Source organism: Microtus oregoni, unplaced genomic scaffold (genome assembly GCF_018167655.1).
Source record: "Microtus oregoni isolate MIOR12 unplaced genomic scaffold, Mior012 000092F_000, whole genome shotgun sequence".
Classification (NCBI taxonomy): Eukaryota; Metazoa; Chordata; class Mammalia; order Rodentia; family Cricetidae; genus Microtus; species Microtus oregoni.
In genome coordinates, this window is record NW_024544601.1 from 525,725 (window position 1) to 597,263 (window position 71,539).

The 71,539-nt window shown below is 42.6% G+C and overlaps 1 protein-coding gene, 1 long non-coding RNA gene and 4 pseudogenes across 2 annotated transcripts; 5 read left to right on the forward strand and 1 right to left on the reverse strand.

Annotated features, from left to right (window-relative positions):
• Window positions 1–12,382: 12,382 nt before the first annotated feature.
• LOC121442548 lies at window positions 12,383–14,020 on the forward strand (annotated as a pseudogene).
• Window positions 14,021–15,183: 1,163 nt separating this feature from the next.
• LOC121442549 lies at window positions 15,184–17,277 on the forward strand (annotated as a pseudogene).
• A 3,818-nt stretch (window positions 17,278–21,095) lies between these two features.
• On the forward strand, window positions 21,096–26,252 carry LOC121442566 (protein SSXA1-like). Its single transcript, XM_041644148.1, has 4 exons — window positions 21,096–21,323; window positions 21,813–21,927; window positions 22,259–22,354; window positions 26,164–26,252. Exons 1-4 carry the CDS (start codon window positions 21,255–21,257, stop codon window positions 26,250–26,252), a joined length of 369 nt encoding a protein of 122 aa, XP_041500082.1. The 5' UTR covers window positions 21,096–21,254.
• A 5,359-nt stretch (window positions 26,253–31,611) lies between these two features.
• LOC121442544 lies at window positions 31,612–47,620 on the reverse strand. The gene is made up of 3 exons (XR_005973572.1): window positions 47,597–47,620; window positions 47,017–47,098; window positions 31,612–31,662 (listed from the first exon to the last, which is right to left on the reverse strand). It is a non-coding gene; the product is annotated as an uncharacterized LOC121442544 (long non-coding RNA).
• A 16,247-nt stretch (window positions 47,621–63,867) lies between these two features.
• Window positions 63,868–65,663, forward strand: LOC121442550 (annotated as a pseudogene).
• Window positions 65,664–66,226: 563 nt separating this feature from the next.
• On the forward strand, window positions 66,227–67,106 carry LOC121442538 (annotated as a pseudogene).
• Window positions 67,107–71,539: the final 4,433 nt, after the last annotated feature.

Consider the following 71,539-nt stretch of genomic DNA (forward strand, 5'->3'; position numbering starts at 1 on the left):
CAGAGCTCAGAGAATCCTGCTGAAGAGAGGGAGGAAGGATTGTATAAGCCAGGAGGGTCAAGGTCATCAAAAGAGAACCCACAGAAATAACTACCCTGGGCTCTCAGGAGTTCACAGACTCTGGACTGACAGCTAGGGAGTCTGCATGGGACCCACCTAGGCCCTCTGCACATGTGTGACAGTTGTGTAGCTTGATCTGTTTGTGGGATTCCTCGGGGTGGAAGCAGGACCTGTTCCTACACATAGGCTAGCATCCAGGAACCTATTCCTCATACTGGATTGTCTTGCCTAGCTTTAATGCAAGGGGAGGGAGGAGCTTAGTCTTATCTCAACTTGATGTGCCATTGGAGGCCTGCCCCTTTATGAACAGAAACAGGAGGAGTACAGGGGGGTGGGAGATGGGGATGTTGGGGGAGGGAATGGGAGGAGAGGTGGGATTGAATATTGTGGTTGAGATGTAACATAAATGAAAAAAATAATTAATAATAAAAAATAAAGTTCTATGTAGTGCTGCCTTGCCTGAAACTTGCTATGCAAATCAGGCTGGCCTCAAACTGGCGGAGACACTCTTGCACCAGCATATGTCACTGCTGCAAACTACAAGTGTTGACTACCACACGTGGTCTCTGATTTTTTTTTTAACCAGAACCATGAGGTATCAAAACCTGAAGCATTAGAATGATATGAGTCATAGGATTTTTTCTTCCAAGCTTGTGCTTCTGTTTTCAGTGTTGTTTGGTTATTCAACATGCTTTGTATTTGAATATGAATTTTATAGTTGACTTTTCAGTCTCCACCAAACATTTTAATAGTATTCTCATTGAATCAGCGGATTAATTTGGGCAAAGTTGGCATTTTAAAAATGTCGATTGTGTCCACACATCTTTGAACACCTTGTCTTTGGCAAGGAAGCAAAAAAGATAAAACAGAAAAAAGAAAGCATATTTAACAAGTGGTGCTGGCATAACTTGACGTCAACATGTAAAAGAATGAAAATAGACCCATATCTATCACCATGCACAAAACTCAAGTCCAAATGGATCAAAGACCTCAACATAAAGCCAGCCACACTGAACCTCATAGAAGAGAAAGTGGGAAGTACACTTGAACTCATTGGCACAGGGAACCACTTCCTAAATATAACCCCAGCAGCACAGACACTGATAGAAATTATTAATAAATGGGACCTCCTGAAACTGAAAAGCTTCTGTAAAGCAAAGGACACAGTCAAGAAGACAAAATGACAGCCTATAGAATGGGAAAAGATCTTCACTAACCCCGCATCAGACAGAGGTCTGATCTCCAAAATTTTCAAAGAACTCAAGAAATTGGACACCAAAAGATCACATAATCCAATAAAAAATTGGAGTACAGACCTAAACAGAGAACTCTCAACAGAGGAATCTAAAATGTCTGAAAGACACTTAAGGAAATGTTCAGCATCCTTAGTCATCAGAGAAATGCAAATCAAAACAACTCTGAAATTCCATCTTATACCTGTAAGAATGGTCAAGATAAAAAACACTGATGACAACATATGCTGGAGAGGTTGTGGGGAAAAGGGAACACTTTTGCATTGCTGGTGGGAGTGCAGGCTGGAACAACCCCTTTGGATGTCAGTGTGTCGATTTCTCAGAAAATTAGGAAATAACCTTCCTTAAGACCCAGTAATACCACTTTTGGGTATATATCCAAAGGATGCTCAATTGTGCCACAGGACATGTGCTCAACTATGTTCATAGCAGCTTTGTTTGTCATAGCCAGAACTTGGAAACAACCTAAATCCCCCTCACCCGAAGAATGGATAGGGAAAGTTTGGTACATTTACACAATGGAGTACTACACAGCAGAAAAAAAATAATGACAGCTTGAATTTTGCAGGAAAACAGATGGAGCTAGAAAACATTATTTTGAGTGAGGTAACCCAGACCCAGAAAGATAATTATCACATGTATTTACTCATAGGTGGTTTAAAAACATAAAGCAAAGAAAACCAGCCTACAAAACACAATCCCAGAGAACTTAGACAGCAATGAGGACCCTAAGAGAGACATATATAGATCTAATCTACATGGGAAGTAGAAAGTAGAAAAAGACAAGATCTCCTGAGTAAATTGGGAGCATGAGGACCTTGGGGGAGGGTTGCAGTGGGAAGGGGAGAGGCAGGGAGGGGAGCAGAGAAAAATGTAGAGTTCAATAAATATCAATAAAAAAAGAAAAAAATGTTGATGTGCTGAATCTCAGAACAAAGTCTATCTCTCCATTTTCTTTTTTTCTTAATATTTTCATTTATTATTTTTTTAAATATTCATTTATTATTTATTATGTATACAATATTCTATCTGTATGTATGACTGCAGGCCAGAAGAGGGCACCAGACCTCATTACAGATGGTTGTGTCTCTCCATTTTCTTAATCTCACTTGATTTTTCTTCTACAATATTGTGACTTTCATTGTAAATGTCATTTGTATTCTTTGCTAAATATGTCTTGTGTATATCATTTTTGTGTTATTTTAATATAGTATTGAGTTCAACATCAATCCTCTGTTCTAAGCAATGCAAGGATCAATAGCTGGGGAGTTTAAAAAAAGCTAATTTCAAGGCCACTGGGAGAAGCTTTAGCAGCACAGTGGGCTGCAGTGACAGCAGTGGCCTCCAGAAACTATCTAAAATTAGAATAACCCGTGTCTTATCGGATCACTATGGCTTAAAGTTAGAATCATCAACAACACTAATTACAGAATTCCTACAAACTTATGGAAACTGAACTCAACTGAATCACCACTGGGTCAAGGAAGAAATAGAAAGAAATTAAAGACTTCCTATAATTCAATGAAAATGACCACACAACATACCCAAGTTTATGAGACACAATGAAAGCAGCGCTAAGAAGAAAGTTCATAGCATTAAATGTCCACATAAAGAAGCTAGAAAAATCCTACACTAGTGAGTTAACAGAACACCTAAAAGCTCTAAAACAAAAAGAAGCAAAATCACCTAGGAGGACTAGATGGCAGGAAAAAATCAAACTGAGAGCTGAAATCAACAAAATAGAAACAAAGAAAACAATACAAAGAGTCAACGAGACAAAGAGTTGGTTCCTGGAGAAAATCAGCAAAATAGACAAACCTTAATCTAAACTAACCAAAAGGCAGAGAGAAAATATCCAAATTAACAAAATCAGAAATGAAAGGGGGGAAATAACAGACATGGGGGAAATCCATAGAATCCTCAAGTCATACTTCAAAAACCTGTACTCCACAAAATTGGAAAACTTAAAGGAAATGGACAATTTTCTGGATAAGGATCATATACCAAAATTAAACCAGATAAGCATATTAAATGATCTATAATTGCTATGGAAATAGAAATAATCATCAACCCCCCCAAAAAAATCCACCTCAGAATCAGATAGTTTCAGCACAGAATTCTACAAGATTTTCAAAGAAGAATTAATACCAATAGTCCTCAAATTGTTCCACACAATAGAAACAGAAGGAACATTGCCAAACTCTTATAATGAGGCATCAGTTACCCTGATTCCCAAACCACACAAAGACACAGCTAAAAAGAGAATTAGAGACCAATCTCCCTCATAAACTTTGATGCAAAAATATTTAATAAAATACTAGCAAACTGAATCCAAGAACACATCAGAAAAATCATCCACCATGACTAAGTAGGATTCATACCAGAGATACAGGGATGGTTTAACATATAAAAATCTGTCAATATAATCCACCATATAAACAAACTGAAAGAAAAAGACCACATGATCATTTAATTAGATGCTGAAAAAGCCTTTGACAAAATTCAACACCCCTTCATGAGGGGTTTTGGAGAAAGCAGGGATACAAAGAATATACCTAAACATAATAAAGGCATTAAAAACAAGCCAACAGCCAATATCAAACTAAATGGAGAGAAACTCAAAGTGATCCCACTGAAATCAGGAATAAGACAAGGCTGTCCATTCTCTCCATAGCTATTCAACATAGTACTAGAGGTTCTAGCTAGAGCAATAAGACAACAAAAGGAGATCAAGGGGATACAAATTGGAAAGGAAGAAGTTAAACTCTTACTATTTGCTGATGATATTATAGTTTACATAAACAACCCCCAAAATTCTACCAGGGAATTCCTACAACTGATAAACACCTTTAGTATTGTATCGGGATACAAGATCAACTAAAAAAAAAAATAAGTAGCCCTCCTATATACAGATGATAAATGGAATGAAAAAGAAATCAGGGAAACATCACTCTTTACAATAGCCATTGATAACATAAAATATCTTGGGATAACTCTAATCAAACAAGTAAAGGACTTGTATGACAAGAACTTTAAATCTTTGAAGATTGAAATCAAAGAGGAAATCAGAAAATGGAAAGATTTCCCATGCTCTTGGATAGGTAGAATTAACATAGTAAAAATGGCAGGCAATCTTACCGAAAGCAATATACAGATCCAATGCAATATCCATTAAAATCCCAGCAAAATTTTTCACAGACCTTGAAAGAACAATACTCAACTTCATATGGAAAAACAAAAAATCCAGGATAGCAAAAAAAAAAGTCCTGTACAATAAAGGAACTTCTGGAGATACCACCATCCCTGCCTTCAAACTCTACTATAGCGCCACAGTGTAAACTGAGACTGCTCTTTTGTTTCCTGGCCACTCAGACTGGAATAATCACACAGAAACTATATTTACAACACTGTTGGGCTAACAGATTAGGTGTATCCCTAGCTAGTTCTTACATCTTAAATGAACCCATTTCTATCAATCTATGTATCACCACGAGGTTGTGGCATACCAATAAGTTTCCAGTATCCTTCTTTGGCAGCTACATGGCATCTCCTTAACTCCACCTACTCTCTCTCTATATCTCTTCCAGCCTGGCTATATTCCGCCCTGTCATAGTCCAAAGTAGCTTTATTCATTAACCAATAAAAGCAACACATATACAGAAGGACGTCTCACATCAGCTACAGTAATCAAAACACCTTGGTATTATTGGCATAAAAACAGACAGGAGGACCAATGGAATAGAACCAAAGACCTGGATATCAATCCACACACTTATGAATACCCGGTTTTTGACAAAGAAGCTAAAATTATACAATGGACAAAGAAAAGCATCTTCAACAAATGGTGCTAGCATGACTGGATGTCAACATGTAGAAGAATGCAAATAGATCCATATCTATTCCCATACACAAAACTTAAGTCCAAATGGATCAAAGACCTCAATAAAAACCAACCACACTGAACCTCATAGAAGAGAAAGTAAGAAGTAGCCTTGAGGCATAGGAGACCACTTCCTAAATATAACCCCAGTAGCACAGACACTGAGAACAACAATTAATAAATGGGACCTCCTGAAAAGGTCTGTAAAACAAAGGACATGGTCACAATACAAAATGGCAACCTCCCACATTGGAGAAAGGTCCGGTCTCCAAAATATACAAAGAACTCAAAAAATTTGACATCAAAAGAACAAATAATACAATAAAAAATGGGGTACAGATCTAAACAGAAAACTCTCAAATGGCCAAAAGACACTTAAGGAAATGTTCAACTTCCTTAGCCATCAGAAAAATGCAAATCAATACAACTCTGAGATTCCATGTTACACCTACCAGAATGACCACGATAAAAAACACTGATGACAATTTATGCTGGAGAGGGTGTGGAGTAAGGGAAACACTTGCTGGTGGGAGTGCAAACTTGCACCGTGACTTTGGAAATCAGTATGGTGGTTTCTCAGAAAATTTGGAATCAATCTGTCTCAAGACCCAGCAATACTACTCTGGGGCATATACACAAAGGATACAGCACTCATACCCCAAGGACATGTGGTTAACTATGTTCATAGCAGCATTATTTGTAATAGCCAGAACCTGGAAACAACCTAGTTTTCCCTCAACCAAAGAATGGATAAGGAAAATGCGGTACATTTACACAATGGAGTACCACTTAGTGGTAAAAAAATTAATTATATTTTGAAATTTGCAGGCAAATGGACAGAACTAGCAAAAACCATACTAGCGAGGTAACCAAGACCCAGAAAGACAAATACAATATGTACTCAGTCATAAGTACATATTAGACATAAAGGATAACTACCTACAGTTCACAACCCCAGAGAATCTAGACAACAAAGAAGACCCATACATAGATTCACCTAGGAAGGAGAAAAAGGCAAGATCTCCCGAGTAAACTGAAATGTGGTGGGCAGGGGGAGGGTGGAGGGGGAGAGAGGATGAAGGAAGGGGTGTGGGATAAATGTATAGCTCAACAAAAACAATTAAAAACCCTAAATATAAAACTTAAAAAATAATTTCATCAAAATTTCTATGTAGATGATCATTCCACATTTGACATTGGTATTACTTTTTCAGTTTTAGGGATCTGTTCAAGGGTCTCTCCCATGATAAATAAATGCTCTACCAGTGAGAAACAAATTCAATATCCTAGCATAATTTTTAATGTTTTCATTATGGTATTTAAATATATGCATGTAATGTATTTTGATTATAATCTCTTCACACTATGCTCATGAGTGCCCTTCACTCCCCAAGGATCCATAGGCAGTTAATCTTCTATGAAGAAGGGTGTGGCATTTACTTTAGGGGGACTAGCCACTAGTAAGGTACCTATTCTTCTGCGAAATAACCCATATATCCATGAGAAAACCATAATAAAACTCATGGCTTGACAAAATAAAAGGAAATGAAAATCAAAGAGGTATTATTTGGGAAGAGTAAGGGAGTAAGCAGGAGTGTGAGATGGGAACAAGAGAACATAATGTGAGACAATTACAATCAAAGCACATTGTGTGCATATATTAGACTATCACAATGAAAATATTTTTAAAAATAATAACACAACTACCTCCAAAAAATCATGCGAGAATATTGGGTTTGTGGGCTCACTGGTAGAATATTTACAGGCCCTTAAAGTCTATTGATCTTTCTTTCTCCCTACCCTCTTCATTTCTCTTTTCCTTATCTCTCTTGTATTGAACCACACTTCAAGTCAATTTCACTCTCCAGGAAACTGCAGGTTGCTGTAGTGGACTGAATGAGTGAGCCTCATAGCCTGACCTATTTGACTACTTTGTTCCAGTTGGTGGAACTGTTGGGGAAGAATTAGTAGCTGTGACCTTGTCAGAGGAGGTTTGTCACTGGAGTGGAGGCAGACTAAGGTTTTATGCAATTCCCAGTGCTTTCTCTCCCTCATGGTTGTGGAACACAGTGTGAGTGCTCAGCTCTTCCTTCACTCCGCCATCACAGACTCTAACCCTCTACCTGGAATCCAAATTCAACACTTTCTTTTAGAAGTTGTCTTGGCCATGGTGTTTTATCAAAGCAACAGGAAAGTAATTGAGACAGAATTTGGTATCAAGGGCTGGGCTATTGCTGTGACAGGCCTGACTATGCTGTTTTCTTGAGAAATGTGGAAGACTTGGTTGACTTTTATTAGGAAAGTAGTAGAATGATGTAGAGAAGCTTAATGAGCTATCCTGGTAGTTGGGATACAGAATGGTAAAAACCATGTACACTGTGGAGGTTTTAGAGGGAACCAACACTAGTAACTTGGCTAGACAGAATTTTGTGATATATTGGCTCTCTAATGCCCTTGTCCTAAGAAGTTGCCTGAGGCTAAATTGAAAAGTAATGGACTAATTTCTTTGGTAGAGAAGATTTCAACACAGCCTAACTTTGACTCTACCACCTGGTTAGCAATCATGGTTGTGCAGGTCTACAAAGAACGAGAAAATGCGGAACAAAAAGAAATACAAAATGGAGTTTGAGGTAAAAAGGAATACCAGCCAAGGCCTGTGCTGAATGAGAAATTAGTGAGAAGCTTGATCTCATTAGGAAAAAAGGAATACAGTGCCAGGGCAGGGTGCCCTCAAAGCAAGAACCCAACCAGCTAAGCTTTCAACTTGTGGAAACAAGGAATTTCCTGGCCCCTAAAATGTAACACCAATCAAACCTCCTAGGAATATGATTCCAGGGGGCCGGGGTTCACTCCAGGTTGGTAGTCAAACTTAGCAATGCTGTCTATGTGCTTCTGGCTTTAAAATAATGAAGGATACACGGATTAAACAGTTCTTGAAATAGTCTTCCATGGTTAAGGAAAGTAGGAAGCCTAGGAGTATGGCAGGGGAGTTCCATCATGGAGGCCCTGAGAGGCCATTGTGTGAAACAGATGTTAGAGGGACCAGAAGAGTAGGCTAGCTCAGACAGGGCGTGGAGCAAGACCAAGGAAGAGAAGAATCATGCAGGCAGTAAATCTGGAAAAACGGATCCATCTAAGCCATTTGATATCAGACATGGAGCTACAGGATTTGGAGTTTGCCCTGCAGGGCATTGGTCTTGCTTTGGTCAGTATTTCCTTACTATTCTCTCATTCCTCACTTTTGGAACGGTAATGTATATTCTGTGCCACTGTGTGGTAGAAGTATATACTTTGTACTTTGCCCTTTTATTTTTCATGAGGTTACAATTAAGAGATTGCCTTTATATTGCTATTGCCCTTAGTTGCCTCCAGCCCTAGAGGTGGAAGGTAAGACCCTATTGTTGAAGACATCATGCATTTCAGATGCAAGGCACAATGGGTCCTGAACTGGAACTTATCTGAAAGCCTCCTCTGTGAGGACTAGCTTTCATGGTATCAGAAGGCATCAATGCAAGCTTCCACAGGAAGGAAGCAAGCAAGAATCCCATTTAGCTATGATGCCAATGAACCACAACAATGATTGACCATCATGACACAATAACCCTAAGGATGTAGAAGTGACACATTTACCTTGGTGTTAACCAATAGCTCTTTAATTGGACTTAACACCCAGTCAATAACAGGGAAATCATGCCTGGTAATAGAAATTTTTGAACTACCCAAGGCTAATGAAGTCATGGATCTCAGAAAACACATGACCACCACTTTACTATACCAATACAATCCCTAACTACATTCTAAATATTTGTCCTTATATCTACATGTTAAGTGTAGTTCTCAGCCCTCATCAAGGAAACTTCTCTTTGCAAAAGATAGAGACTGGCACAGAAAAACAGCCAATCTATATAAATGCAGATTTGTGGAGCCCAGGTCCAAGGATACATCTATAAAATAACTCCTGAAGCAAAGGCTCAGGGGATATATGGAAGAGCAGGCAGAAAGAGTGTAAGAGCTAGAGGAACAGGGAATTGGATGTGAGACAGTGCTTCCAAGTAATGTCAGAAACAATACCCATAAAATATCACCAACATGATTGCCTACATATGATCTGAGCAAAGAAAAAATCCAATAGATATGTAAATGTGAATAGGGAAAAGGCCACAAGGTCTTAACCTTACACAAAGAACTACAAGCAATAAAACAAACAACCAAGCTAAGGTATATTGAGAGCAGAGAAAATAGTCTTCCCCATGGAAGAGTATACTAATATTTTTTATCCAATACCAAATGATCATCCCTGAAAACATACATACAAGTAACACTATATAGATTGAACTGGTTCAATGTACATATTTAAGAATATATACATGTATAAATGCATAAATATAACAACAGTCAATGAAAAAAGAGGCCATGAATTTGAAAGAAAGCAAGGAGGATATGTGGGAGGGTTTGTGGGGAGGAAAAGGAAGGGCTAAATGATGTTAATCATTTAATAATCTCAAAAAATAGAATTAATTTTTGAAAAAGTGGTTGCCTTGGGTCTCAGAAGAGCCTTTGGATATTGGATTTCTAACGAATATTGAGACTTTGATAGACTATGGAGACTTTTGAAGTTGGACTAAATGCATTTTGCATTATGATATGGCCAGGAGCCTATAGATGCCATGCAGTGTAATGTGTATGCGGAGGTTTGAATAAGAATGGCCCCCATAATCTCTTACATTTGAATATTTGGTCTTCAGTTAGTGGAACTGTTTGGGAAAGATTAGGAGATCAGGAGGTATTGTCTTCTTGGAGAAGGTGTGTTTTGGCTTTGAGGCTCCAAAAAAACCTCCTACCATTTCTTTTGGTTAAGGACACACAAAAATGTTGAGCAGAGTAAACATTCCCACTGTGTCCATGGGACTATTCGACTCCCGAAGCCCTACAGGGAAAGTTCAAGTAGGCTTTAAGACATCAATTTCAGAACCAGCATCCCACTATCACTGTGACAAAATACCTAAGAAAAATTAAGATGAGAAAAGATTCTGGCTTATAATTGCAGAGGTTTCATTTTGTCGTCCCTTGGCCATGACCTTTGAGCCTGAGATGAGGAAGAACCTCATGTTAGGAACATATCATGAGGTAAATTTTCTGGAGGCCAGAAAGAAGGGAAGGAGGGAGGGAGGGAGGGAGGGAGGGAGGGAGGGAGGGAGGGAGAGAGAGAGAGAGAGAGAGAGAGAGAGAGAGAGAGAGAGAGAGAGAGAGAGAGAGAGAGAGAGAGAGGAGACAGCTGGGCTGGAGATAGATAGCCTGTCATGGTGTAGATCAGGAATGTCCTTTAAAGACTCATGCTTTGAAGGCTTTGTACCCAGCCTGTGACATTGCTGAGATGACTAATGACTAATTAAAGGGTTAACTTCATCATTACATTAATTATTATAAGGTCACAAATGAATGGGTTATTTGGAGGTCCCTACCTGGTTGGAAGATGTAGGTCATTCAGGACATGTTCTTATAAATCCTTGATCTCTGTCTCTCATTCTCTCTTCCTTTTCTCTTTTCCACCCTCTTTCCCTCCTACTGAGCCACACCTCTGTATGTATATATATATGTATATTTTCATTCCATATATACATACATACATATGACTAAATGGAGTCACCACATAAAAGGAGAGTCCCCAGTGCTAGGAACAGGTTATATCTTATTGAATCTTTGGTCAAAGGAGCCCCATGAAACCTCACAGATACAACAGGCTATTGCCATGGTTCTTGGTTATTTCCTTCACAACATGATGGTAAGATTCGACTAGAAGACAACTTTTATGATAGAGAAGTCGAGTTGGCTAACTAGAAGCTTTACCCCTACTGACTAGCATTTGTGGTGCTGGAAGGTGCTCTGTATGCTATTGGAGGAGAAAGGTGATCCCCATTATCGTCCAGCTACAAACCATGTGCCCTACAACAATGACCTGCATACAAGATATATTGATGCAATAAGGGTCCAAATGTTATGGGAGTAACCGGCTACTTTTTGAATAGATTTAGGGCTCACTCCCCGAGATGGAATCCATATTTGACACTGCTAAAGTGGTCAAAAATCTGAGGGTAGATATGTCACTGGCCTAGGGGAAAACCTAAAGAAACTAGCAATAAAATGACTTCTAGTGTCATACCACTATACCATAGACCAGTGTCCCACTCACAGCTCTTCAGACACTTCTTAGAGTAGATGGGAATGAACACAGAGAGCTACATCTGGAAAATGTGCGGAGAGTGAGCCACTCTGGAGCACCCAATTCTAAGTGGCATGTCTTCCCCAGGGCCATCTCCCAAAGCTCATGGATCTATGCAGAAGAGGAGGTGGAAAATTTAAGAGTCAGAGGTGATGAATGAGTCCAAGGAAACTCAACAGAATTGATGCACATATGTGCTCACAGAGACTGAGTGAGAACACACAAGACCTGCACAGGCCCAAGTCAGAAGGGATCTCAGCACTGAGAGGAAAAAGTGGACAACCGAACCAACCAAACCAAAAACCTACTTGTAATTGGTATCTGCTGGCAAAAGGAAAGTCAGTTTTCTCAGATGGACTGTCACTGGGCATATCAAGCATAGTCCAGGGCATACTGTGAAGTAAGGAGTTGGCCAACACAAAATGAACTCTATGGGGTTTTTGTTTTCTTATTTAATTTTCATGTTTGTGTTCTTGTGGTTTAAGAGAGAGAGAGAGAGAGAGAGAGAGAGAGAGAGAGAGAGAGAGAGAGAGAGAGAGAGAGAGAGATTGTCCTTAGTTGCCTGTGGTTGAGGTCTCCTGAACTCTCCCCTTCCCCATTATCATGTCCATTGGTATCTGTCTTGTTCAGGTCATGTTTAGATAGTCATGGTGGTGAGAGTTCATAGGTGTAGCTTCTGACTTTTCTAGGAGGCACAATATCACAGTAAACTCCCTGTTACTCTGGTTCTTATAATCTTTCTGTTCCCTATTCCTTAATGCTCCCTAAGCATTAGGTGCAGGAGTTGTTCTGTGACTGTAGGCGGAACTAGGCTCCGCTACTCTGCACTTTCATTGGTTGTGGTTTTCTGTAATAATGGTCTTCTATTGTAAAAATAAGTTACCTTGATTGGGGGGGTGAGGATCACACTCATCTGTGGGTATAAGGACAAATATTAAGAATGTAGTTAGGGGGAAGGAGTGGAAGAAGATGGCGCTCACCAGCTTTTTACCTGCGCCCACTCAGCTATCTCAGGACCAACCTGAAGCTGAAGAAAGAGCAAGATCTCAGAGATCGCGGCAGACCTCTTTGGTCTCTTCACGAAGGGAGCCTCCCCCGTACGGGTACGGGAAAGGCTGGATTCCGCGCTTGTTAGAGGATTTTGGAGATGGAGGTGCTTTCCCAGAAATCCATGTGGCCCAGTATACCCTGGATATGGGGCGAAAGAAAAAAATGTCGAATGCACTGGCCATACAGGTGGATCCTGAAGGGAAAATCAAATACGATGCTATCGCTTGACAGGGGCAGTCCAAAGACAAGGTCATTTACAGCAAATACACTGACCTGGTTCCAAAGGAGGTTACGAATGCAGATGACCCAGACCTGCAAAGGCCTGATGAAGAAGCTATTAAGGAGATAACAGAGAAGACAAGAGTAGCCCTGGAGAAGTCCGTATCGCAGAAGGTTGCTGCAGCCATGCCAGTTCGTGCAGCTGACAAGTTGGCTCCTATTCAGTATATCCGCTATACACCATCTCAACAAGGTGCAGCATTCAACTCTGGAGCTAAACAGAGAGTTATTCGGATGGTAGAAATGCAGAAAGATCCAATGGAGCCACCAAGATTCAAGATTAATAAGAAAATTCCTCGGGGACCACCGTCTCCTCCTGCACCTGTGATGCATTCTCCTAGTCGGAAGATGACTGTAAAGGAACAGCAAGAGTGGAAGATCCCCCCGTGTATTTCCAACTGGAAGAACGCAAAAGGTTATACAATTCCTCTGGAGAAGCGGCTGGCTGCTGATGGAAGAGGACTTCAGACCATGCACATAAACGAAAATTTTGCCAAACTGGCTGAAGCTCTATACATTGCTGATCGGAGGGCTCGTGAAGCTGTGGAAATGCGAGCCCAAGTGGAGAGAAAGATGGCTCAGAAAGAAAAGGAGAAGCATGAAGAGAAAGTTAGAGAAATGGCCCAGAAAGCCAGAGAGAGGAGAGCTGGGATCAAAACCCACGTGGAAAAAGAGGATGGAGAAGCTCGCGAAAGGGATGAAATCTGTCATGACAGGTGAAAAGAGAGACAGCATGACCGGAACCTTTCCAGGGCAGCCCCTGATAAGAGGTCAAAACTACAGAGAAATGAAAATCGAGATATCAGTGAAGTCATTGCTCTTGGTGTGCCCAATCCTCAAACTTCCAATGAAGTTCAGTATGACTAGAGGCTCTTCAACCAAACCAAGGGAATGGACAGTGGATTTGCAGGTGGAGAAGATGAAATTTATAATGTTTATGATCAGGCCTGGAGAGGTGGTAAAGATATGGCTCAAAGCATCTACAGGCCTAGTAAAAATCTGGACAAGGATATGTATGGTGATGACCTAGAAACCAGGATAAAGACAAACAGATTTGTTCCTGATAAGGAGTTTTCTGGTTCAGACCGTAGACAGAGAAACCGAGAGGGACCAGTTCAGTTTGAGGAAGATCCTTTTGGTTTGGACAAATTTTTGGAAGAAGCCAAACAGCATGGTGGTTCTAAAAGACCTTCTGATAGCAGTCGCCCTAAGGAGCATGAGCACGAAGGCAAGAAGCAATCCTCTCCTGAAAGCCAGTGGACTCTGTTCAGACCCTGATGATGCAGATCATTGGGAAACCAACCCTTCGTAAACCATCAGGATAAAAACCAAATCTGGGCGGGAGAGCCCAGCACTACTTTTTATTCCAGGAGATGGGGGGGGGAGGATATTCTACTTTGGATTAGTTTTTTTTTTTTAAAGAATGGGTTATGTTTGTGCTTCTCCCATCGTGCAGCACTTATAGGAAATACTGCCTGCCCCACAGAGAATTAAGACCACTTCTTGTATCTGACATTTTAATATTTTGTGTAAGAACTTTCTGAATAAAATTACCCCAAGACGGTGAGTTGGATAATGTCCACATACTGGAGCTATGCTACCAAATGTTGTGCTGTTTTACCTTGCAGTGGGGAAACTAAGGTCTTGTTTCAAATAAAAACATTTAGGAAAAAAAAGAATGTAGTTAGGGTTTATGCTGGTTTAATAAAGCTGTTATATAGGTTCTCTTCTGAGATCCATGATGATATTAGGTCTGAATAGCTGGCTACGTTTCCAGTACCAGACACTACCATCTTTTTTTAAAAAAAAATATTTCTTGCTATCTACCGAGTTTGTTTTGTTTTGTTTTTCCAAATTCTTGTGTTGCATCAATAAGTAATTTATTTGTACTGCTTTTGTTTTTGTAGGCACTTAGATCTATTAACTTCCCTCTTAAAATGCCTTGATTGTTCCTCAAAGGTTTTGTTATGGTATTTTTGTTTCATTTAGCTCCAGAATATTTTGATTCCTTCTTTGATCCATTTATCATTTAATAATTAGTTGTTTAATCTCTAGATTTTATACATTTAGTAGGGTTTTGTTTGCTGTTAAGTTTATTGCATAATGGTTGGGTAGGATACATGGAATTATTTCATTTTTTCTGTATTTATTAATGCTTCTGTTCTAGCATTTTTCCTATATTGGAGACACTTCCATGTGCTGCTGAATGTATATATGTATATTCTTAGTATTTGGGTTGAATGTTCTATAGATCTCTTAGGTCCATTTGATATAAGAGGTCATTTAATTCTGAAGTTTCTCTTTGTTTTTCTGTCCAGATGGCTTATATATAGAAGAAATTGGAGTGATGAAATTGCCTACAATTATTGGGTTCATGTTAACCCGGGTCTTTAATTCTGTTAATATGCTTTTATGAAATTGAGCGCACCAGAGTTTAATGCATGTGTTTAGCTTTGCAGTTGGGGCACGTGCTGAGCCACCTGCAGGGCCAGCCACTCAGGGATGGAGAGGAGGTGGTACAGCTGCTGGAGGGCGTGCCCGAAGACTCCAGCTACGTGGGGCCACTGGATTTTAGCTTCAGTGCTGGCAAGAATGCTCCTGCAGACATCATCTCATAGCCCTTCCCAGCTCCCTAGTCAAAGCCCTAAAAGGGAGCTGCCTTTGGAAAAGACTTCAGCCCTGCCCCCGTTGAAAGAATTACCCCCATCTCAGCCAGTTCCCACCAGGCCTGCTGGACCTGAGGAGTGGAGACTTGCACCAAGTTGAAATTGGCCAGTGAGTCCAGAGCCCCAGGGGGATGCTCCAGGACCCACAAGAAAGCCACCCTTCTTAGGGCCCCTCAAGGTCTGAGGAGGATTCCAGAGACCAAGAGCTGGTAGCTGTGTTGGAGTCCCTTAGCTTTGAGGACACCTCAGAAAAGAAAGCCTGGCCTGGAAACCCTCTTGGACTTAAGAGCAGAATGCCTGACAAAGAGGAACTTAAAGCTGAAGAACCTAAATCGACTATCTGGCCTGTCATCATTTTATCCAAGTCCCAGGCAGAGGACCCTGGAGTCACAGTAGAGCCTCCGTCCCAGACAACAGAGCAGGAGGCAAGCGGTACTGGTGGGGGAGGGACCCCTGCTGACAGCAGTGAAGTTGTGGAGGTCAGAGTAGGCACCCCAGAGTCCGAGACAGAGTTTATATGCACGGAGTATGGAGTCAGCTTCCTGCAGCTGTCCGGCCTACAGGCCCACCAGCTACAGGCCCACCCGGGCTCTCAATCTCAGCCAAGCTCTCGTTCCTTCCGATGTCTGTGGTGCAGAAAGACTTTTGGGCACAGCTCTATCCTCAAGCTGCATGTGCGCATATACACAGATGAGAGACCCCATGCCTGTCACCTCTGCAGTCACCGCTTCTGCCAGAGCTCACACCTGCCAAAGCACTTGCTAACGCCTTCCTTCTGAACCTGCCTTCAGATGTGCTGAGTGTGACCAGGGCTTCCAGCGTCGCTCCAACCTCATGAAGCACCTGCTGGCACATGCCCAAGAACAAAATCCCACACCAGACCCAGAAGACAAGACAAAAGTGTCAGAGAAGGCGGTTGTCCTCTTTTCCCACTGCGGGCAGACCTTCCAACCGCGCTCTAGCTTAAAGCGTCACCTGCGGATTCATGCAAAGGGCAAGGATCGGCAGTCCTCAGAAGACCCCGGCAGCCCTAGCTCTCGCCAGGAGAGCAAGCCCTATGTGTGTAGTGACTGTGGCAAGGCTTTCCGACGAAGTGAGCACCTGATGAGCTACAAGCGAGCCCATACTGGCGAACAACCCTTTTCCTGCCAGGCCTGTAGTCGCTGCTTTACCCAAAGTTCCCAGCTGATCAGCCACCAGCAGGTGCACACAGGTGAGAAGCCTCACGCTTGTCCCCAGTGCAACAAACGCTTTGTGAGATGTGCGATCCTTGCCCGCCATCTGTTGACCCACGATGGCCTCTGGCCTTACCACTGTGCCCAGTGTGGCAAAAGCTTTAGCCAAATACAAGACCTGACTTGCCACCTGCTCAGCCACACAGAAGAGAAGCCCTGCTGATGCAGCGAGTGGAGAGAGGTTCAGCCAGAGTGCCCACCTGGCACGCCACCAACGCATCCACACGGGGGGGAGAAGCCCCACGCCTGTGACACCTATGGTCACTGCTTCCGCAACAGCTCCAACTTGGCCCATCACCGCCGCAACCACACTGGCGAAGGGCCCTACAGCTGCCCAACCTGAGGCCGCAGTTTCTGGCGCAATGCGTACCTGCAGCGCCACCTGATCACACACACCACATCCAGGCAAGAGATGGAAGACCCCCAGGAATGCCTGGAGTGTGGCAAGAGCTTCAGTCGCAGCTGCAACTTGCTGCGCCATCTGATGGGTCACACGGGTGCAAGGCCTTACTCCTGTGCGCTGTGTGGCCGTGGCTTCAGCTGCAATTCGCACCTACTGCGCCACCTGCGAACCCACGCCAGGGAGACGCTGTACCAGCTTCACCCATGCTCCAGCAGCCTTGTTCTCTATGAACCTCCCTGCATGAGTAAGAGTCCCTGTGACGTCCCCTTCACACATACCTCCTCTTGGTTCCTCCACCTTCTGCGTCCCCACCTTTCACCCCTGACCTTAGGAATGTGTTTTCCGATGCTTTAGGTAAAGTTACCTTCTTAAAAAAATAAAGAAAGAAAAAAAGAAAGAAAAGAAAAGAAAATGAGTGGGGGTAGCATATAGCCCTGACTTGTTTCTGTTTTTAGAGGGATCACTTCTTTTCCTGTTCTTTGCCACTTAGGACAAGGCTGGATGTGGGGAAGCCATTGCTTTGTAACATGACTTAGCATTAGTTTTTAAAAATAAGTCAGAAGAAAACACAACACAAAGAGACTATGCAAAGAAAGTTTTAGTGCTGCTCCCAAGGTTCATGGTCCATTTCCTTGCCTGAATTTGTCTTAGTCATTCTGAGTAGGCATTACTGATAGAGCAGTCCTCTGGGTGGAAAGGCTAGAAAGCATTGGGGGGGCCAGTAGAAGCATATGCTATTAGAAAAACCTTCCTAACAGAAGCACTTGGGAGGCCCTTAAAGAGCAAAATACACTAATCACATGCACACTGTACGCTACTATTCATAAGAATATTAATACAAAACAAGCTCTTGGGTCTTTGGGGGGAAATAGCACATATAGAAATTTCAACTTTAATATTTTCCTTAGTAATTTAAATTTATTCTTTTTATTTATTTATTTTTTCATTTTTCTCCACTCCCCTCTGTTCCTTCCCCCTCCCCTTCTGTCCTTTCCTATGGTACCCACACTCCCAATGTACTCAGGAGAGTCTTTTTCTACTTCCCATGTAGACTAGATCCATGGATGTCTCTTTTAGGGTCCTTGTTGTCTAGGTTCTTTGGGATTGTGAACTGTAGGCTAGTTTTTCTTTGCTTTATGTCTAAAAGCCACTTATGAGTGAGTCCACATTATATTTGTCTTTCTGGGTTTGGGTTTCCTCACTCAATATGATGTTTTCTAGATCCATCCATTTGCCTGCAAATTACAAGATATCATTTTTTTACCCACTGTGTAATAAATGTTATTCTTTATTGTAGAGAGATCCCAGGTTAGACTGATTAAGGAAGACTGAGGAGAAGGATTTGAAATGGCAAGTCATTTTTTTTGGATGAACTACACAGTAGAGGGTAGAATTATAGTCTAGACATAGGAAAAGCCCAGGTATCCATAGAAACGTACATCTCAATGGGTCAGCAGGTCCTGGAGTAGTACATTCCTGGAGTACAACCCCTTTGTGATGTACTTCTGTTCCAGAACTTGGGGCCCCTATACTCCATTCTTATCTCACTTTTCCCACCCACTTTCCTGAGACTTTCGAAGGCACTGACAGCTGTGGTTGGCTGATGCTCTAGGGTCAACTGAATCAAGGTACTTGGTTTCTTTCTGGAGAAAGGCTCTGGCTCCCTCATCCCTTCCTGTGTAGAGGAAGGTTCTTTCTGAAGGATGCTCCAATAAGTTAAAGCTGAGCAGACAGAAAGGTTAGGAGCCTGTGTAGATCAACCAAGTACTTGTGCCTTTCTTGTGTCTCCAGCAATCTTCAACACTTAGGTCCATGCTTTGAACTAAACCCTTACTGGGCAATCCCTTAAAGATCTTAGAAACTATAAGAGACTCATGTGACACTATTCTGGAGAGAAGCAGTGGTATCCCTCTTAGCTTCACAAACTTAGAAATTACCTGTATGCCTGAGATTTCCTCCATCCTCAATGACACCAAATAGCCTCCATTAGAGGGGCTACTTTTCAACTTTCTCTTCTTGAATCTTCAAGGTTCCAGAGATACCTCAATGTCCACTCACTAAATTTTTTTTGGATGACTTCAGTTTGTGGACCCCCTTGAGACAAAGCAAATTCACTGACATTCCAGTAGATGTGGGCATTCCAGCTCTTTTATCTTGGCAGGAATTTCTAAATTAGTCCAGTAATTCACACTCTCCTTAATAGATCCACCTCTTTTCAGCACAGCAGAGCCATATATTCCTTTCTTTGATCTCTGAAAACCATAAGTCGGGGAGACCATTAAACCTTCACTGACTTTACCTCAGAATACACCACAAAACATCTACACATGTTGCAGGACACTGTACCACAAAGCATCAATCTAAATTATTTAATAGGAGGCTACAGGAGAATTATTTGAGCCCAGAGTTTCTCCGTCAGCTTAGCATCATAATATCAATACCGTGTCTCAAGGGGAAAAAAAAAATCAAGAGTAGGTAATGATGTAGATACATGGATTTAAATTTCAGTAGGGTCCCAGAAATGTGTCTTTTATTTAAAACTTCTTTAATATGCCTCTTAATTTCTTTAATAAACTAAAAGGTTAAAACATTTATTTATTGATGAAGGAAAAAATTCTGCTGGGTTGAGAGGTAAGCAAGTGACTGAAATTGAAAAAAAAAGATTGATAAATATCTAAGATTGTCTTCAATATGAAAAAATTCTACAAATAAGCAGTATGTACCTAACAGCCTTGAGGCTAAGAAGTGTATTAAGAGTGGGAAGTCAAGGAACTATCTGAAGCTGGCAGAGACTATGGGAAAGGAGCATGGGAGGTGAAATATAAGAAAAGTATAATGATATACATGTATGAGTAGATCAGCATGAAAGCCAGCTTTTGAAAATAAACCACAAAAGCTATTTAAAAGACAAACACATTTACAAAGGAAAGTAGCTTAATGAAGAGGACAGCACTCTTATTTTGTTAGGTGCCAGCCACCAAGCTTAAGTTTGGTAGTCAGGATCCACATGGTAGAAGAGGAGAATGGACTCCTGTAAGGTGTTCTCTGACCTCCACAGACATATAAGGGTACACATACAAATACATACGAAATAAAAATGTAACCAATTGTTCAAACATATTTTGAAGTCCCTTTGCTGACTCTTTAACACAGATAAGTTAGTTTTTCCACTGCTCTTCTTTTTTTCTGAGACAAAGTTTCTTATATGTAGTACAGGATAGTCTTGAAGTCCTCCCATCTTCCTATCTCATTCTCCTAAGTGCTAGGGACACAGGTGTTCACCACCAAGTCTAGCTTCCTAAGGAAATTTGTTCTGAGTTTTTTCCATGATTGATTTTAATTGATATACAACAATAGTGCATATACAATTAAAATATAGTATGGCTATTCAAGATACACATATGTGTGTGCTTATCAAATATGGGTAATTAATATTTCTCTGTCCTTATGTAGTCATCATTTCTATGTGAGTGAAGCTTTATAAACTCTCTCTTCTACTCTGATAAAGCTGGGAAACTAAAGCAAGGGCCTCTTACACGGTAGGTAGGAATCCTACAGGATTTAATCATGTATTGTCCAGCCTGGCCTTGATCTCACTTTGTAGCTCAGGCAGGTATTGAACATAGGATCCTTCTACCTCAGCCTTCCAACTATCTTGTATTACAGGCATAGGAATGGAACTTTGGCTTCTCGTTTCCTCCCTTACAAATTCACCATATGGAGCTATAATTTGTAGTCATTAAAAGTGTGCTGCGAAATACTTGCATCTAGCCTTCCTCTTTAGCTGTTGGGTGTTTGCTGTGCCTTCTTCTTCTGGACTCCCCACCACTTGCCTTCCAGTGACAAATGTTTCATTCTTAGCACCTGTGAAGTCAGTTTTCACTTTCCTCATATGGGTGAGGATATGGGCCTCTGCTTGCCCAATTCAACATCTTTCTCTGGTCTCTTCATCTCAACGAACACTCCAGGGTGACTATTCAGGACAGACGCTTGCCCCACTCTCTGAGACTCAATCTAACTTCATATATGTTCATAGACTCCTAAGCACTAATTTTCCTGTTGACCTAATCAGGATAAAGAGGAGGACAGAAGATGCCATGTGCTGAGAGTTACTAACCATCCACACCTTCTTCCTTCACAGGATACCTTGTTTTGTTCTGGAAGAAAATCGGACGGTGTCTTTTCAAAGTCTCACTGATTCCACCGACATGAAAACAGGGAGTTCTTGTGTGAAGAGTTCTGTGGAAGACACTCATGAACCAAAGAAGATGTGTAAGGTGAGGTGACCAGGCAGGGGGTGTGCAGAAGCAGCTGAGTGACCAAGAGCCATTGAAGAAAGAGTTCTCAGAAGGTGGAAACCAGAGGCACTCAGGACAAGGACCAAAGTCTCCATAGGACCTCCATAAATCTCAGGATTTCTCTACGCACACACACACATGCACACATGCATGCACACGCACACTCAATATGTCCTTCTAAACCATCCCTGAAAACCAGATTGGTGATCTAGTCCTAAACGCATTTAGTGACGTTCAGTCCCTTGTAAGTGTGGGAGGAGAACAAATAACCAGCAGTGAGCATTTCCAGCGTAACTGGGAAATGGCTGTTGTTCACATCTCTCATTTGACCCACGCATTTCCCAGGATCAATTATCTTGATTTTCTAGGCGTACCACTGAGGTCCTCCAACACAGAGGGCATTCTGGGATGAATGGCACACATGTCCAGCAGAGTAGCTGCCAGATTTTACATTTCCTCCTTTTCTAGGCTTTCCAGGATATTTCTACATACTTTTCTGAGGAGGAGTGGGCGAAGCGAAGCACATGGCAGAAAAGTGTCTATGTGTATATGAAAAGAAACTACATCAGAATGACGGCCCTAGGTAACGGGAAGTTCTGGGTTCAGACAAGCCTGGGTGTCTCCCAGTTATTTTCTATGCCACAGTTTCTTCTCACCATATAGCATGTCCCTCTCCCACACTATACTCTCTTCCTGAAGAAATATCAAGGTGCTTGCTGAGCAAGCTGCTCTCTTCCATCTTGTTCAGGGCTGACAGCATAGCGCACAGGCAGCAGGGCTCAGGCCTGCAGTCTGCACTGTTCTTTCCTGCGGTCCCTTGTTCTTGGGGACTCTTGTGTGCTGCGTCCCAGATTCTGCTTTCATTTCCCCTCTTGTGCTGTCGGTTAAAGAACAAGCACTTTGCTTCTTCTTAGGGGTCACAGTCAACCAACCAGTTTTCATGCGTGGCAAGCAACAGTCCAAAGAAATCCTGGTGGAATGTTTTCAAGTTCATGGCCATGAGAATAAAGGTGAGTGGTCAAGGTCAGTCATGATGCCTGGTAAGGTCACAGGCAGGTCTTTGCTTATTCACGTTAGGACTGTGTGGAAAAGGGTTCATTTAGAGGATTATGTAGAAGACCTTTTCATATAAAAGTCTAAAAGGTTAAAAAGAACACACATTATTTTGGATAATAAGTAAATGACAAATGGGTAACAACTTCCATTGGAATGCACACCGTACTGTATCACATCCTAAACATAGGCATCCACCCTATACACATACATGCAGTCATTGACACAGAGATACAACTCAACACACACACACACACACACACACACACACACACACACACACACACACAGTAACTCCCAGGAAAGCAGGCCAGATTGCACAAGCTCCCACAAGCACTTTACTTGTTCTTAAACTCTAGGCCTGAAGTTTATGCACAATTTTTGAGAGCAAAGGAGAATTATTACCCTAGATAGCCCCCCAAAACACTGAGCTAAGTCACTTATACTTCCTCATGCAGTTAACCCTTGAATATTCAAATCATTTCATGTGTTAAGTAAGTTTTTTATTATTTCACATCTGAAAGTATCGACAGTTCAAAATTTCCTGAAATCAACTTAATATTATGAGGCAAAAGAAATGTCCTGGAATAGGATGAGGCAGTTATGAGACCGGGACAACATTTCATAAACAATCACAAGGAGACTTCGAAACTGATACTGTAGATAATGCCTATGTCATTAATAAAGTGAAAGAGAGCCATGCTCCGCCCATTCCTCCTCCATGAGTACGCTGTAACCCTCCACTCTAGCATTCCCTAAACTGGCAGGATTCTGAACTTTTGAAATATTTACTAACAAACAAAACCTTCTGACTTCTCACTTTCCATAGACAAACATTCCGAAGGGACTTCTGGCATAAAACCAAAAAAACGCATAAAGGTGAGTATCACCTATTTCTGTAGGAATGCTCCATGTTTGCCTTCAGTTCATGCCCACATTGTTGAGGATAGTTTTCTTTTTGGTGGTGGATGAGTGTATAAAATATATTTGATACTTAAAGTATAAAATTTAATGTGAAGCATCACATATTGTTTCAAATGACAATTCTAACTGTATGGAAATTCACTGGGTTGTATAAACTTTGGGCCTGGGTAATTATTTATTTGCAAGATCCTGTGTTAAATAATACCCAGTGAATTAAAATACCCTAAATCACATGGCAGAAATACTGCCTGTAGATTACTATTTGCCAAAATGCTTTATCCAAGATTCTCTTTTATAGTTGACATCACTGAATCTAGATCCTCATAATGAAAATGAAGGACTTGCCTCTGAAGATGCTGCTGCTTCCACTGCTTCCACTGCTTCCACTGCTTCCACTGCTTCCACTGCTTCCACTGCTTCCACTGCTTCCACTGCTTCCACTGCTTCCACTGCTTCCAATCTGCCAGGTTGAGTGCAATCTAATTTGATGTGGGATTCCCCTCTGTATGTGTGAATAGCATTGATAATAAACTGTCTTAGGCCTGTGATAAGGTAGAGTAGAGGTAGGTGGGGAAAACTAAACTAACTGCTGGAAGAAAGGTGGAGTCATGGAAAAGCCATGGAGCTGCCATTGGAGATAGACATGTTAAAACCTTGCCAGTAGACCACGAGCCTCGTGGTAAAATATAAAATAATGGATATGGGTTAAATTAAGATGTAAAAGCTAGCCAATAAGAAGTTAGAGCTAATGGGCCAAGCAGTGATTTAATTAATACAGTTTCTGTGTGCTTATTTTGGGAGTCTGGACGGCTGGGAAATGAACAAGTGACCTCTTACACTAATTCCTGTTCTTGAACATAATTTCTTCATTCTTTTTCAATATGGTATTTTATTTAAAGTTTGAGGATTTTATATAATGTATTTTGACCATAGTCACACATACCCCACTCTTTCACCTAATTAACATAAAACATCTTTCCTAGATGTTTTTCCTCACTTCCCCACATTCCTCAAATTCATGTCTTGTTTGTTATTGTTTAAAAATAACCAGCCAAGCCCCATTTGTGCTGTCTATATACTAAGTGATGTGCAATCATCCACAAGAGTATGGGCTGACCTAATAGGGGCCATACCCTTAAAACCGACTCTCCCTCCCACGAAAGTCATCTATTGTCAACAGCTGCTCATAGAGGTCTGGAAGCTCATGAGTCCCTACTCCTTGCTAGAAAGCTGACAGGCTTGATTCTACGCATGTCTTATGTAGGAAAAGACAACTCCTGTGAGCTCTTGAGTTTGACACTCCTGCCATGTCCATAAGACACTATATGCTCTGTTCCTCCCTGTCCTCTGCTTATTACAATCTCTCTATCCCCTATTCTGCAATGGTACTTGAGCTTGGGAGGAATGTGTGTGACATTTATGTTCAGTGTTTATCTAAACAATCGATAGACACTTATTTTCTGCAGTCTAACCAGTTGGGAGCTTCTGTATTAGCCACCACTCACTGTACAACAAAACTTCTCTGGTAATGACTGCGAGCTATCTATGCATAGAGAGATATGGATTTAGAGGTTAGTTTGTACTACATTCATTTAGCAAAATCATAGTAATGGGTTTTCCCCATGGGGCCTGTGCAACCACAGGTTCTTGGTCAGATTTACAGTACCAGGACTGCATGTCTTCAATCACAGCATTCTAGTAATTAAAGATGAGGATCAGCACAACTGTGCGAATTATTGGCCCGAACAGCAGTTTCATTGGTTCTCTAGTCCATAGCCCAAGCCACTGAAATGCATTCATGTCTTCTTTCATTTCTGAAATTTAGTCAGGCATTCCCCCATAGTCTGTTCTTTTATCCTGACACTCACTGTCCAACCAGGAATCACCAACTGGCCTCTGCTCTGTAAATGGCCCATGTACTCTTCTGACTGGAAATGACAGGGCTTTCACTGTGGACTCCTCTCACTGTTATCGACTCCAGGACATATCGACACCTGGAAACTGTCTGCCTCACAGACCCAGGGACCCTGAGAGATACCTGACAATTTATGAAATGGTAGTTTCCACGGCTGCAGGTTCTAGTCTAGTGTAGAAAGTTTAGGGAGCTGAGAGTTCTTGGCCAGTGAAGGCACAGTTAAAGAAGAGCAAGTATTCAGTTTTATTATTATATCATTTAAACAGTGTTTCCATTTGGGTGTGTTGGGCATGCCTATAATTGCAAAGTTCTGTAGGGTCATTATATTAAGACTTTTCTAGGGTACGTGAAGGGATCTTGTCTCAAAACCAAAATCAACCAACCAACCAACCAACCAACCAACCAACCAACCAACCAACCAACCAAAACCCAAAAGAAATAAAGAGTGGGTATGGAGAGACTGTTCAGTGGTTAGGGGTATCTGCTGTTGTTCCAGAGGACCGGAGTTCAGTTCCTAGCACCCACACTGGGTAGTTCACTATTATGTCACCCCAGTTCCAGAGGATCTGACAAATCCATACATATGTCACACATACGCAGAGGCATACACGTGCACACATAAATAAAAATATAAATATAAAATAAAAGGCAATAAGTTGTGTTTCTAATGAAGGATAAAACAGGAAAGCTATACTAGATGATGGGGGAGGGGAACCAAACAGTATACTGGATGGTATAACCTGAAGTGGCCTTTGGTCTGTATTGCTGTATGGTTAATAGCTCAGTCTTTGTGAGCTAGCAGATGTAAAAATCAGACAATGGAGAAGGCCTATAGGCTCATGGAAGAAACAAGCCTTGTTCTTTTCTGACAAAACAAGGCCCTAAACCATCTAACGCTCACGTACTAATCCCTCCCTATTTCAGGAGCTGGTGACATTCAGGTAAATGTCTGGAGTAACCGGTTGAGGAAAAGGAAGAAGCGAGTGATCCATGAAGAGATCAGGGATCCCAAATAGATGATGACGGAATCTGTAAGTGGTCCTTTGACACATCTCCCAAACCCCAGAATACACACTTTTCTCATATGGTATTGGATCAGTCATCCACTTCTAGTCTTTGGGGGTGCTACACTGAACCTGAAGTACTATGCCATGCTTCCTTTACTTCAAAGCTGGGTCTTTTGGAGACCTTCCCTACCCAGGATGCTGTGGGCTCCCAAAACCCAGGTCAGCTCTCAAAGTACAAGCCATGCCTTCCTCTGGTTTAGGAATTCAAAGAGAAGGTGAGGCAGTCACTGTGCTCTGAGCAGAGGGTTGAGCTGTGGAGCAGAGGCTCTGAGGTTTGGCTGGAGGGAAGCATGTAGGCTTTGAAGGATGGGAGGAAACAGACCAGTGAGTAGGTAGTGTGAACTCACTACCATTTCTTTTCTTTCTTGTTTCAACCATAGAGTCGAAATAATACCAGGATGAGAAGAAGAATGTGGTGGGAATTCTGGATCATTGCCATGACTTTGAAAGACTAAATATCAAATATATCTATCTCTCTTTATAGATATATGCATATATTTATTTATAAAGAGTCACTAAAATTCGAAGTATCGGTTTTCATATTATTTGTCAAGTGATCTCTTAGCAATTTTGTAGGATGTGTCAAGCACTCTGTCAGGACTTTGCTCCCTATTGACACTGTGATAAGTCCCATTAGAATGTTCTTCCTTTTGCCAGGCCATCTTTAAGCATAAATCTTGCTACATGGCATCTGGTCACACTGGGGAGACTACATACTACATGCTAAGCATTCTGTTAATATTCTTACTGTGTAAAAAGCACTCTGGTAGAATATCAATGTTTCAAGCAGACAAGATGGCTCAGTGGTAAAGGATCCTGCTGCCAAGCCTGATGACCTGAGTTTAATCCTAAAGACCCACATGGTGGCAGAGAGAACTGATTCCTGATAATGTCTTTTGATGTTCACGACTGTACATACACAACATATATATTCATATATATATGAAGATAAAATAAGTCTATCAATATTCTACTCAGTGAGACATATTCCTAGTGCAAACAGCTGCTTGTCTGTCCTGTACCTGTCTTAGGGACCATGAGCTATCAATCATCCTTTGCACTGAAGCATACTGCCCTTTCCTTTGCCCAGGACTACTGAGCAGAGTTGTATTGTTTACTTTAGCACATTTCTCTGTATGTGAACGCACATGTACATGTCATCACTATGGTCAGCTGTCACCTGCCATGCTCCACTAGCACTGTGTCTAGTCACAACCACCTTATTCCATTTTCTGGTCAGTATGTACTTTCACCCCTGGTTGCACACAGGTGACAAATCCAAATTCTGTGATGTAGGAGAATCTGGATTTGCCTGACAACATAGGTAACCCTCATTTACCCAAGAGCCTAAGGCTCAGTGTAGACCAATATTTGCTTCTATGAAGATTAAAACTTATTCTTTTTTAAAATTATTTATTTATTATGTATACAATATTCAGTCTGTGTGTATGTCTACAGGCCGGAAGAGGGCACCAGACCTCATTACAGATGGTTGTGAGCCACCATGTGGTTGCCAGGAATTGAACTCAGGACCTTTGGAAGAGCAGGCAGTGCTCTTAACCACTGAGCCATCTCTCCAGCCCCTAAAACTTATTCTTTTACCCTCTAATCTTACTTTTTTGGAAGAAAGTTGTAACACCTGATTCTAGGGATCGAACTCAGGTCCTCATGCATGCAAGGATAATGCTCTACCTCTCGACTATACTGGATGAGTAGTTACTGCTTTATTGCTGACTAAATGCCTGATAAAAATAAAGGAAGAAATGTTCTTTTGGCTTCTAGTTTCAGTGGGTTCCGTTGATGGATGCTTTTCCCATCCATACAACATGTAGGAGAGGATGTTCCTCCCTTCTGACTGACTAACATACCCAACAGGACCAGGAGTCAAGATGGCACTCTAGAAAAAAAAAAGACACACTGACATTTAGGATTTTGTATGAACATGAATAGATAGTGAAGTAGTAACTTAACAGAAATCTAAGAAAGGTGGCCCAACAAGTGTGTGACTAGAGGCAGAAAGATTAACAGATGCCCGGATTTATCCCATGCTTTTTCAGACCTAGGCCAGCTGGCCTTGGTGAGTTCCTAATAGAACATCCCCATTGTCTCAGTGTGTGGGTGCTCTTCGAGCAGATGAGGGAGGGGGACTTGATCGGGGGAGGGGGAGGGAAATGGGAAGTGGTTGCGGGGAGGAGGCAGAAATCCTTAATAAATAAATAAATTAAAAAATAAAAAATAAAAAAAGATTAACAGATGCCAAGTACAAGGTCAGACCTGAATGGCACCAAAGTTAGAAGAGTTCAGAGAATAATGGATTTAAGGCTCATATCTGAAGAACACAGATGGTACAAATGAGACCTAGGGCTCTGGACCAATGTAGACAAGGGACACATAATCTGTGTGTGCCACAGTCAGGTCTAGACTTCATTAATATTACTTGGCAGATGCTATGAGGTGAGCTGTGTCATACACCCATCTCACACGCCATTCATATGTAGGAGCTATAATGCCCAGTGTAGCTCTCCTAGGGGTGATAGAGGTAATGCAGGTTCCTACAGCTATGGCTCTCATGAACTGGCATGTTGGCCTTGTGGAAAGGGAGGAGACAAGAGATCTCTGCCTCAGCATCATGTGAGGATGCAGAGGTGCTGATAAATGATCATGTTCAACAAAACAAGTAAGTGCAGAAAGGCAGATGGTTCAAGTTTAATTTTAATGAGTAACCACATTTAAATCTGAAATCTTGTGTAACTTTGTGTGTAGGACATGAAACTAGAAAGGGTACCATAAGATGGGAGGCTGAGTCCTTAAAGAGGGAAAAAGTGTGTATACAGGGGCATGGAAGTAACAGGGACAATTGGGGAGGAAGAAGAGGGCTAGCAAAGGGGATAGACAGGGGGACAAGGTGATTGTTGGTTAAAAACCACTAACATGGGGATATGTCATTCTGAAAACCATTACTTTGTATGCTACCTTAAAACATTAAGTAAACAGAGTCCTGAGAATGAAATGCAAAGAGAAAAGAGTCTACTTCTGAAGCAGAGTTAGTGATCTTCTGGTGGAAAAAATCTTATATTTGGGGGAAACTGGGATCCACGAAAATGAAAGATGAAAACTGGCCATTCTTGTCACTCTCTAGAAATGCTCTTACCCAGTTATCTGTCTCACTAACACTCACTGTAACACATGTGAAGTAGAAACTGAAGACTACTCCCAAGGTAAATGTTAATAGTGACAGACTGATGCCTTCCAGCTGCAGTATCATGCTCAGAGGTCTGGGCAATGGACTTTGTGTTCTAGGTTTCTGAAAAAATGGCCTAAACATTTTGTACTGAATTCATGTGTAATGGAAGAAAAATATCCATGGCTCAACTGATTTATGGATATTTAAGTATTCTTTATATGTACCTATAGGGATTAAAATGTATATGATTTGCCTTGAGCATATTAGGTACCCCCAAATAGTAACTATTTATGAAAATACCAAATACACAATGAATACATCTTAAATGCTCCAAGTGCCAATGGAGAAATTTGGAAGTTCTGTATCCAAGGTATTCAGAATTCAGTCGGGGTTTACATCTGGATTTTGTTCCCTGGAGATACTCAGCAGATATCTATCCACCTGGAAAGGACACTGAATCTGGGTGTGGCTGCCAGCCTTAAATGGTACTCTGCTTGCTAGGTTGGCTGGTATGGGCTACTCTTGTAAGGACTAAATCCACCCAGCCTCTTTAACAAATGAGTTCTACCAGAGTTTTAGGCTCCGATTCTGAGCCATTATCTATAGTTTATGACTTTATGCACTGAAGAAACTGTTGGCACAAGGAAATGAAAGCATAGTCACTGCATGCTGTGTTGTTATCATCGTAGATCCTGGTAAACTGGGATCTTCAGTCAGCTCATCTGGCTACCCTTCAGAGGCTCTGCCCAGATATTCTTCACTTCCACTCTGATCTTTAGTGTGTCTGGACCAGCCCTTTCCCCTAGAAACTCTACTTGAGTGGAGAATCTGGTTCCAAGTTACCCATTTGACCCAGCTTGACAATGACAACAAGTAATGAAAAAAGGCTCCTGTGGGTGGCTTCTGTGTCTACTTTTGTGTATTTAGCACATTAAAATGCCAAATTTGGGTATAAGGTCAAATTTCCTTCTAAGTATTTATGTTTATGCCCATAAGTTATTGCTGCCAGAACTGTCCAGAGAAGTGGCTGGTAGCAGTTACTCCAGAGATACTTTTTTGAGGCATAGTTTCTCTGTGGAAAGTTTTCTCAGCCCTGGCTGTCCTGAAACTCCCTCTATAGACCAGGCTGGCCTCAAACTCTGAGATCCACCTGCCTCTGCCTCCCGAGTGCTGAGATTAAAGGTGTGCACCACCACCACCATCTGACTACTCCCAAGATTCTTAGGTAGCCAAAGTGTTGAGAACATGTGACTGTTGAATCTACAGTCTTAAATGAGACATGCATACCATCCCCTCCATGGGTCAGGGGACTCCATGGAAGAAGGTGGAGAAAGAATACAAGAAGTAGAAGACAGGGTGGAGTGGTGTGGACTTTAGTTCTCTAGGACATGACATAGCCTTTGCATGCCTGAAAGCTCAGTAGCTGTTATTAGTTGCAGAAGACTGGGCCCTCATCATTCTGTCATGGAGAGAGTAGAAAGGTCATGAGCCTTTCACACATTCCTGAGGATTGGTAGGAAGTTACAGTTGCTAGGGAGATGGGCTTGGGAAATTTTACCCCTCCTTATGGATCTCTAGGCAGTTAATGCTTTCAGAGTGTAAGAGAAATTTACTTCAGTGGTGTAGCCACTAGTAAGGTGCCCATGATTCTAACCCCCAGCACATGCCATTATAGGAAACAAATGAAAAACATGTGTTGACCAAAAGAGTTCTGAAGATATAAAAGAAAGTACCTGGGGACTGGAGGATTTCTACCTGGGTACTGGGATCAGGAGTAGTGGTAGGGAGAAAAAGTAAGGTACTTGGAGGTGATGGGGATAAAAAAAATACATGGATGGGTGAGGATCTGTTAAATAAGCTCTCCACATATGGTTCTCTAGGTAACCTTAATTGAGGTTACAGGTTGATAAAAACAAACAAACAAAAAACCCCATGAAAATAGAAATAAGACTAGTTGAGAAAAATACTGAGACCAGGAGGAGTGAGAAGAGGACACAACTTGGTGATGGGACATAGGACATAGTCACGATCAAAACACATTATATGCTTGTGTTAAAACATCCCAATGAAAAGAGGTTAAAACAACTGCAACTTACCTCTTTGCAGTGTGTGAGAATTGTGGGTTTGTGACTCACTTTCTTAGCATGGGCCAGGTCCTGGGACAGATCTGTAGAGCTGCAAAGAATAACAGTAAAGTCCAAAGTGATCTGATCAGTGGATGGAGAGGTGGTTCTGTGGTTAAGGGTACACATGCTCTTACAAAAGACTCAGATTTGCTTCCCAGAACCCACATGGGATCTCACCCAGTATTTAACTCCATTTCTAGGGTTGTGATTCCCTCTTCTAGCCTCCACAGGTACTGCACACACATTGTGCATATACATACAGGCAGGCAAATCATTCATATAGGTAAAATATAAGTAAATAAATAATTTAAAAAAAGTGACATGATCATCTGCATAGGCAATGTGACAATTCATTAAAGATCTCAACAAATGTGTTCTGTGCATGTGCACCTGCTCCCCTTGAATAACAGAACTCAAGCTTGTGCTGTTAACTCCATTTCACTCCTGCCATTATCCCCACTAGGCCCCTTTGTTCTCCATATATAGTCAAAGCCTACAATTATGTTGTCAACTTCATCTACCCTACTCACTGGACCCATACTTCCAAGTACACTTGGTCCCTTCTCTAGGCAGAGACATTAGACTCATGCTGCCAAATACCTTCATCCCTGCAACCTTTCCAGAGGGGGGCATTAGGCCCATATCTACAACTCCACTGACTCTACTTACTGTAGGATCACATGCTTGCCTTTCAGCCCCCATTCTGCCCCTCTTCTTTATGTAGAGATCTTAGTCTATCACCATCTCAGTTAGACCCCTTTACTGGAGGAAAGTCCAAACACCTCTCCCAGATTACTGAAGATTGCCTGAGGGAATATTCCAATTTGAAAGTCATCAACCTTACTTAGTCTGGGCTGAGTAAAAATTGCTTCTGATACCCATTTGAATATCAACTTTAAGATGCCCAAAGACTGAATTCTAAATCCCACACAGATGCCAGGAAAGAAAGCTTCAACAGAGGAGAGACAGGATCTTCATACCAAGATGTAGGGTAAACTCCGCCCAATGGGGGGCATGTTCGCCTCAGGCTAATGTTTACATATAAATCTGGCGGTGTGAGCCCCGCTGGTCTCTCTTTATTGTATCTCCTGCTCATCGCTGGATCCCTGGTGTTGTAAGCTATTCCTTCATTAAAATTTGCTGTTTCATATTAAGCTAGCCTGGTTATTATGCCGCCTACATTTTGGCGCCAATGTCGGGCTTTTTTGCCCTGCCCCGACATAGGCTTGAATTTTAGTTTGAGAGAGCTACACGCCCCAATCTCGTAGCCCTCTGCTTGGGTCCTAAAAACACAGCAGTTTTTTAGTTCGTGACTCGGGTCCCAGTGCCGAGTCCGAGATACACTCGGCTATGCATGCCATAGCCTGCGGGGCCCATTCCGCCCCGCCCGCCAGATCTACTCGCCTGGAGCACATTAACTCCTCCCTGCCTGCCTTGGCTAAGTTTGCAACGGAACCCCGCTGCCTGAATTAGCGGAAGCTCAGGTGCCTGCGGTTTTGCAGCACCAGGGCGGTTCCCCATTTGCGCCACCACAGCCGCCACAGCAGCAGATTTGGTCTGATACAAAGGGACCGTTTCAGCGACCACTTTAACTCCTCAGGTGCAAGAATCCATGTTTAATTCAAGGCTGAATCCGGCCTTGGCTCTGCCAGGCTTCCTGGCCCTCCCCCCAACTGCTATTTATCAGCCCGGTGTCCGCTCTAATTCACACAGTACACAGTCTACTTTAACTTTCGGTTTTGAGTTATTGTTTCAGACCGGCTCTGACTTCGGCCACGTGGACTCAGGTGAATTTCTTTTGCCACCACTGGCAGGAAACGGTTATTACAGGTAAAAAATTTTCTTTTATAAATAAAAATAAATACTGATTTGATTGAAAATGTCTGAAAACGTTACCATTCAAGACTTTAACAGCCTTTTTGATTGTACCATGTGGGAGATTTTACAAGAGGTGTCTGTCACCCCACATCTATGGATCTTTCTGGGATTCGTAGTTTTCCTTGGTACTATATGGTTTGATAATAGAAATATGATAAAGTGTTTACGAGATGAATCCAGGATTCTTAAGGCAGAGGTTGAATGCTTAAAAATGATTGAGAATGACAACAATCTTCTCAAGAATCAGTTTGAAGTTCTCCAGGAAGAGAACAGATCTTTGTTTAACATGACTCGATCGACTGAGCAAAATTTAGAAAAGGTACAGGCTGATGTTAAGGAGAAATTCATTACTATGGAAGAAGGAACAGCTGATTTGGATCGTATGCTTCAGTCCCTTTCCGTAGGAACTGAAACATTAACGGCTGATGTTAATAAGAAATTCATTACTATGGAAGAGGGAACAGCTGATTTGGATTGTAAGCTTCAGTCCCTTTCTGTAGGAACTGAAACATTAACTGAGAGAATCAAAACTGCTGAATGTGACAATCGGATTTTGTCTAAAGCTTATGACAGATTGACAGAAAGATTGTCAATAAAAGAAGGAAAGGTTCATGCCATAAAAATTATGTCCAAAGATGAGATGTTATTTCTAATGGACAAACTTCATACTTTAGAATCCTCAATGAAGGCTTTGGAACATAATTCTGGACAGGAGATTCAGACATTGCAGAAGGCAATGGTGAATAGAATTGAAAAGATTGAGGAATTTCTAAATTCTGATGAAGAAGAGCAAAGGGTAGAAAGGCAAATTTTAACTCCACCTGTGGGTAAATCTCTCCGGGACAATTCCCACAAAGCTCTACCTACAGCTCTACCTGCCTTTCCAGTAATAACAACAGAGAAAGTGGTTGGTTCCAGAAACCCTAGGGTCATCAAGGAAGATACATGGGAGCCTGTCTGTATGAATGATCTCAAAGAAATTAAACAGACTGTCATGACTTTTGGGATGCAAGCCTCTTTTGTTAAAGAGATGCTAAGATCTTGGGCCATGCCAAGCAGAGCAACCCCCTCGGACTGGCTCCAGCTGAGCTCTGTGGTACTTGAGAGTGGACCGCAATTGAACTGGAAATGCTTATTCAGGCAAGAGGCTAGACTCTTAGAACAGCAGGAAAGAGCGAAGGGAATTGACATTTCCCTAGATAAAATTCTAGGTGAAGGGCTCTTTTCTGACTCTCAGGAACAAGCTAATTTTGACGAAAACACACTCTCTATATGTACTACAGCAGCCTTAAGGGCTTGGGACAGGGTACAAGACTCAGGACAGAGAATGGAATCATTTGTCAGAGTTAAACAGGGTCAGAGAGAACCCTTTAGTGACTTTTTTACAAAGACTAACTAAAGCTGTACAAATAGGGATATCTGACCCAGAAGCAAGACGTATAATGATTGAATCTTTGGCTTATGAAAATGCAAATGTGGAATGCAAAAGGATCTTGGGGCCTTTAAAGCTCAGATCAGCGCCCTTGGAAGAATGGGTCTTGCATACACTGAATGTTGATACATTTGACTATGGCACTGAAGCATGGGTAGAAGAAGCAATTTCCAATGGTAAAAGGAGACACCAGAATACCAAATGTTTTAATTGTGGCAAAATGGGTCATATGAAAAGGAATTGTAGACAACGGATTTTCAGAAAAAAAATAATAATAATACTGCATCTTCTAGAAATAACAGAAATAGGAGGACTCAGCCTTCAGGTTTATGTAGAAAATGTGGAAAAGGCAGACACTGGACGAATGAATGCAGGTCTACAAGAGATAGACAAGGCAACCTGATACAGACTGGAAACATGAGAGGGGGGCCTCACAGGCCCCCATGGCAAACATCGTTCAGTCATTTCCAGTTTCTGCAGAGAACGTGCCTCGTCAGGACAATTAGGAAGCCCCATGCCTATTGTTACAAGCAATAATGATTAGAAGGATGAGTTCCGTGTATTTTGGCAAACTCCTATAAGTGATCAAAGACCAAAGCTAAGAGTGTGTGTAAATGGACACAGGTGCGGATGTAAGTATCATTACCCCAGAATCATGGCATCCGTATTGGCCTCTTCAGAATGTAAATGTTCAGCTCCTGGGAATTGGAACCCTATCTCGAGTAAGGCAGAGCACGAGATGGGTTGAATGCATAGGGCCAGAGGGACAAATAGGAAAATTAAGGCCATATGTAGCCAATATTGCAGTGAATTTATGGGGTCGTGACCTATTACAACAATGGAATACACAAATTAACATTCCTGCTACTTCTAGAGCTTATATTTCTGAGAATAATATTAAAAGATATTACAAACGGAGAAAACCGGCCATTCGGGCTGTACAAGAACAAACAATTGATGTCCCTTCAGAGATACCAACAGCCTTGCCTCTAAAATGGTTGACTGAGAAACCAATATGGACAAAGCAATGGCCTTTAGCTGAGGAAAAGTTACAGGCTTTAGAACAGCTGGTACAAGAGCAATTAGATGCTAGACATATAGGAGAATCTACCAGTCCTTGGAATTCTCCTGTATTTGTGGTTAAGAAAAAATCAGGTAAATGGAGAATGGTGACAGATCTCAGGGCTATCAACAAGGTTATTCAACCTATGGGCCCTCTGCAATCTGGAATTCCTTTGCCCTCTTTATTACCAAAAGGATGACTTCTCATAGTTATTGATTTAAAGGACTGTTTTTTCACTATACCTTTACAAAAAGAAGATAGAGAAAAATTTGCCTTCACAGTGCCTACTTATAACAATTCTCAACCTTCGAGGAGGTACCACTGGGCCGTCCTCCCCCAGGGTATGTTAAATAGCCCCTTCCTGTGCCAATATTTTGTGAATCAACCATTGCAAATAATACACAAGAAATTTCCCAAATCGATAATATATCATTACATGGACGACATTTTGTTATCTGATTCAAACATGGATACCTTGAACAGACTGTTTGAAGAAATAAAGATACTTTTACCTACATGGGGATTGCAGATTGCTCCTGAAAGATTCAGAGGGGAGATTCTGTTAACTATTTAGGTTATAAAATAGGTTTGCAAAAAATTAAGACACAAAAGGCACAAATTAGGAGAGATCGCCTACGGACTCTTAATGACTTTCAAAGACTGTTAGGAGACATTTCCAGTCTACGACCAGCTATTGGGATAACACCTGATCTAATAATTCATTTGAACAAAACCTTGGATGGTGATAAATATTTGAATAGTCCCAGAGAATTAACAGCTGAAGCAGAAAAGGAACTGACAATGATTGAGGAAAAATTACAACAGGCACATGTGGACAGTGTGAATTCAGAGCTCAATTGTATTCTCATCATACTACCATCAAAAATTTCTCCTACAGGAATTTTAATGCGGAGAGATGATATTATCTTGGAATGGATCTTTTTACCACATAAACCAAGTAAGAGACTGAAAACTTATGTGGAAAAAGTCTCTGAGTTAATTATAAAAGGCAAGTTGAGACTTCGTCAACTAGCAGGCATAGACCCAGCAGAAATTATAGTGCCTTTCACTGCTGATGAACTAAAGAAATTATGGGAAGATAATGAACCATGGCAAAGAGCTTGTGCTAATTTTTTTGGGAGACATTAATAACAACTATCCAAAAAGCAAGAGGCTTAACTTCATAAAGAGAACTTCTTGGATCCTTCCTCGAATTGTCTGTGATGCTCCAATAACTGAAGCCCATACATTTTATACTGATGCCAATAAATCAGGGAAGGCAGGTTATAAATCAGAAGACTTGGGTAAGGTGGAACAAAGTCCTTATGATTCTGTTCAGAAGGCAGAATTATATGCCATTCTTATGGTGCTAAGGGATTTTAAAGAACCTATTAAAATGGCAATTCTACCAAAGGCAATTTGTAGATTCAATGCAATCCCCATCAAGGTCCCATCAAAATTCTTCACAGATCTTGAGAGGACAATAATCAACTTTATATGGAAAAACAAAAAACCCAGGATAGCTAAAACAATCCTATACAATAAAGGATTGTCTGGAGGCATTACCATCCCTGACTTCAAACTCTATTACAGAGCTACAGTGATGAAAACAGTGTGGTACTGGCATAAAAACAGAGAAGTTGACCAATGGAACCGTATAGAAGACCCGAATTTTAACCCACAAACCTATGAACACCTCATTTTTGATAAAGGAGTCAAAAGTATACAATGGAAGAAAGAAAGCATCTTCAACAAATGGTGCTGGCATAACTGGATGTCAACCTGTAGAAGAATGAAAATAGACCCATATCTATCACCATGCACAAAACTCAAGTCCAAATGGATTAAAGACCTCACTATCAGTCAGAACACATTGAACCTAATAGAAGAGAAAGTGGGAAGTACCCTACAGGAGATGGGCACAGGAGATCGCTTCCTATGTGTAACCCCAACAGCACAGACATTAAGGGCAACATTGAATAAATGGGACCTACTAAAACTGAGAAGCTTCTGTAAAGCAAAGGACACTGTCACCAAGACAAAAAGGCAACCTACTGACTGGGAGAAGATCTTCACCAACCCCGCAACAGACAAAGGTCTGATCTCCAAAATATATAGAGAACTCAGGAAACTAGACTTTAAAATGCTAATTAACCCAATTAAAAAATGGGGCACTGAACTGAACAGAGAATTCTCAGCAGAGGAAGTTCAAATGGCCAAAAGACACTTAAAGTCATGCTCAACCTCCTTAGCGATCAGGGAAATGCAAATCAAAACAACTTTGAGATATCATCTTACACCTGTCAGAATGGCTAAAATAAAAAAACTCCAATGATAGCCTTTGCTGGAGAGGCTGTGGAGGAAGGGGTACCCTTATCCATTGCTGGTGGGAATGCAATCTTGTGCAACCACTTTGGAAATCGGTGTTTCGGTTTCTCAGGAAATTCGGGATCAACCTACCCCTGGACCCAGCAATACCACTCCTGGGAATATACCCAAGAGATGCCCTATCATATGACAAGAGCATTTGTTCAACTATGTTCATAGCAGTATTATTTGTAATAGCCAGAACCTGGAAACAACCTAGATGCCCTTCAATGGAAGAATGGATGAAGAAAGTGTGGAATATATACACAGTAGAGTACTACGCTGCGGTAAAAAACAATGACTTCTCAAATTTTGCATGCAAATGGATGGAAATAGAAAACACTATCCTGAGTGAGGTAACCCAGTCCCAAAAAGATGAACATGGGATGTACTCACTCATAATTGGTTTCTAGCCATAAACAAGGGTCACGGAGTCTACAATTGGTGATCCCAAAGAAGCTAAGTAAGAAGGTGAACCAAAGGAAAAACATATAGTTGTCCTCTTGGCTATGGGAAGTAGACAAAATTGCTGGGGAGAAATTTGAGATCTTGGGGGTGGGGTGGGTTGGGGGTAAAGGGAGATGGGCAGAGAAAAGGGAGAAGGGGAGAATGGGGGGAATTTAGGGAAAAAGCAGGATTGGGATAAAGGAAGGTTGGATAGGGGAGCACGGAAGCACAATTCTTAGTTAAGGGAGCCACCTTAGAGTTGGCAAGAGACTTGAACCTAGAGTGGCTCCCAGATGCCCAAGCCAATGTCCCCAGTTAGTTCCTTGGGCAGCTGAGGATAGGGAACCTGAAATGACCCTATCCTAGAGCAATACTGACGAGTATATTGCATATCACCATAGAACCTTCATCTGGTGATGGATGGAGATAAAGACAGAGACCCACACTGGAGCACTGGACTGAGCTCCCAAGGTCCCAATGAGGAGCAGAAGGAGGGAGAACATGAGCAAAGAAGTCGGGACCACGAGGGGTGCACCCACCCACTGAGAAAGTGGAGCTGATCTACTGGGAGCTCACCAAGGCCAGCTGGACTGTGACTGAAAAAGCATGGGATAAAACTGGACTCTCTGAGCATGGCGAACAATGAGGGCTGATGAGAAGCCAAGGACAATGGCACGGGGTTTTGAACCTACGTAATGTGCTGGCTTTGCGGGAGCCTAGCCAGTTTGGATGTTCACCTTCCTAGGAATGGACGGAGAGGGGAGGACCTAGGACTTACCACAGGGCAGGGAACCCTGACTGCTCTTTGGACTGGAGAGGGAGGGGGAGAGGAGTGGGCAGAGGGGGAGAAGGGTGGGAGGAGGGGGAGAAGATTGGGAGGAGGGGGAGGGAAATGGGAGGCTGGGAGGAGGTGGAAACTTGTTTTTTTTTCTCCTTTTCTCAATAAAAAAATGGAAAAAAAATAAAAAAAGAACCTATTAATGTAGTTACTGATTCACAATACGCAGAAAGAGTTATTTTATATATTGAAACTGCTGAATTTATACCCGATGATACAGAACTAACCTCATTGTTTCTCCAGGTTCAAGATTTGATCAGGAACAGGCTTTGCCCTATGTATATAACACACATCCGATCCCATACGGGTCTGCCAGGTCCTCTAGCACAAGGTAATGCAGAAATTGATCAATTATTGATTGGTAGTGTGCTACAAGCCTCTGAATTTTATAAAAAACATCATGTTAATAGCAAAGGTTTGAAGAAAGAGTTTTCTATTACATGGCAATAAGCTAAAGAGATTGTAAAGAAATGCCCTACTTGCTCTTTCTATAACCAAACACCACTGCCTGCAGGGGCTAATCCAAAGGGCACCCAAAGGAATGAAATCTGGCAGATGGATGTGTTCCACTTTGCAGAATTAGGCAAATTAAAATATGTACATCACACCATTGACACTTATTCAGGCTTTCAATGGGCAACCGCTTTAAGTTCAGAAAAAGCTGATTCAGTAATCACTCATTTATTAGAAGTCATGGCTTTCATGGGTATACCTACACAAATAAAGACAGATAATGGTCCTGCTTATGTCTCTAGGAAAATGAAACGGTTTTTTGATTATTACAATATCAAGCATGTTACAGGTAAACCATACAATCCTACAGGTCAAGCAATCATAGAAAGATCAAATTGAACTATAAAGGATATGTTGAACAAACAGAAAGGGGTGGAAAACACCCCCAGAAATAGGTTACATAATGCTTTGTTAACCTTGAATTTTCTCAACGCTAATGAGACGGGAACAACGGCTGTAGAAAGACATTGGATAATGGAAAAGTCTACTGAACTAAATCAACCAGTTTATTTCAAGGATGTGCTGACCTAACAATGGAAGCCAGGAGATGTGCTGCGTTGGGGAAGGGGTTTTGCTCTTGTCTCCACAGGTAAGGAAAAATTGTGGATACCATCAAAATTAATAAAGGTTTGGTTTGAAGAAGAGAAGCCACTTGGAAAAGATAAATAACAATTCATTCACAAGGATGGCGATCATACTGATGGTAAGAAATACAGATAGGTTGGGGACAGGGTTCTTTTTTATCTCCACAGGAAAATACTCATCTTAAAAGAATTTAAGGGACCCTGAATATTTAATTACTGATGGATGGAAACTAGTTATGACCCACTAAGGATCAGCAATAAAACCATATATGTAATGTAAGTGTTGATTATATATATATATATGTCTTATCAAACATTTCTTTATTAATATGTAGAGCTGGTTTTGGAGTTGGACTATGGCTCAGTCCCTCTTCAATTCCAAGCCTGTTGATAAGAGATATCTCAGAGTTTCTGTCTTAGGTTAGGAGCCATGAAATGGGACAGAATAAGAATAATTATGTACTTGATAAACTTTCTTTGCCTTTCCTCATATCTGTGTCTTTCTTTACATGTCATTATATGTCCTTGTTGTTAATGTTTAAATTTCCCATAACAAGCAACAAACTTTCCTACAGTAATCTTTGAAATTTCCAGGATGAAGATGGGGCCCCACGACATCAACTCAATCTGGTTTTTATAATGTCATGAAATTTTTTTAAAGCGCTAATATTAGACCTGTTTTTTGGTACCAACTGCACGAGACAATTTCGAATGGTGCACATTTTTGACAACACTCTGGCCGGACCTTCTCAAAATACTCAGAGGCTAGTTACAATTTTCTTAGGTCAAAGGTTAATTTGGGAGTTTTACCATCATTTGCTTTCACAGGACCCCCTAAGAAGAACGTCGCCCCTATGTCAGCTAGAAGCAATCTTAGAGGATGACGTTCCCTCTCCCAACAGAGTTTGCCCTCAGGGTTAGGGACATCATTTAATGGTTGGTTTAGGGTTGAGGGGATGGGGAGATATTTTATGGAATTAGGGGTATTTTTTAAAAAAAGGTGAGGATTAACTGGTTTGATGGGATGATTGGTATTTGTGATTTACTGTTTTTAGAAAATTGTATTGGTACTGTTTCTTGTATATTGATATATTGAATATTGAATGTGAGTGTTCCTACCTCTATTTTTGTATAAGAGTATGCTTATAACTTTGTCTATATTGTATTGATACATCTACTATATTGCAGTGTACATTTCTACCTCTGATATTATTTATATAATAACATTGTTTACATTTGATATGTAATGACATTGTTTACAGTTGAAGATCATTGTTTTCATATATTGCACAGTTGTTTATTCTCTTAGTCTTCAAGTTAGATAGGTATTGAGAATTAATCAGGTCTTTTAGATACATAGAGATTATATTTAGTATAGATAGTATAATCTTCAGCCTCTTCGAAGAGCTGTAGAAAATGGCCTTTAATCTAACCTAGAATTCTGTGCCAACGAGACACAATCACTCCTGGCGACACCACTCTACTCCCGAGAGAACGTTGAGCACCAAAGACACTCCACTGGGAGCTTGTCTTCTTGGCAAAACTGGCCTTTGGGTTAAGAAAAGTCCATACCTCAACTACTGACAAAGATACAGAATATTCATAAGTGGATGAAACAGGATTGTCTTACCTTGCCAAGACAGGGTAGGATAATTCTAAGAAAGTGCCTTGCCTTTAATAATGGTATGTCAGTTATGTTAGGCCTTAGCCAAAGTTGGTTGACTCAACATTGCAAACGAGACTTTGGGTGATTGCCCAGGTAATCAGTTGTCTCTGTCATTTGTTGCACATTTTGGATATCTCTCGCTTGTTAAGTAATATTAATTCCCTTCTCAGATCTTTGGCAGAGTTGAAGATTAGATAATTGTAGTTACTTTCTACCTTATTTAGACTCCTTGAGATAGAATGTTTAGCAAAACTTTTGTTATATGTTTCTTGCTCAATATTGTTTGTTATATTTATTATATGTTACTATTGTATATAGTTGTATTTGGTTTAGTTCTGTCTTATTTAGACAAAAAGGGGAGATGTAGGGGAAACTCTGCCCAATGGGGGGCATGTTCGCCTCGGGCTAATGTTTACATATAAATCTGGTGGTGTGAGCCCCGCCGGTCTCTTTTTTGTATCTTCTGCTCATCGCTGGATCCCTGGTGTTGTAAGCTATTCCTTCATTAAAATTTGCTGTTTCATATTAAGCTAGCCTGGTCATTATGTCGCCTACACCAAGAAACAATACCAATGACCTAACTCCAGATACTTAAGTCTGATCATAAATACACAACAGGAACAGGCAAAACAGTCTCTGACAAAAATTAGTACTCCAGGCTGGGGAGTAACCACTGAGCGAGTGAGCCAGAGCCAGAGACCTCTGAGGGTCTGGACGTGAATCTGGGACCTTTAAGGGAGTAGACCTAAGCCAGGACCCCTGTGGGTCTGGGCATAAGTCTAGGACCTCCCAGGAACTAGGCCTGAGCCAGAACCTCTACCGGTCTGGGCATGATTCTGGGACCTCTGAGGGAGTAAGCAGAAATCAGAGATCTCTGTGGGGCCAGGTGTGAGTCTGGGACCTCAGAGGGAGTAGGCCTGAGCCAGGACCTCTTTGGGTCTGTCCATTAGTCTGGGACATCAAAGGGAATAGGCAGGAACCTGGAACCTCTGTGGGTCTGAACGTGAGTCTGGGACCTCTGAGGGAGTAAGCCTGAGCCAGGTCCTCTGTGGTTCTGGGTGCACCTGAGCCTGGGAACTCTAAGGCAGTAGACCAGAGCCAGAAACCTCTGCAGGACCAAGTCCAAGCCAGGGACTTCTGCAGGAGGGGATGCAGACCAGGCTTTACAGAAACAGGTCAAAGCTAGTAACCTAGGCCAATGTAGGCCTGAGACAGCAAACTCCAAGGGAGCAGAGCAAAGCACAGGAGCACTGAGCTATCTCCAGGAACACGGAGTAACCAGAACTGTGACACTGGTTGTACCACGAGGAGCAACCATCTGAGCTTTGGATTCACTGGCACCTAGATTATTCAACAGAATCTCAGACAGCCACAACCACAACTATTAGAGGAAAAGATGAGTAGAAAAGGTAAGAACACACACAACACCACAAAGAGTAACACAACACCAGTAAAACCTAAATACCCTACAACAGAAATACCTGAACAACCAAATATAGATGAAGCAGAAGAAAATGACCTAAAAATTAACTTGAGGAGAATGTTTGAAACAAAGAGGAAATGAGAAATTCCCTCAAAGAAATGGTGGAAAAAACAAACAAAAAATTGGAAGACATCAGCAAATCCCTCAACGAAAACCACAAAAAAGAAACCAAACATATGAAAGAAACTATTCAAGACTTGAAAACTGAAATAGAGACAATAAAGAAAACACAAGCTGAGGGAATTATAGAAACAGAAATCATGAGAAAACGATCAGGAACCACAAACACAAGCATGAACAGCAGAATACAAGGGATGGAAGAGGAACTCTCAAGCGCTGAAGATACAATAGAGGAAATAGACTCATCAGTTAAAGAAAACATTAATCTAACAAAAGCTTAACCCAAAATATCCAGGAAATATGGGACACCATGAAAAGGCCAAATCTTAGAATAATAGGTATAGAAGAAGGAGAAGTAGTTCAACTCAAAGGCACAGAAAATTTATTTAACAAAATTATAGAAGAAAACTTTTTCTGCCTAAAGAAAGATATGCCTATGAAGATACAAGAAGCTTACAGAAGACCAAATAGACTAGATCCAAAAAAAGTCTCTCACCACATAATAATCAAAACACGAAACATACAGAGTAAAGAAAGAATATTAAGAGCTGCAAAGGTCATTAAAAGAACAAATAATCTAATAAAAAATGGAGTACAGACGTGAATAGAGAACTCTCAACAGTGGAATCTAAAATGGCTGAAAGACACTTAAGGAAATGTTCAACATCCTTAGCAATTAGAGAAATGCAAATCAAAACAGCTCTGAGATTCCATCTTACACCTATAAGAATGGCCAAGATCAAAAACACTGATGACAACTTATGCTGGAAAGGTTTTGGGGAACAGGGAACATTTCTGCATTGCTGATGGGAGTGCAAAATGGTACAGCCCCTTTGGATATCAGTATGGTGATTTCTCAGAAAATTAGGAAACAACCTTCCTCAAGACCCAGTAATACCACTTTTGGGTATATATCCAAAGGATGCTCAATTGTGCCACAAGGACATGTGCTCAACTATGTTCATAGCAGCTTTGTTTGTCATAACCAGAACCTGGAAAAAAACTTAAATGCCCCTTGACCGAAGAATGGATAAGGAAAATGTGGTACATTTACACAATGGAGTACTACACAGCAGAAAAAACTAATGACAGCTTGAATTTTGCAGGAAAATGGATGGAGCTAGAAAATTTGAGTGAGGTAACCCTGACCCAGAAAGACACTTACCACATGTCCTCACTCATAGGTGGTTTTTAAACATAAAGAAAACAAGCCTACAAACCACAATCCCAGAGAACTTAGACAACAATGAGGACCCTAAGAGAGACATATATAGATCTAATCTACATGGGAAGTAGAAAGTAGAAAAAGACAAGATATCCTGAGTAAATTGGGAGCATGGGGACCTTGGGGGAGGGTTGGAGGAGGGTGGGGAGAGTCAGGGAGGGGTACACAGAAAAATGTAGATTTCAATAAAAATCAATAAAAAATTAGCACTCCAACATTAATGTTCCCCCACAATCATGACTTGAATGACATACAATGATTTCAAAATAGCAGTAATAATCATAATTAGAGGAACTCAAAAAGGATATGAATAAATTTCAGAAGACTGCTTAAACATGATTGAAAAAAATAATTAAAACAGTTCAAGATATGAAAATAAAATTTAATAGAGCATTAGAGAATCTCTAAATAAAAGCTAAAATGAAATAAAATGTGAAATGAAAATTTCAGCAATTCAAATATAAATTCAGCAGAAATCCCCACCAATAGATTGGATCAAGTGGAAGAGACAATACTGAGTCTTTTTAAAATTGTTTCTTATTTTTATTTTTTAAAGTGTGTTGGTATTTTGTCTACATGCATGTCTTTGTGAGGGTGTATGATCCCCTGGAACTGGAGTTACAGACACTTGTGAGCTGTCATGTGGGTGCTGGGAATTGAACCCAGGTCTTTTGGAAGAGCAGCCAGTGCTCTTAACCATTGAGCCATCTCTCTGGCCTGACAATATTGAGTCTTAAAGACAAGGTAGAGGTATTGGAAAAATGTCAAATTCAAAGAAAATTTCAAATCTATAATAAATAAATGCAAAACATGTGGGAATTCTGGAATACTATAAAAAGAATAATTCTAATATCTGGAGAAGAAGAGACCCAGGTCAAAGGCACAGGAAATATTTTCAATAAAGTCATAAAAAGATAAACTAAGGAAAAGAGGGGCCTATCAATGTCTAAGACATATTCAGAACACCAGAAAAGAAACTCCTCACATTATATAGCAGTTAAAACACTAAGTGTACAGAACAAAGGATATTAAAAGATGGAAGAGATTCACATACAAATGCAGGCCTGTCATAATAAGAACTGATTTTTCAATGTAGGCCGGGAAATCCAGAAGGGATTAGACCATTGTTACACATATTGGTAAAGACCACAGGCATCAGCCCATAATACTATATTTGGGAAAACTCAACTGTAACCAAAGAAGAAAGTAAAACTTTCTATCCTAAAAACAGATAAAGGAATTTATGATCATTAAGTTAGCTCCATAGAAGATGATGAAGGGAATCCTCAGGTCTGGCGAGGTTTCATATGCCCAAGAAGGCACAAGGAAGAAACAAACAGTTTCAGAAAACTGAATCAAAAGAGGTCAAATGAAACTCCACAAAGCAAGAAAATGACAAGAATACACATTGTTTAATAATAACTCTTAATATTAGTGGTCTTAACTCCACAATAAAGAGTCACAGACTAACAAATGGATTAGAAAACAGGATTCATCTTTTTTAATAGTCGAAGAAATGCATCTCATTAACAACAATAAACACTACCTTAGGATAAATGGATGAAAATGGTATTCAAATTAAATGGAACTAATAATAAACAAGTGTAGTTCTTCTAATATTTAGGAAAAAATAGACTTTAAACCAAAACCAATCAGCAGGTATGAGGAGGAATACTTCTTACTAATTAAAGGAAAAATCCAACAACAGCAATGTTGTTATTCAATGTTCCATTGCTGTGAAGAGACATCATGACAATGGTAACTCACAAAAGAAGAAGCTGGCTTACAGTTTCAGAGGTTTAGTCCATTATCCTCATGGTGGGGAACTTGGCAGCACACAGGCATATAAGGCAGCTGAGAGTTCTGGACCTGAAGACAGCAGGAAGACAGAGTTACTGGTCCATCCAGGCTTAGGCTTTTGGAAACTCAAAGCCCCCCACCCCCCCCATTACACACTTCCTCCAACAAGGCCCCACCTCCTAACCCTTTCATATAGTGCCAGTCTCTGATGACTAAGCATTGAAGTTTATAAGGCTATGGGGCCATTCTTATTCAAACCACCACATTCCTCTTTCTGGTCCCATAAGTTTATGGCTATATTATAATACAAAATGCATTTAGTTCAACTTCAAATGTCCCCATAGTCTATCACTGTAGTAATAAGAGCGGCGGGGCTGTGTCCCTGGCACCCCGGCCGCCTGCACGGCTAGCTTATGCCCCAAAATAACAACACACAAACTGTATTCATTTAAACACTGCTTGGTCCTTTAGCTCTAGCCCTTACTGGCTAATTCTGTTATCCCGATCAACCCATCTCTAATAATCGATGAGCACCGGTCTTACTGGGAAAGGTTCAGCATGTCTAACCTGGCGGCTTGCTTCATGGCGTGCTTCTGCCCGGGAGAGCGGAGCATGGCATCTTTCTCAGGCGTCTGCTCCCGAGAGGAGAGCTGTGGAGTCTGAGCTCACTTCCTCTTCCTCCCAGCGTTCTGTTCTGTTTACTCCTCCCACCTATCTTCTAACCAATAAAATGGGCCAAGGCAGTTCCTTTATTAGCCAATGACCTTCCTCCATCATATCACAGTCTCAACACTGTTTAAAAGTCCAAAGTTCAAAATCTCTTCTGAGACTCAAGGCAGTCTCTTAACTGTAATCCCCCAGTAAAATCAAAATCAAAAAGCAGGTCACATACTTACAACATACAATGGTACAGCATATAGATTACTATTAAAAAATGGAGGGAAAGGAGCATAGTGAGGAAATACTGAACCAGAAAAGACAGAAAACCATCTGGGCAAACTTCAAACTCTGCATCTTCATGTCTGATGTCAAAGCACTCTTTGATCTCCAACTCCTTTCATGTCTGTTAACTGCAGCACACTTCTCTCTCTAGGGCTGCTTCCACACCCAGTCTGCAGCTCTCCTTGTCAGGTATCCCACGGCTCTGGCATCTCCAACATCTTGGGGGTCTCCAACGCAATCCAGGCTCCATCTTCACAGCTTCATATGCAAAGGCCTCTCTGAGACTCCATGCAGGGACACCCCTGACATATACCTGACCTCAGTGGCCTTCTTTAGTTGCAGAGGGAAATTCCATAACCTCTTTCTTCTATCCTTGACTTTAAAGCCTGTTGTTCTTTCTGCAGGGTTAGAGAGAAATCACGAGACACACATCGGTCCCATGTGGGTGAATTTTAATGGGGGGGGATGATGACAGGTGAGGGACAGGGGTGAAGAGACCAAAGGGAAAAGGGCGAGTTATGGCATTCCCCGTTTTTATGGGGGGATCCAGGTGCATCTGGGAAAATGTCCTGCGCATGCGTGGCTCTCATTGAATTGGGATTTGTAGTCCTCTACTGCTTCTGGGAATTGTAGGCCAATGATCCTGTGCATGTGCAGCCTTGTCTCTGAAAGGAACAGCATTTCGCCCTTTTGGTTTTATTTAAAAAAATTGGGAGGGGTCTTAACAGGTAGGGAATGGGGGCATAGCTCGGTCTCTCATGACTGCTTCCTGCTGGCTTTGGGCGTCGAGGGATCCGGAGAGTGTCCGATTGTTCTGATGATGTTTTGTTGATTATGTCCTGTCCGCTGGTGTTTTGAGGTGGCTGATTGAAGAAATCGCGTCTGTCTGGCTCTTGAGTAGCTGGATCATTGTTAAGATGCTGGAAAACAAAAGTCGCATTAGTAGAGAAAAAATTAAAGTGGAGAAGGGGTTTGGGAAATTAAAGGGGAGATTTGGGGTGGGGGGCCGTAGGAGGTCTGGGGTTAAGAATGGTAAAAAAAATTAAATGGTACTTATTCCATTAATTGGATGGTACTTATTCCGTTAATGATCCGTTTGTGTCTACTTCGTTCAGGTGGGTTGGGCTGGCTTCTTGGAGCTTAAAGAAAATGTCTTAAAAGAAATAGATTTTAACCGTATATTCCTTAACATTTTAGGGGTCACTGCTGCAGTCAGTGACAGTCCTGTTATGTCAAGGAACTTTGTTAAGAATCTGCTTACCACCTGAGCCTTTGACTCCATGTTTGATGATGATTTCTGTAATGACAGCTGGATGGTTATTTAGGAATTTAAAGAAGGGAGGGTGTGTTAACACAGGAGGATTAAGTGAAGGATGGGACCACTGTTTTCCTTAGACTGGAGTAGAGGGGGCTGAACCTGGTATCCTTTGGAACTTAAGAGAACAAGGTCCTGTCTGAGTTACCATGTATGAAGGATTATCTTGAGCTGTGGAGATGAATGGTTTAAGATGTGACAGGTGAATCCAGTGAGGAATCCCTTCAAGCTTGGCAGCTGTGGGAGTTAGAAGGATTACTCTGAGGGGACCCTGCCATTTAGGGGAAAGAGGTGAAGGGAGCTGGCCTGGAGGTGAGAGTAATACCTTATCCCCTATTTTAACCGGCGGTGGACATGTGGTAGCACATGGTTGAGGCAGTGAGTGATCCGTGAAGTCCCACAGTAGTGAGCGTAAGTGGGAAAGGAGGGGAGTGAGCAGGTGATCAGGAATGGGAGAGGTTCCCGATGAGAGGCCGGGGGTTAAAACCGGCTGCCCATACATGAGTTTGAAGGGTGAAATGAAAAGGGGGCCCTTTGGGAGAGCCTGAAGCCTGAGAAGAGCCAGAGGCAGAAGTCTTACCCAGTCGAGGTGGAGTTCCTGTGACATTTTAACGAGGGCTTCCTTTAAAGAGCGGTTAGTCCGTTCTACCTTACCTGAAGACTGAGGATGGTACGGTATGTGAAAATTCCAGGGGATTCCAAGTGCCCTAGACAGATTTTGAGAAATCTGGGAAGTAAACTCTGGGCCATTATCTTTTGGCAGATCTGACAGGAGGCCATGGTAGCTTTTAGGAACCCGATATCCTCAGGTGTGGGTGTTTTAAGTGAATAACAAAGGGGGAATGGTGATTAGTGACAGCGGGAGTCCAGAGGGGCTTTGGAAGATCGAGGGGGCAGAGTAGGGCGGGAAGAAGATGGAGAAGAGTCCAAGGAAGCTTCCAGCTGCCTGTGTGACCTGTGGCAGGGGGAAGCTTCCAGCTACCTGCGTGACCTGCTGCGGGGGAAAAATGGGGTGAAGCTGAGTCGGAGGGGCTAGGCGAGGCCCTTGTAGATCTGGAACGGGAGTTTCTTGGGGACCTAGAAGGAGAATGGTTAGGTGACCTAGAAGAATATTTACGTAGGACTCTGTCGGAGGGCCTAGGCGAGGCCCTTGCAGATCTGGAATGGGACTTTCTTGGGGACCTAGAAGGAGAACGGTTAGGTGACCTGGAAGAATATTTACGTGGGACTCCCGGAGACCTAGAAGTGGAATGTTTAGAGGCGTTATGGGGAGATGTAGGTGAGTCCTTTCTGTGCCTAGAAGAAACCTTGGAGGAAAGAGGAATGGGTGGGCTGTCACTCAACTGGGCAGAGCGAGAGGGGTGGCCCCTCAAGGCCAAGGGGGTGGAGGTTCTTCCGCGGGGTCCATGGCAGGAGCAGAGGGTTCCTGGAGGGACGGCATTGATAAGAACATATGTGCAGGTGAACAGTGAGAAGCAGCAGAGGGGTCAGTTTTAATGGCCGTGTAAAAAAACGCCATAATGTACATCATTTCTTTCCATTTAGCAGACCGATGGCAGAAGTTAGCTAGCTCCCGTAAAATATCGGGGTCAAAGGAGCCATGAGGAGGCCATTTAAAGTTTCCGTGTAAACTGTATCTTGGCCACGTCTTAGAGCAAAGACGGATGAGTGTAGATAACTTAACAGAAGGAATCAGGGCGTGAGGTTGTAGTGTCTCCAATAGCCGTCCTAGGGGAGAGGACGGGGGAATTGTCTTTGAAGGCTTAGCACCCATGGCTAGAACTGTGGAAATATCCACAGAAGGCACCGGGAGGTGCCACGAACGTTGGCAGCTCTAGTCACAGGCGTCCGAGTGACCAGAGGGCAGTGTTAAAAGACCTTACTGAACCGATCCTAGCCTCCAACGGGAAGCGGGGTCCTGGGCAAGAGGGAACAGTTAGGCCTGAAGGCCGCCCGTTGCAGCCGAGGTGCTCATACCGTAATGAGCCCATACGTAAAGAGGACAGAAAAAGATCAGAAAGAGAGAACTGGAAGCTCCGAGCTTCCAGGCACGGATAAAAAACAGGTCTAGCCGAGGGTGGAAGGCTGGGGGGGAGGGGGGAGGAGTCAGCATCCGTACCCAGGACACGCCAAAGAAAGCCAGGAGCTCCACCCAGGACACGCCAAAGAAAGCCAGGAGCTCCACCGGATGATCTCTGGGTGAGAGGGGATGGTAAGCCAACCCAGGTGAACTCACGAATTAGCTGCTGTTGGTTGCAGATGGCTGCGTTTAACATGTGGGGGCGGTCGCTGGTCCTCGGTCCTGACCTTGTCCCGGGAGGCACCAAAAACCTGAGCCGCGGCCTCAGGTGACCGGGAGGAAAGGTCCCCGAGCAGACGACACCAACTGTTGTTCTTTCTGTGGGGTTGGAGAGAAAACACGAGACACACGGCGGTCCCACGTGGGTGAACTTTAATGGGGGGGTGACGACAGGTGAGGGACAGGGGTGAAGAGACCAAAGGGAAAAAGGCGAGTTATGGCGTTCCCCGTTTTTATGGGGGGGATCCAGGTGCATCTGGGAAAATGTCCTGCGCATGCATGGCTTTCGTTGAATTGGGATTTGTAGTCCTCTACTGTTTCTGGGAATTGTAGGCCAATTATCCTGCACATGTGCAGCCTTGTCTCTGAAAGGAACAGCAAAGCCAACATTGTCAAGTTCTGCTTCTTGCCAGGGCTGGAACATGGGCCCCTCTTTCAATTGCATGTGCAACAGCCTTCTGTTTCTGATGATTCCCTTCGCTGCTTAAGCTTTTCTTTAATTCCTTTTTACAAACTGGAAGCTTAGCTGGGTGGGGTCTTGCTCTGAGGTTACCACTCCTTGTATTCCATTTAGGATCAGGTTTCTCTTTAAACTTTTTATCTCCTTGAGCACAGGACTTAGCTCTATTATACTTCCCAGTGCTTCTTTTCTTCTTAAACTGTCACTTTCTGTTTTCCTTGCTCATCTTGTTCCTTTTCATTATAGACCTGCAGAAGAATGAACACTAATAAACCACACGAAACAGTCAATATTAGGTTATCTTGAAATCTCCTCTGCTACCACATTAAGCCAAAACTCAATTTAGCCTCAGGCAGATTTTTTTGACAAGGGCAGAAAGCGGCCACATTCTTTGCCAAATTATCACAAGAACTATCTCTAGGTCTCTAGGAGGACACTTTGTAATATTTTCTCCTTTGAAACCTTTTGAGCTGGGCCATCATAATCTACATTGCTCTTAGCACCACTGTCTTCCATGTGGCCTTTTACGCCCCACCTTAAGCATTCAACTGCTTTTCTAGTCCAAAGCCCACAGTCTTCATTTCACCAGCAGGTGGCACGGTCAGGCCTGTCATAGCAATACCATGCTTTCTGGTACCAACTTCTGTCTTGGTCAGTGTTCCACTGCTATGAAGACACACCATGACCATGGCAAGTCTTATAAAAAGAAAGACATACCTTACAAATAGCTCAACAGAACACCAAATAGACAAAACTGAAAAATAAAATATCCATAGCATATGATAGTTAAAACACTGAGTATACTGGACAAAGAAAGTGTATTGAAAGTTGCAAGAGAAAAATAGCAAGTCACAAATAAAGGAAAACCTATCATAATAGCAAATGATTTCTCAACGGAAACTTAGAAAGCCAGAAGATCCTGGAACAATGCACCCCAAGTGCTAAAGAACCTGAGCTAATTTGCCCAGTGAAAGAGAGACAGCCTAAAAAAGTTATATCCAACAAACAAAACTTAAGGAAGATACAGGAAGCTGTATTTCAGGCTGAAGAGAGAAATGAGCATAGGAGCTGTAGAAAGAAATGCAAAGCCATAATCACATAACACAAATTACTGCTGAGAACACAATACCACCAAAATTAACAACACAATGACTACAGTCAGCACTGACTTTAAATATTAACTTTAACTATCAATGGCCCAATTCTTCAATTAAAAGACAGACTGCCTTAATGGATCAAGAAGCAAAATCTACTGCCACATCTTAGATTTTTTAAAAATTATTTATTTGTAGTGCATTGGTGTTTTGCCCACATGTATGTCTGTGTGAGGGTGTTGGATCCCCTGGAACTAGAATTGCAGACAGCTGTGAGCTGCAATGTGGTTGTTAGGAATTGAACTCAGGTCTTCTGGAAGAGCAGTCAGTGCTCTTAACCATTGAGCCATCTCTCCAGCCCTGCCACATGTTAGTTTTAAAGATAGGCACTGCCTTAGTTAGAGTAAAAGGATGGCCAGAGGTACTGCAGTCAAATGAGACAGGGGACAAGAAAGCAACTAACATCGTTACCCTCATACATGACAAAATAGACTTCAAACTAAAATTACTGAGACGAGATAAAGAAAGACACTTAATTTTAATCAAGGAAACAATTAACCAAGAAGACATTGCTATCCTCAACATATATGCATCAAACTTTGGTGCACCCAATTTCATTTAAAAATTCCTAGTGGACTTAAAGAGACAGAATAGCACCAACCTGTTAATTCTATGTGAATTCAATACCCCAGTTTCTCTAACAGCTAAGTCAGCTGGACAAAAAGAAACAGAGAAACATGAGAATCATACATCACATAGGCTTAACAGTTATCTACAGAATATTCCACATAAACACCAAAGGACACACATTCTACTAAGCAGCACAAGGAAGGTTCTCTAAAACAGACCACAAGAAAATCTTTACAAATTCAGAAAGATTAAAATAACACTGTGTATCCAATCTGATCATAATGCAATCAACCTTAAAACTGACATCAGACATATCTCTAGTAAATATACAAACTCATGGAGATTAAACAATACATTATTGAACGATGCATAAGTCAAAGAAGCAATCAAAAAAAAAATAAAAAATTTCTTGGAAGTAAAGAGAACAATATGAAATCTCTGGGATTCAATGAAAGTAGTGCGTACATTAAAAAAAAAAAATCAGAAAAAATGCCCACCTCAAAAGAGAGGTGTGGACTGAAGCCCCTAAAGAACCTCTGACAGGAAGGCTGGGAGAGAAGCCAGCCTTTGGTCAGTCTGGCGACTCACACAGGTGAGCCAGCATCACTACAGCCCCCCCACCTCCTCCACAGCCCCCCTCCCTTCTCCATCCTCCCCCCCTCCGGCGCGCCCCCAAGGCCGGCTCCGCCCCCTCTTGGAGTGGGTGGTGTGCTCCTGCGGCTCCAGTCGTGTCGCAGGCACACGCACCACTGGCGTAGCTGCAGTTACAGTGGTCTGAGCAGGACCCGCATTGCCCCCAGCACTGCGCAGATTGAACCGCCTGGCCGAGCGACATCCTCGCTTCCTCCCTCGAGCTTCCACAGCTCGGGCTCATCTTTCTCTTGGCTTCCGGGCCAAACTATGTAGCCCGCATCTGGCCGCCTGGGTACCCCGCAGCTGACGCCCACCGGAGTCGTCGCCTGTGCCAGGTGCTCGCGGCTAGCAGAGGCCTCATCAGCCAGCGGCCTTCCTGGCCAGCAGAGCCCGTCTCTCGGGCTTCCTTTCTACCAGGTCCCGCTCGTCCCTCCGAGGGACCGTCTTTATGGGTCAGCTTCTGTCCAAAGAGCCTCGTAACCGCCCGAGCCAGAAGAAGCCTCGTTGCTGCAGCTGGTGTCGCCGCCGGCGCCCTCTCATCCGACTGCCAGGCCGCACCCCCGCCAAGGCGTCCCCGCAGTCCTCGGCTCCCAGGAACCGGGACTGCTTCTTCCGCGGGCCCTGCATGCTGTGCTTCATCGTGCACAGCCCCAGCGGGCCCGCCCCCACCGGCCCAGAGGAGGAGCCGCCGCTGTCACCGCAGCCGCTGCGGGACGGGGCCTACGCTGCCGCCCCCTTGCAGCACCTGGAGCCGCGCTATGCGAACCTGGAGCCCGAAGACTGCGCCGCCGCTGCCCGCCGCTTCTTGCTGTCGTCGGCCGCTGCCGCCGCCGCCTCCTCGGCTTCGTCGCCCGCCACCCGTTGCAAAGAGCTGGGGCTAGCCGCCGCCGCCGCCTGGGAGCAGCAGGGCCGGAGCCTCTTCCTGGCCAGCATGGGGCCGTTGCGCTTCCTGGGGCCGCCGGCCGCCGCGGAGCTTTTCCAGGGGCTGCCATCACAGGCTGAGTACCCCATGCCCCCTGAGGTCGTGTGCAAGCGTAAGGGGGTTGGGGTTCCCGACTACAGCTTTTGCGAGCAGCCTCTCTGCGGCGGCGGGGGAGGTGCCTCTCTGATGCAGCCGCTGGGTGCAGGATGCTGCCAGGCCCTGGAGCAGCCCCTGTCACCACTCGGCTCCAGGCCCACCTCTCCTGGCTCAGAGTGTGACCTCCTTGGAGCCGCCGGGAGCAACTTCCGAGCTGGAAGCATCGCCCACTGGCTCGCCCAGCAGTCTGAAGCCCGCGACGCGGACTGTCAGAAGATCCCCGAAAATCCCTGCAGCTATCGTAGGGAGCCGCTCCCCGAAGCCCTAGATGTTAACCAGCTGCCGGGGTCCATCGTGCTTGACGTGGAGCTGGATGACTAGGTCCAGCAATGCCAGCCCCCCGCCCCATCCCCGGCCCCTGCCCTCCCGAGGCTTTCTCCCCTCCCCCACCCCTGCCCCCTTGTGCATGGAGGAGCAGGGTTTCTAGGCAACCGGGGATGCCTGAAGGGGAGACTGGGAAGCCCCTAGGCCCTGTGCTTAAGGCCCCTTTTGAAGTAGAAAAGCTTGGAGTCTGCTGAATGCCTTGTAGTAGATTAGATCTGTTCTCACAATTCAGGATTCATTCATTGCATTAGCAAATCCTGATATAGAAACTATTAGATTTCTGTGGAATAAATATATGCACATTTGAGCAATTTTATTTGGTGGGTAACAACTTTACATACTGGTGTTTGAACGTTTTCAAACTGTTTTCAGGTTTGATAGCTGCTAGTTAGTGCCAATAACTTGCAATTAAGCATGTACCGTGATCAATCACTGTATCAAAGCTTTATATATACAGATCTCATGGATTCCTCCATTTGATGCTCTGTGACAACTCCCGTTACTATTTCCTGCATTCAACAAGCAACGGACGCTCCAGAGGTTTACAGATGGCTCACACTAGTGAGCCAGGAAGACGACGGGTTTTCGTTTTGTCTTGTGAAACTAACAATCTAGATGGACTTAAAACGGTTGAATGAACTGGTTCAAGGCCACACTTGTAAACTAAAGAGCAAATTTGGGTCTTGGACTGGGGAATTTTGGCCCGCTTGACTTGAAAAAAATAACTGTTGTGTATGCTGTTGTTTTTCCTTCTTACATCCTTGCCTTTATATGCAATGAATTATCAGAAGTCAGATTTCTTTTATGTTGGGGGTTGGGTGAGTGAAAAAGTGAAGTGCCTGGGGAATTTTGTGTCACTGTCAATTACTAGGTAAAATCTCCTGCTTTAGCAGAGCTAGAGACAACTCTGTGATAGTTTACACTAAGTTATTTGCTCCCTTGTTTTCTGTCTTTGTTCCCATGCCTTTTCCTGAAGACAAAAACATAAGAACTTGATTTTTCAGTGTGGAAGATATTTAAATGAGACTATTTAGAACAAATCTTCAGGAGAACCTGGCTACTTTCATTGTTACTGAATTAACTGCCAATGAATTGTAAAAGTTACTGTCACATCAGTGTACTTACTTGAGTAGACTTTTAACATGTGTGTAATTATGTGTTTGGATCTGTTTTACTGTGACATTGATGTTCTTGTGAACAATACAGCAAAAGATCAGACAAGTTTCCCATTTTCTTGTGTCAAAATGTAGTGAGATAATTATTATGAAGGTGCATTTGCAGGAGGGGTAATTACTTTGTGTGTTCAGGGGATGAATTTTAGGGCAGAGGAAACTTTCTCAAGTCCTTTAAATCACTGACTGATATATAAATAAATGATTTCTTAATGACGCAACTCAAACATTTGGAAAAATACAAAAGAACCAAGTCCAAAACTTTAGGAAGTGATAAAAATCAGAGCAGAAATCAATAAAATAGAAAGCAGTACAAATAATCAATAAATCTAAGAGCTGGTGCTCTGAGAAGACTAAAAAAGATTGCAGGCAAAGGGGAGGTTGGTCCTTGGACTTCCCACACGTCAGGGAACCCTGATTGCTCTTCGAGCTGATGAGGGAGGGGGACTTGATTGGGGGAGGTGGAGGGAAATGGGAGGCGGTGGCGGGGAGGAGTCAGAAATCTTTAATAAATAAATAAATTAATTAAAAAAAAGATTGCAGGCTGTTGACCCAACTGAAAGAGGAAGACAGGACCCACATTAACAGAATCAGAAGTGAGCAGGGAAAAAAATTACAATGAACATTAAAGAAATTCAGAATATTATAAAGGAATACTTTAAAAACCAGTAATCCATTAAGTTGAAAATCCTAAAAGAAATAGGTGAATTCTGATTCAGCTAAACTACCAAAATTAAAACAAGAAGAAGACAACCTAAACAGATCCATAACAAATGAGATCAAAACAGTAATGAGAAGCCTTCCAACTAAAAAAAAAAAATCCCAGGCATAGGTGAATTCACAGCAGAATTCTATCATGTCTTCAAAGAAGATCTATAAGCAATCCTTAAAATTAAATATATAACTGGCTTTGTGGGAGCCTAGGCTGTTTGGATGTTCACCTTACTAGACCTGGAAGGAGGTGGGAGGTCCTTGGACTCCCTACAGGGCAGGGAACCCAGTCTGCTGGTCTGCTCTTTGGGCTGATGAGAGGGGGGGAGTTGATTGGGGGAGGGGGAGGGATATGGGAGGCGGTGGTGGGGAAGAGACAGAAATCTTTAATAAATAAATAAATAATAATTAAAAAAAGAAAAAATAAAGTATAAGTCAAATGACTAAAAAATTAAATATATGTTTATTAACATTAAATATAAACAATAAATTAATAATATATTTTAAAATAATTCTAGCTAAGACCTGGATGGAGGTGGGAGGTCCTTGGACTTCCCACAGGGCAGGGAACCCTGATTGCTCTTTGGGCTGACAAGGGAGGGGAACTTGATCGGGGGAGGGGGAGGGAAATGGGAGGCGGTGGCGGGGAAGAGACAGAAATCTTTAATAAATAAATTAATTTAAAAAATTCTAGTTATTTTAAACAATAATAAATATACATTTAATTATGTGCACATAAATGAGTGCGCGCACACACACACATGCACGATTTAATTATGTGCACATACATGAGTGCACACACACATGCACGATTTAATTATGTGCACATACATGAGTGCACACACACATGATTTAATTATGTGCACATACATGAGTGCGTGCACACACACACACGATTTAATTATGTGCACATACATGAGTGCACACACACACACACACACGCGTGCGTGCACGTACACAGAATACTTCCAAACTTCTTTTACAAAGCCAGTATAATTCTAAAATCAAACAGGTAAAGACAAAACTAAACACAAAAACTACAGGCCAATATCCCTATAAATTCAAAATGCTTCACTTACATAAAAATGATTATCCATCATGATCAAGCTGGCTTTATCCCTGAAATGCAAGTTAATAAATGTAATAAAAAGTGGGGATAAAGACAAAAATCACATGATTATATCAATATATGGCAGAAAAGCCTTTGATAAAGTCCAACATGCCACTATAATAAAAATCCCGGATAAAGTAGAACTAAAGGGAACATACCTCAACATAATAAAAGCTAAATATGATAAACCCACAGCTAGGATAATCCTAAATAGAGGAAAAACTTGAAGCAATCCCACTGATATTGTGTATGAGACAGGGCTGTCCACTAGCTCCATTTTTTCAACACTGTGATCAAAGCACTAGCTGGAGTAATAAGGCAAGAGAAGGAAATAAAAGGGATACAGATAGGAAGAGACATCAGACTGTCCCTATTTGCTGATGACATAGTACTATATATATGAGCTTCAAAACCTCTACCAGCAAACTTCTAGAAACAAGCAAATGCATCAGTGTGGCAGGATAGAGAGTCAACTTGCACAAATCAATAGCTTTTCTACAAAAACATCCATAGAAAGAGATTATGGACACACTGTCATTCATAATAGCCTCAAAATAAAATATCTAGGAATAAGTCTAACCAAGGAGATTAAAATACCTTTACAATGAAAACGTTAAACCTATGGGGGGGGGGGGAGAGACTAGAAAATGGGAACACACCTCATGCACATGGATTGGTAGAATTAATATTGTGAAAGTGACAATTTTACCAAAAGCCATTTGTAGATTCAATGCAATCTCAACCCAAATCTCTATCTCACTCTTCATAGAAATAGAAAAAATTCTAAAATTCTTATGGAGCTACAGAAGACCTATATAATCAAAACAACCTTAAGCAAAAAGAACAATGCTGCAAGGATTACCATTCTAATTCTTAAATATATTACAGAGCTATAGTAATAAAAACAACATGGTATTGGCAGAAAAACACGTGAATACCAATGAAACAAAATTGAGGACCCAAATATAAGTTCACGTAACTTTATCTATTCAGTATTTGGTAAAGATGCCAAAAATAAGCTGGAGAAAAGAAAACATCTTCAGCTGGGCAGTGGTGGCATACGCCTTTAATCCCAGCACTCGGGAGGCAGAGGCAGGCGGATCTCTGTGAGTTCGAGACCAGCCTGGTCTACAAGAGCTAGTTCCAGGACAGGCTCCAAGCCACAGAGAAACCCTGTCTAAAAAAAAAAAAAAAAAAAAAAAAAAAAAAAAAAAAAAAAAAACCAACAACAACAACCAAAAAAACAACAACAACAAAAAACTTCAACAAGTGGTGCTGGGGAAACTGGATGTCCATATGGGGCAGAGTGAAATTAGACATGTAACATCACACTGCACAGAAACTAACTCCAAATGGATCAAAGACCTAAATGTGAAACCTGAAACACTTTTGGAAGAAAATATAGGCAGTACCCTACATGATATAGGTGTAGGAGAGGACTTTCTGAATAAGGACACAATTTGCCCAAGAAATAAGGCAAACAATAGACAAGTGGTATTTCATTAAAACTAAAAAGTTTCTGTTCAGCTAAAGAAACAACCAACTGAGTGATCAGGAAGTTCACAAAATGGGAGAGAATTTTTGCAAGTTATATATCTGAGAATTACTATCTAGAATATATATAGAACTGCGAGGGGTGCATCCACCCACTGAGACAGTGTGCCTGTTCTAATGGGAGCTCACCAAGGCCAGCTGGACTGGGACTGATGGAGCATGTGATCAAACCAGACTCTCTGGATGTGGCTGACAATGAGGGTGGACTGAGAAGCCAATGATAATGACACTGGATTTTGATTCTACTGCATGTATTGGCGTTTTGGTAACCTAGTCTGTTTGAATGCACACCTTCCTAGACCTGGATGGAGGGGGGAGGGCCTTGGACTTCCCACAAGGCAGGGCACCCTGACTTCTCTTAGGACTGGAGAGCGGGGGGGAGGGGGAGTGGGGGGAGTGGGAAGGAAAAAGGAGGATGGGAGGAGGTGGAAATGTTAAATAAATAAATTAAAAAAATAAAGCAAAACAAAACAACAACAACAAATAAGTTAAGAATTACTCATTCAAGAAATGGTCCTGGGATCCGAATAGATTTTTTTAAATAAGAAAAAGTGACTAAGAAATATCAAAAAAATATTCATCATCCATAGCAATTAGAGAAATGCAAATCAAAACAACTTTGAGAATTCATCTTATCCCAGTCAAAATCGCAAGTTATTGCCCTAGGTCCACCCCCCAACACCAGAGACAGAAGGAAAGTCCCTATTGCTGAAGACACCATGTATGTAAGATAAAGGGCCCAGAGGCTCCTGAGCTAGAGCTGACCTGAATGCCTCTTCCCTGAGGACTAGCTTTTATGGTCCCAGAAGGCATCATGCAAACTTCCAAAGGAGGGAAGCAACCAACAGTCTTACCCAGCTCTGGTGCCTGTGCACCACAATGACCAGCATGGCACAATAACTACAAGGGTTCAATAGTGACATACATTGCTTGATGGTAGTCAACAGCTCTCTAGTTGGACTTAAAATTTGCTCAATAAGACAAGAAGGAAACCATGCCTAGTATTAAAACCTGACCAACAACTCAGGACTAGTGAAGTCCTGGGTCTTGGAACCCAGTCCCAACTGATAGGCTCTGAGATCATGAGATCATAGGAGAGGGGGTGGAAAGATTGTAAGAGCCTGAAGAATGGGGTTTGCTGTGAAATTGTGTTTCCTAGGAATGTCAAAAGCTACACCTATGAAGGCTCACCAACATGGTTGCCTAAACCTGAGTTGAATAAGGACGACACCAAAATAAATGCTAACATGGAAGGGGAAAGGCTCAGGAAGTCTCAGTTCTACATAAAGAACCACAGGCAACTAAGGAATAATGGGGGGGGGGGAGAGAGAGAGAGAGAGAGAGAGAGAGAGAGAGAGAGAGAGAGAGAGAGAGAGAGAGAGAGAGAGAGAGAGAGAGAGAGAGAGAGAGAGACAGAGAGAGAGAGAGAGACAGAGAGAGAGACAGAGAGAGAGACAGAGAGACAGAGAGAGAGACACAGAGAAAGACAGAGAGACAGACAGAGAGAGAGACAGAGAGAGAAGTAGTCTTCCCCAGGGCTGGGCACACCAATTGATTATCTAATACCAAATGGTCAGCCCTGAAAATATATGTACCTGTGATATCACACAGACTGATCAGGTAATATTTGTGTACCAAAGGATGTGTGTGTGTGTGTGTGTGTGTACATATATATGTAAAATCCATTAAAGTAATACAAAGAAAAAGAGGCCATTAAAATCAGGAACAAGATAAGGACGTTTATTCTCTTCTCTTCCATTCAACTTAATACTTGAAGTATTGTCAAGAGCAATGAGACAAATAATGGAGAGAAAGGGGATAGAAATAAGAAGTCAAAATGTCTTTATTTTCAGATGATGATTCCATACATAAACAGCACTAAAAGCAGCAAGGAATGATTGTAGGAGTCAAAGGGTCAACACAGTAAAAGATCACAGCCCACAGAACCAACTAAGCAGGGCTCATAGGGGCTCACAGAGACTGAACTGGCAATCAGGGAGCCTGTATAGGTCTGATCTACATCCTCTGCATAAATGTTATGGCTATATAACCTGGGGTTTCTGTGGTATATCTAACAGTGGGAGTGGGGACTGTGTCTAACTCTTTTGTCTGCTTTTGGGATCCTTTTCCTCTTACTGGGTCACCTCATCCAACCTTAATACGAGGAGATGTGCCTAATTTTATTATAACTTGATATGCCATGTTTGGTTGATATCCCTAGGAGGCCTGTCCTTTTCTGAAGAAAAAAACTAAACATCAAGAAACAAATGAATCTTGACTTGGTACTAAACAGACAGGTCCCAAAAGATGAAATAAAAAATGGCTAAGAAACACTAAAAAAAATGCTCAACATCCTTAGCCATCAAGAAAATGAAAATAAAAGATGATTTCATCTTATACCTGTCAGAACGGCTAAAATCCAAACAACAAATGACCACAAATGTTGCCTGAGATGTGGAAAGGGAGCCTTTGTTTACAGTTGGGGTATCCACTGTGGAAATCCTTCTGTAAGATATTCAAAAAGTTAGAAATACATCTACCACATGATCTAGGTACACCACTCTTGGACATACACCCCAAGAACTCTGAACCCTAATACAGAAATACCTGCTCATTTATATTCACTGCTGCTCAATAGCCAGGAAATGGAAGCAGCCTAGACGTTATCAGCTGAGAAATAGATGATGAACATGTGTTGTATTTCCACAATGGAATATTAATTTTTAAGCAAAATGAAATTAAGAAATGCACAAGGAAATGAATGGAGTTAGAAAGACTCATTATGAGTGAGGTAACACAGACCCAGAAAGACAAATGTCATATGTTTTCTCTCATTTGTGAATTTAGCTTTGATTATGTGGGTTTAATTTGGAATATTCATAGATATTGGGAAATTCACAAGGAACCATGGGGAGGGACTTTTAAGGGAAGGGAGATAAAATGCACAGTTATAAAAGATTAAAGGAAAATTACAGAACAGGAAAGGTTAAATTAGGGTGAGTTATGAGAGGCCAGGATAGATGGGGGAATAAAGGCAGTTATAATACTAAAGACCTTTCAAAAAGTCATATGGAAGCTCATTACCATGAAAGCTTCCTACCTATATCTATAGCTATATCTAGCTTCCTATAGATATAGATAGACACAGATATAGATAGATATGAAGACACACAAACAACAATAAAGAGTTAAAATGGAGTTATCCAGGGCTGCAGAGATGGTTCAGAGAGAGGTTAAGAGCACTGGCGGTTCTTCTAGAGGTCCTGAGTTCAATTCCCAGCAACCAGATGGTGGCTCACAGCCATCTATGAGATCATCGGTGCCTTCTGGTGTGCAGGCATACATGGAGGTAGAATACTATGGACATAATAAATAAATTTCTTTAAAAATGGAGTTACTCTATAGTACAGCAGCAATGCTCCTACTAGATACCACAGTCTAACAAAATCCCTGTGTCAGGAATGGATTACCGCTTTAGGAATTGCTTCTCAGTGAGGTACCATAGAACCTCAAACATGGCAACACTCTTGACTATCCTACAGAACTTGAAGGTAACACTTTATTTCAGAAGACAGCATACACTTGAGTATAATGGGTAAATGTACAATGATAAATCAAGTACTAACTGACCTGGAAGCTCCATCCTATCTTCACAGTGCTGACAAGTTCCATGCATGCTAACAGAAGAGAAAAAGAATCATCTGTATTACCAAGCTAGGAAACTTGCAAGCTGTGATAACAGTTGGCCTGGCAAGACATGCTCATGGTTGCAATAATGGCACAAACATCATGGAAATAACTAGCCACTTTCTGATTGGATTTAATTTCAATTCCTCAAGATTAACCCCTTTTCTGTCACCATTTTTAGGCCAAGAACCTATGGCTAGGTAGGTCCTAACCTCTAGTGGGCAACTTATTACTATTATTGCTCAGCTTAGTGGACTTAGTTTGACATCAATTCCTAATGAGTTACTGTTATGGCTGGCATGGACCATCACCATCATCCTGAGTTGTTGCTGTGTCTCCACTATCACCACCACTGAGCCAAGCCTAGCAGTGGCAATATGAAGTCAACCTGATTGTCTACCAGAAAGTCAACAATTACTCAATGCTGCCATTTTACTTTAGGGTTTTGGCAAACTATTTTCTACTTCCTTATGAGGAAGTGGTGAAACGCACCTACAACTTGTAATGATTGTTCTGTCTCTTTAAGAGACAAGCCATGCCCACTCCCTCCCCCATCCACTGAGGCAGGCAGGTCTTCCTTCCTGCTTGCAGCCTTAGTCTCTCTCTTTTCCGGCTTCCTCTCAGAGAGGCAGTTTTGGTCTCTCCTCTCCTCTCTCTCTGTCTCTCTGTCTCCCTGTCTGTCTCTCTCTGCTCTTCTCCCCTTCTCCCCACCCTTCCATAACCACTAAATAAATATCCAACCTCACTCTACATGGTGTGCCTATCCGTCTGTCTCTCGCCTGCTGCCACATGGCTCACTGCTGGGGACCAGCCACCTTTGGAGACCTGCAGCATGGGCTCATGTACCATCCCTGTCTAGGCCTGGCTTTTCTCAGGACCTGCTGCCTGCTACCACATGGCCTTCTGCCACCACTTGTTGTCCTGCAGTGTTTTTGCTGCTTGCCCCTGCTGGGGATCCTGCAACAATTTTTAATAATCCATTATGCAACTCCTCCTGCATCATGTAGGGCCTTCCAGCCATAACAGCAGCAGCTGCTGCTTCCTCAGGGTGGCCCTGCAGGTGGCAGTGCCCCAGGGGCTGACCCACCCCAGGGCTCCCAGGGAGCACAGAGCAGTCCTTTGTCTGAATTGACCCCATGAGCAGCACACGACCCCCAAGTGTTGCTGACCCTCAGCCCTTTGAAGGAATAGAGTCCAGTGCCTCGGTGACTGGCCATGGGGAGCTGGACCCAGGGGCCTTGCTGGACAGGGATTTGGAGTGTAGGAGGAAGCTATGGAAAGTTTCAGGTTCTGAGCATGGTAGTGTCCCCTCCTCCTGCAACAGCAATGACAAGACACCTGGCAGACATCACTGCTTCACAGATGACTCAGGCATTAAGTTATGTGTGTGCAACTGGAGCCACCATGAGGGTGGTCTCAAAGAGTCCAATACACTCAGAGGATGTCCTGGATGGGCCCTTGGACTTCTGTGACAGTTGTCACTGAAGGACTCTGTCTGTCCTCTGAGGAGTAGTCTTGAGAGCCTGGGCTCCCCCATCTGCCTCCACTGTCTTCATGCCTACTGCTAAATGCCATCAATGAACAGGCCTCCCCACACTCACAGTGCAGCAGCTCCCCCAGCTAGACAATGCCCTGCCTGTATCTGAGAGCTTGACAAACAACCAGGGTAGGGGACACCCACAAGAGAAGCATTAAGTGACTTTTAGAAGTGGTACAACTGTTATGCCAAGATCACGGAGTGCCCCCCAAACAAACCAGAAAACTGAGTCCTGTATGTAAAAACAAAGAGCCTTTTTTCTTCCACAAGTTTGCAAACTTGGTCTTTCCATGTGTCCAATGTATTGCAGTGATTGGAGAGCCCTGAGCTTAGAGTTGGGTTTTTATAGTAGCAAAGGTGGGAGTGAGGGATTTCTAAGGTTTAGGAGCCCAGTTGACTGACATTGTCTAGGGGTGTCCTGGTGAAAAGCAATGGGTGTGTGCTGGCTGGTGATCCCATCTACAATGGTTGGGCGCTAGGAATTTCCTTTGGATGTTCTGTTCTGAGTGGTACCTGGGTAATCTCAGTTTGTGGTCTTTATCTAAACCAGTAGTTTACCTCGGGGTAAACTACTGAGACTCAGGCCTCTATTGAGCTTGTCATGACTGGGTCCTATAACAACCACTTTGTCCTCTTTCCCATCTTGCAAGATGGTGGGTGAAAAAGGCGAGAAACCTGATACAAAAGAGAAGAAACTTGCAGCCAAGAAGCCTGGCGGTGATGCCCCTGCCACTGGTGCAGCCAAAAAGGGTGACCCTAAGGCTAAAAAGCTCAAGAAGGGGAAGCTCCATTGCAGCCGAAATCCAGTCCTTGTTAGAGGAATCGGCAGGTACTCCCGATCTGCTATGTATTCCAGAAAGGCCATGTACAAAAGGAAATACAGAGCTGCGAAAACCAAGGTTGAAAAGAAAAAAAAAAGGAAAAGGTCATTGCCACTGTCACAAAACCAGTTGGTGGTGACAAGAATGGTGGTACCCGGTGGTTAAGCTTCAAAAAATGCCCAGGTATTATCCTACCGAAGATGTGCCTTGGAAGCTGCTGAGCCATGGCAAAAAGCCCTTCAGTCAGCATGTGAGACGCCTGCGTGCCAGCATCACTCCTGGGACTGTCCTCATCATCCTTACCGGGCACCACAGGGGCAAGAGAGTGGTTTTCCTGAAGCAACTGGGCAGTGGTTTACTGCTTGTGACAGGGCCTCTTGCCCTCAACAGAGTTCCTTTAAGAAGAACACATCAGAAGTTTGTCATCGCCACCTCTACAAAAGTTGATATCAGCACAGTTAAAATTCCCAAACACCTGACTGATGCTTACTTCAAGAAAAAGCAGCTGTGTAAGCCCAGGCATCAGGAGGGCGAGATCTTTGACACAGAGAAGGAGAAATACGAGATTACGGAGCAGCGCAAGGCTGATCAGAAAACAGTGGACTCGCAGATTCTGCCAAAGATCAAAGCTGTTCCTCAGCTGCAGGGCTACCTGCACTCTCAGTTCTCTCTGACGAACGGGATGTATCCTCACAAACTGGTTTTCTAAATTGCTGATAACCTAATTAAACAGCTTTATGTGTCTCAAAAAACAAAACAAAAACAAAACAAAAAACAACCACTTTGTCCTTTTATTTTTTTCTTTCCTGTATAACTTTCTCCACATCTCCATACACAAACTTGGGGTGTATGCCTCATCTCCCCCACAAAAGCACAGAACTGTAGTGTTATGCCCCAAATCTAGATCCCCAAAATACCACTATGAGACCAAATCCTATGCAAAAGCAAAGAGTCTTTATTGCGAGTTAACTCAGGCCTCTCTGTCCATCCATCTGAAGCAGCAGTAGAGCAGGAGAGATCCCAGGCAGCACGATGAAGGGTTTTTTATAGTGGCCATGCAAGAAGGGGCAGGTTTGGGGAATTCCAAACATGCATAGCTACAGATTTGGGATTGGCTCAAACTTTAAGGAAGGGTATCCGGACTGAGCTGATTGGCGGCCTTGGGTCTAGGGGGAATTGCAACATTGTTGTCTCAGCACAAGGACACCTGGAATTGTTTACTCATTTCTGATTGGTCTCTCCCTGTGGGGGTGAGGTGTTGTCCATTCCTGATTGGTCTCTCTTGGTAGGGTGATGTGCTGCCTGTTTCTGATTGGCTTCTCCCTGTGGGCTAAAATCAGGGGGAGGTGAAGCTTATAGACTAGAGGGAGCCACTTTCCGGTTCAAGGATTGGTTGGCTTTAATTTTAGGGTCAGGGCGTATTTCTTAAACTGGTTCTGATTCTAGAGGGCAAGTGTCTTTCTTTGGCTCTGGTTTCAGGGTCAGGGTGTTTTTCTCTGGTTCTGGGTTCTGGGATAAGGTGTTTCTTTTGCTGGCTCCAGATCCAGGGTGTGTTTCTTTCACCAGCTCTGGGTTCAGAGTCAGGTGCTCAGGGATTCAGGGATTGTGCTATGGCTACAGATCTGCTGGGGCCTGAGTTTCTCAGTGGAAGACTGAGAGACTGGTTCTTGTTAGCATTCAGGCATTATGTCGACCTGCCCTTGGTGACCTAGCAGAATATGTCACCAACCCCAATCACTCCCTATGCACATGCACTGCCCCCAAGGTCCTCAGCTATAGCCACTAAGAGGATCCCCTGTGTGCATGCAGATACTTGACCAGCCCAGGTTTCTTTCTTCTTCTTTCTTTCTTTCTTTCTTTCTTTCTTTCTTTCTTTCTTTCTTTCTTTCTTTCTTTCTTTCTTTCTTTCTTTCTTTCTTTCTTTCTTTCTTTCTTTCTTTCTTTCTTTCTTTCTTTCTTTCTTTCTTTCTTTCTTTCTTTCTTTCTTTCTTTCTTTCTTTCTTTCTTTCTTTCAGATTTCTGTCTCTTCCCCGCCACCGCCTCCCATTTCCTTCCCCCTCCCCCAATCAAGTCCCCCTTCCTCGTCAGCCCAAAGAGCAATCAGGGTTCCCTGCCCTGTGGGAAGTCCAAGGACCACCCACCTCCATCCAGGTCTAGTAAGGTGAGCATCCAAACTGCCTAGGCTCTCACAAAGCCAGTACGTGCAGTAGGATCAAAAACCCATTGCCATTGTTCTTGAGTTCTCAGTAGTCCTCACTGTCCGCTATGTTCAGCGAGTCTGGTTTTATCCCAGGCTTTTTCAGACCTAGGCCAGCTGGCCTTGGTGAGTTCCCGATAGAACATCCCCATTGTCTCAGTGTGTAGGTGCACCCCTCGCTGTCCTGAGTTCCTTGCTCGTGCTCTCTCTCCTTCTGCTCCTCATTTGGACCTTGAGATTTCTGTTCGGTGCTCCAATGTGGGTCTCTGTCTCCTTTCATTGCCTGATGAAGGTTAATATTCAGGAGGATGCCTATATGTTTTTCTTTGGGTTCTCCTTCTTATTTAGCTTCTCTAGGATCACTAATTATAGGCTCAATGTCCTTTATTTATGGCTAGAAACCAAATATGAGTGGGTACATCCCATGTTCCTCTTTTTGGGTCTGGTTTACCTCACTCAGGATAGTGTTTTCTATTTCCATCCATTTGCATGCAAAATTCAAGAAGTCCTTGTTTTTTACTGCTGAGTAGTACTCTAATATGTATATATTTCATACTTTCTTCATTTATTCTTCCATTGAAGGGCATCTAGGTTGTTTCCAGATTCTGGCTATTACAAACAATGCTCCAGCCCAGGTTTCTATGGCTGCTACATCACGCACTAAGCCTCCTTTAAACGTGAGCTCTGCCCATTTCCCTTTTCTTTCCTGCTGATTCACTGAAGAGGCAAACAGACCTTTGCACCTCTCTCCCCCCCTTTTCCATTCCCTTCCCCTAATAAGCCCTCTCTGTGAGCCCTGTTGCAGGATGGCGTCTCTCAGTCTCCCACATTTTTTTTTAATTATAGCAGTTCTGGGATTCATTCTGCACCCCCTCTTTTCTGAGCTATATCTCACCTACCTGCCTAGCTGAGAACCGTGTGTCTGGAAAGCCCTCAAGGACTGAGGTTGGGGCTGTGCTCTGTGATAGACTGCATTTGGAAGAGAGTGTCACTGTGTCTCAGTCTGGGAGAGACAGTTTATCTTGGCCCTGAGTGAAGTAGGAAATCCGAGCCTCTGGCTGTCACCTGTGGCTGCCAGTGTCTGCAGAGCTGACATTAGGTTAGTCTAGTGGGAGGGTGAGAACCAATGGACAGGTTGATGAGGGGCTTGTAGATCTGGCAAGTCCCGGGGGACAGTACACATCTGTGCATTGTAGAGGGGGCCCTTCCCAGTAGGCTTTTGCAGGCTTCAGCCTGGTTCAGGTGGATAAGCTTATGCTGTGTTCTTTAAAAACAAATAACAAGGGGCTAGAGAGATGGCTCAGTGGTTAAGAGCACTGGCTGCTCTTCCAGAAGTCTTGAATTTGGTGTCAGCAACTGCATGGTGGCTAGCAACTATCTATAATGGTGTCCTCTTCAGACATGCAGGCATACATTCTGGCAGAATACTATTCATAATAAATAAATTAAAAAACAAACAAAAACAAATAACAATGGCTAGCTGGAAACAAGAACCGTGCTAGTGGGCAGGCAGGAATTCTCTTCTGGACAAGGGAATTTTGCAGCTCTGTTCCCCAGGTTGCGTTTGCAAGAGTCTGGCTACTGTTGGGTCAGGAGAAAAGAGTGTGAACAGGCCTGGTGGTGGTAGCCCTGGGCCTTCTGTGAGCTGGGGCCTAAGTCTGACGTCTGGTTGATATGTAGCCTCCTCCACCTTTGCCCTTTGTCTATGCACACAGGTGACCAGTGGTCACTGCCAGTCCTGAACACAGTCTGCAGTCACTCCTTGTCCTTCCTAAGCAGGTGGACTGAGGAAGTTGTGTGACCTGGGTAAGGCAGCCTCATAGCCTGTCTCTCAAACACTATTTTCTCTTGAGTTTGACTAAGTCTGTTGTTCATTTTAAACTTACCACTTAGAACGAATACCTTGGTTATCTGTGGTTCTCATGGCTGCCCCTATCCCTAGACATGCATTATCTCATGACCTCCAATTTGTTTGTGTGTGTTTACATCCTGACTTTTTCTTCTTCCTTTTCCTTTCTTACCGACAGTGCTGAGACTACGTATCATTGTTCAAGAGCAGAGAAAGAACCAGATTCTTTGCATGAACTGAACTGTGTGGGAAATGTTCCTGTCAGCTCCTTCTGTGCTCCTTTTTCCTATCAAAGCACGACTGGTTCTCTAGAGCCAGACGACAATAACAAGGCCCAGAGGTCCTCCTGCAGATGGTTATCACCTCCTGCCCAAGAGACTCATTTCCCGGGTTATATAGGAGAGTGAGTCACCGCTTTCCAACAGGCCCAGCCATCAACCTGCCCAGGATCTCTAGAAATCTCTGGCAGACACTTGGATGCCACAAGTGCGCACCTCCTCTGTGGAGGTCTAGACGGTTGGTGTGAGGCCAGAGGGGCCTAAGCTGCAGCCTTCTTGTTAGAATCTCAGACAATGAAGCTTCTCAAAGGGGAATAAGTTTTCCCAAATGAACCCCTCTTTAGTCAACTGATCATGAGGTAGGACCTCTCATTTTCTTTCCCCCGACAGAGTAGGGAGCTGGCCTAGGGGTTGACTAGCTTCCGTGAAGCATCTACCATGATGACTGAGCTAAAGTCTAGCCCCTGCTGCTCAGAGAGAGCATCGGAAATAGTGAGTTAGGGGCCAGGAAGACATGACTGAGTTGGGTTTTCAGGTAAATGGGAGAAGCGGGTAGGCAGAAGACTTGGTGCTGTGGTCAGCTTTGCAGCCACGAACACATTCTTGTGTGAGACAAATCAATGTCTGCCAGTTATTGTGAATATGTGTATTTTAAGCAATATGACTCAGCTGCTCAGACTTCTTGGGCAATCTGGGTGATGTACATCTTGTACTGTGATTGTTCTGAAGATAGACTGACCCTTACACTGTGAGAAGCCCTAATAACAGCCATCCCAACATTTAAAAAAGAAAAAAAGAAAACCGATTCTTTGCTCACA

Excerpts from the sequence above, each read along its gene's own strand:
- LOC121442566 (XM_041644148.1), top strand. The coding sequence starts at position 21,255 with ATGAAAACAGGGAGTTCTTGTGTGAAGAGTTCTGTGGAAGACACTCAT. Across the intron at positions 21,324-21,812 it reads AACCAAAGAAGATGTGTAAG|GCTTTCCAGGATATTTCTAC; the intron begins GTGAGGTGACCA and ends CTCCTTTTCTAG. Across the intron at positions 22,355-26,163 it reads TCATGGCCATGAGAATAAAG|CTGGTGACATTCAGGTAAAT; the intron begins GTGAGTGGTCAA and ends CTATTTCAGGAG.